General features: G+C 41.3%; 1 protein-coding gene across 3 annotated transcripts; it reads left to right on the forward strand.

The window, feature by feature from the left end:
- Nucleotides 1-20,000: 20,000 nt before the first annotated feature.
- ndst2a (N-deacetylase/N-sulfotransferase (heparan glucosaminyl) 2a) lies at nucleotides 20,001-53,313 on the forward strand. Of its 3 annotated transcripts, XM_072391519.1 has the most exons (15): nucleotides 20,001-20,118; nucleotides 21,104-21,185; nucleotides 25,753-27,258; nucleotides 28,839-28,926; nucleotides 29,022-29,176; nucleotides 30,037-30,222; nucleotides 31,456-31,584; nucleotides 32,955-33,137; nucleotides 33,252-33,348; nucleotides 33,435-33,558; nucleotides 34,561-34,735; nucleotides 34,865-35,035; nucleotides 43,023-43,132; nucleotides 47,335-47,437; nucleotides 50,419-53,313. In XM_072391519.1, exons 3-15 carry the CDS (start codon nucleotides 26,185-26,187, stop codon nucleotides 50,542-50,544), a joined length of 2,721 nt encoding a protein of 906 aa, XP_072247620.1. In that variant the 5' UTR covers nucleotides 20,001-20,118; nucleotides 21,104-21,185; nucleotides 25,753-26,184; the 3' UTR covers nucleotides 50,545-53,313. The 3 variants fall into 3 exon arrangements, with proteins under 3 accessions (XP_072247620.1, XP_072247619.1, XP_072247621.1); XM_072391518.1 differs by lacking the exon at nucleotides 21,104-21,185; XM_072391520.1 differs by lacking the exon at nucleotides 21,104-21,185 and having other exon boundaries at nucleotides 25,761-27,258.
- The last annotated feature ends 7,997 nt before the right edge of the window (nucleotides 53,314-61,310 follow it).

Below are 61,310 nucleotides of genomic sequence, written 5' to 3' on the forward strand. Positions count from 1 at the left end.
TATAGGATTTTAAGCCTAATTTCTTTTGAGGACAAATGGCTCAGATCTGCAGTTCATGAAGTGGCCATCAATTGTTATATGTGAATGTTTCAAAAACATGATTTTTAGAGGCTCATAGCAAGGTTCAACCCTCTGACAGAATATCTAGCACATTTAAAATTCTGGAGCAGCTGGAGGAGTCATGAATGAGCCATCAGCAGGAACTACAGTCAGTAAGAGAGCAAGAGACTGGTCAGGTGACATGTTCAGGTGTGAACCCGGAAAGGGAAAATAAGCAAAGAAAACAAACAACATGAAAGAAAGCACAGTGAAGAAACTGTGGTCTACACAGGGCACTAAGCAGAAATGTAATAAAACATCGATGAGAAAACCCCTGCTTCCAGCATACAATATTATGACAGATTCCATAGAAACGCAGACAAATTTAAATCTAAATCTAACAACCACATGAACAAAACAGACTGAATCTCCAGAAGCTGCTCGATTTGTGTTTATTATGACGTCAAAGACAATGTGAAAGACCTGCCTTTGTGACAGCTGCAACTTTTTGACTAAGTCAGACAAGTTGGGAGTTTAGTCTGACAAAATGTCTCGCAAATTTAGGCCCTTGCAACAGATCAGGGGGCTGTTTCACAAAGCAGGTTCAACAAACTCTGAGTCTAATCCTGAACTCTGAGTTGATCTACTCTGAGATAGAAACTTCTGGTTCCAGAAGTCAGTTTAGTCAACTCTGAGTAGTTTCACGTGGAGTTAAGTGCATGCAACTATAAAAAGCCAGCATCAATGGAGCCCCGATTGGATGAGTCACCATGGCAACGGGGAAGAGGAGGGCTACGCTTTTCACCAACCTCCAATTGGAAATCTGAATGCGCTCATACGGCGAGTTTCAACACGTTTTCAGAAAGAAGTTCAACACGTTGCAGCTGCAAAAGAGACGGAGACGGCGTGGGAGAACGTTGCTGCTCGGGTCAGTGCCTAAGTTTAAATGTAGTCCTTTGCAATCACAACAATATTACAGGGGAAACTGCTTGAATGGTAGCCTGTTCATTTATTTCATTTAGGTGCAATACCACAGGGGAGAGGCGAACTGAGCAGCAGCTTAAGATGAAATATAAAAACATTGTTGAAACAGGTCAGACCTCGGCATGGAGGCACCTCATTTTGATCATGTTTTACACTGTAAAGTAAATATTAAGTGGCTATTTGACTGTGCAGCTATCCCAACATAATGCTGTTTTCACACACATAAATGTCTTCATCTATATCATGTTCTGTTAAATAATTAAGCCTATTTAAACTAATACAAACTTCGACTCAGCCAACAGAAAGAAGGCAGATGCCTGTAAACGGGTGGTGTCCCAGCACCGCCACCTCAGGCAGTGGAGCTGGCCCTAAATCAGAAAGCCAGTGGCTGAGGGGATTCCTGGAGGCAGCTCATCCTCTGAGTCCACCCCCCAAGACACAAGTGCAGTTATAAACTGTAATAGGCCTATAGATATCTTTTTTAAAGCCTTTTCATACAAATGTTTGTCCTTTATGTTTTTTTCTTTTGTAGCCAAAACTCGCCTGCTGAATGAATGAATGAATGAATGAATGAATGAATGAATGAATGAATGAATGAATCAATCAATCAATCAATCAATCAATCAATCAAATAAATGGCATGTCTGGCTGAAAGAGGGCGGAGACAGAGAGAAACTCTAGGTTCATTGTGAAAAAGCTGGTCCCGACCAGGAGGCCGTGCAGTGTGAAAAGAAACAGAAAAGAGCTTCAGAAACAAGATTCCGTTCCACTCCATAATAATATGCATACTCCCAATTGTCGGAAAGTAAGTCGTTTGGCGCATGTAACGCCGCAAGAGGCGCGTAGTGAAGCCGTTTCTGTCGCACTAGCTTCATGACTGCGCCTTGATATTTTCACCGCAAAATTAGAGCGTATGTTTATCGGCAGTTGCTCGGCGTGACGTAAAGACCAACTGGACCAATACGGCCTCGGCTTTTCGTCAACACAGATGAAAAGATGGCATCCTCCACGACGAGCAGCGGCAAAGAAGGTGCTGAAAGTTGGAAAAAAACGGGGGGAAGAACAGTGTTATATGCTTGTAGCGTCAGTGAAGGGCGAGCATTTAAATGTTTTCTCAGAGACACGGTGGAATACCTACAAAAATTGCCTCGAAAGTTTGCTTTCTTTGGATGGTGTCTATAGGGATGTTGCTAACACTTACCAAAACTGCCTGGATATCAACTTTGAAAACACCCCCGTGGGTGCCGCTTATCACCCGACGTGTTATAGCAGCCATACAGACAAAAATGCAATCTCAAAGGCAGGCAGAAGGCTCGCCTGGGAGGTTGAGAGGAGAGATGTGGCGAGTGTGTCCCAGAGTGAAGTTCTCCCGTCGACGAACCCCAGTCCAACCAAAAAACTTCGCTCCAGGTCCAGTCTGCCTGTTACAAGTTCTGGCTCTGTGCTTCCTGCGATCTGCATCATTTGCAAGAAAGCTGACAAGTACCTCACCAAAGCGGGCAAACGGCAGAAGGTCAATCTAACAAAAGCCGGAACGCTAACAGCAGGTAAGGCATTACTCAGCTGTGTGTTTGCACGTGGGGGATGGTAATGAGATTTTAACAGAGTTTAGGTGTTTTGTCACATCACCTCCTATACTTTCACAAACTGAACATACCTGCTGTAAGGCCATGTGATGTCATGTTTTTGTGCAAATACTTTAGATAAGTATTATCATGGAAGTTTATCAAAATTCGGCTCACTTCAGGCAGACAAATTACTCTTAATCTATCAACACAGTGTGATTGTTCAACATTAAACAGCCATATCAAGTTGAATAGAACATAGAATAACTATGCATCACATCAGTGAAGCCCCTTACACACACACACACACACACACACACACACACACACACATGGTTACCAGTCTAATTGTTCTCCTTTGTTATTTCAGGGCAGGTTGCATGAGGCTGCTGAATTGGAAGGATCATAGCATCCTACTGCATATTAAGGAGAAGGATTGTGTGGCTCTCGAGGTGCAGTACCACTGTTGCTGTTACCAACAGTACACCCACTTTTTGACTCAACCGTCAAGACGAGAGTCACGAGACACAGAACGGCAAGTTAATTTTTATTCTATTTTGAATAGGACACACAATGAATGAAGCATTCTATACTTTCCTCCTCTGTTATATGTATTATCATTGCACAACAGTGCATATAAACCATAACCATATTCTCTCATCTTATTTGTGTTTTTAGAAATGAGCCAGCATGCGTCTCAAGTTACCAGTTGTTATGCGAGAAGGTCATCCACCAAAGTCCTATGATCAACCAAGAGGTGCTTGGAATGACCAGTCTGAGGAAGGCCTTCACAGAGACGGTGCAGTCGAATGAGGGCCTTGATGCCACAAATTACAGGTACCTGCAATGCCGATGTATCAAGTTATAGCTTGTGCAAAGCCAGTATGATAAGCTTTTACTTAGTATGTATCTATTTATTTATTTTGCTTTTACTTTGATATATTAAATTTTTCATTAATAACAATGCTTTTTATCTTACCTCTTTTTAGTTTTATGCATTTCATCATTTTTGTGTATTTTCCAGTGTTCCTCTGTGCTCAGCCACACATTAATCTGAATGGATGTGTGCATGCATGTACTTGTGATGATGAAGATGTGATGTTGGAGACGGGGGTGGGGTTGATGGGCTAGTCTTTTTAATGCTTTTTAGAATCTGTAAAGCACTTTGTGCTATATTTTATTGTATGAAAAGTGCTTGATTAAAAAAGTAATTTGATAATGCTCACGAGACAATTTGTAGTCTTTTTGTATCCATAGAAAGCCTCAGCTTGTCAAAGCAGCAGATGTGTGTTGTTTTAGATGTCCTGTGTTGTGTTACGTGTCCTGTGAGGTTCTAGTAATGTGTTGCTTGATTACTTTCAGTGTGTATTTATGGAAGTGATTATTGTCTGTAGCAAGGCAGTTCAGTAATGTCTAATTTCTTTTTTTTATTGTGTGTTTTAGGCAGGATTTACTGAAACGATGTCTGTGTCAGGACTTTCCCCCCCAAGCTTGTTTTCTACCCTCCCACTAAAAGGAACATCAGTGAGATGGTGTTTGCTGAAACAATGTCCACTGATAAGCTTATAGATAAGCTTATAGCTTATAGACATGCTGCCACCACCCAGTCCAGACGGAAAGCGAGCCTGATACCAACAACAGCTGAGTGTCAACACACCAGGCGACGTAAGGACATTGTATGCAGCAGCATTGTTTTTGAAAAGATTGATTATTGACTATCCTCCACTTCAGAAGATTTAGATATCAATGAAGCACAGAATGCTTTTCCGCTCGAACTATATAATCTTATGAGCTGGATTGTAGGGGCCACTGAGGAGCCAACATTGGATCACATAGTGATCTGCTGCTGCTGAGGACTTACATTTTAAGGTAAATGGACTTGTACTTGTATAGCGCTTTTCTAGTCTAACTGACCACTCAAAGCGCTTCACGCCACTCACACACATTCATACAGCAACTACAACTACTTAACTATCCATTCTAATCATTCATACACATTCATACCCCAGTGATACACTGGGAGGCAACGTGGGGTTCAGTGTCTTGCCCAAGGACTCTTCGACATGTAGCCCAGGGAAGCCAGAGTCGAACCACCGACCTTCGAACCACCCAGCCGCCCCCAAGGTGCTGTCCATTTGTCAGGACACTGTGTACCTTGCCTCCAAGGGCCGCAAGCTGCCATAATGAGATCCTCACTCAAGCCAAAAATGTGTGCTCCATCACCAGGTGGACATGGGTGGCACTTTGATGACAAAACTTTAAATGTCACATGGATGACACAAAACCCTGCCCCCGACAGTGTTTTACATGCCATCCAAGGAAAGGAAAGGCTGTAAGGAAAGTGCCTGTGAGACTGCCAGGTGCTCCTGTTTCTCAGCGCAGATCTATGTCAGTGTATCAAATGCAAGAATGTGAGAGAGCTGGAGAGAGATGACTGTCCAGACACAGACAGTGAGGATTAGGTCTCCATCATGGAACTGTGTGTGTTTGTACATTTGTAAATATACTTTTGGTTTTTTTTTGTATGTCGTATTATTATTATTTTTTTTTGTAAATTTTTTTGTTTTTTTTTACTATTGTATATTTTTTTTTAAATCTGCTCTGTACACTTTGCTGTCGCAACACTGAACATTTCCCCATTGTGGGATGAAAAAAGGGAATCTTATTCTTATTAATCTTATCTTTTAATATCTTGTATTTGAAGAACAATATTTGTTTCCAAATTATAAATGTGTGCTGCTGCAGTCTTATGTCAACTTTTTTGAATAAAGATTATTTTAATTGTGTCTCTGTTTCAATTGCTTACATGAATGACTGGAAAAGGGAAAAATAAGATTTCTTCATTATTGTGAACAAGCAAAGTCTGTAGACAATCACAATTTCATTGGACATAAACTGATGTTAGAGGAGGGTGGGGTTACATTTCTGCATACATCTAAAGGCATCACACATTTTAAAAGAGCCAATTAAATATACCCAAATGACATTAGCTCTGGCATTGATAAGGAAGCCCATTTCATATTAAGTTAAGCCAGTGGAGGATGGGGGGTGATTATCTGCATCATATATAATGAAATACTTAGAATATACAAAACATTTTATATGGAAATATGTACATATTTTAAAATTATATTTGTTGGTTCCTCCTAACACTCAAATAGCTGGAAGAAATCTAAAATGCAAGCCAAACTAAGACTGGGGTCTCAGGAGGATAATGTGTCATGCTATAAGACGTTTTTCGTCACTAAACCCTATTTTTCTTGATTGTTGATACTTTATCATCATGTTTTGGCAAAATTACACACCGATGCAACATTCATTTTAGTGACCCCATACTGGCATAACCGGGTGTCATTACCGCTGACATAAATAACAATTTTAGCGTATCTGTGTTTGTCCTTAGCCAGCATTTTGAAATGTTTTTTAATAGGTTACGTTTAATAGATTTAATTTGCCCGCTCTAGTCCCTGGAATACATTTGTCTATGGTCGCCATAGTTGCCAAGTCCACTTATTATAAGCGACTTTGGGGCTTGTCAATCTCGTTAGTGGCTGGGTTTTTGGGCTTGTTTTCTAAAGTGTAGTCGCTTAGTTGGGATTGCTTTGCTGCCTCTCTCCCAGCTCTCCAGTGTCCACAACAACGAGACACACAAACACTACAACATGATAGTTTGTCCTTTTCCATGACCCGTCCACAACCCCTTTTCCTTGTAATTGCCCACACCCACACTCTCATGCAGAGTGAGTGACGATGAGCGAGAAAAGGGGGAAAAATATGAAAGGAATATGGTAAAGAGTGTGAGAAAGACTTCAACTCTGTAAATGTGAGATAGGTGCTCACCAGGCTAATTTAATACTGCTGGAACAGAAAAGAACAAAAAACTCTGCTCCTTCCTCGTCCAAGAGGCTTACAGAGATTGGTTTCATATCCTCAAAACCAAATGCCAAGACAAGCAAATGAGTAAATGAGTAAAATCAGTTACGTAGCCTGCCAGTGCCACACATCAATCAGTTCTGTGGATAATCTAGGTGAACTAATTGGATCTGCCATCCTCAACTGACACAGAAATCAAAATGCACCCGACCAAATGCACTGCATTGATAAATCATTCAGTTGCCCCGTGCAAGTCATTCAAAGTTTTTGTTTATTGTCAATTTGCTTTTATTTATGCCTAATATATATGTACTTTTCTTTTTTTTTCTTATCAAAGTTTTAAAAATTAAGTTATTCAAAGTGTTTATGAGGACTGTGTTTACTGTTAATTTACTGAAAATAAAAAGAAATGTTTGTATTTATACAGTTATCAAGAGGCCTCTCTTTACATGATGTGGCAGGTCAGCTGTTGGCCTGTTTTTGCCTTGTTTTGGGCTTGTTTTCTTGGAGCTTCTTTCTTGTTTCTATTGCGAGATCTGGCAACACTGATGGTCGCTGGTGTCTCTAATGCCACGTTTCTGACTATAGAGCTGCCTCCTCAGTGGGTTTGTCCCTGATTGGGAAAATGTATTCGAAACACGGACAGCTTGGTGGTGAACCATGGGCTGACTTTGGGGCTATGTGTCCTCTTCTCAACCATCACCCAGCCAGCCTGTGGTAAACTGGGGACAAGTTGACTGGATTAGCCACGCTAGGTGGACGCGAGAGGCGGTTGGCATGGCCGGACTGTGAATGGACAGGAGATAGCAGAAAGAAGTGACGGATCAGGAAATGAGTTAGGAATGGAGCAAAGTGGTGGGAGAAGTGAAAGTTGGAGTGAAGTGAAAACGGGGAATGTTAGGCGAAAATGCAAGAAAGTGATGCAGAATAGAAAGAGTTCAATGTCAGAAAAAAACAGATAATGAGCAAGTGAGAAGGGATGAGGAAGAGCATACAGTAATCATCAGACTGGAAAAAGAAGGTGCCTCATTCAGTGAATGGAACCCGGTACTACTTATCAAGGGGATGAACAGTCTAGTGGGAAAGATAAAAAATGCGAAAGTTCTGCGCAGTGGACCACTGTTGATTTTTTGAAAAGATAGTGTTCAACTAGAGGAAGAGATGAAACTGAATAAGATCGAGGGGAAGAAAGTTAAAGCAATGATCGCTAAGGCTGGGGGTCTCACTCGAGTATTGATTTTTGGGATTCCCCTTGGTGTCTCTACTGAACAGATAAAAGAAAATGTGAAAAATGAAAGAGTGACAGAAATCAGATGCCTGAAAACTACTTGTGAGGTCCAAAGTGTGACAGTCTATCAGTGTTGCTAACATTTGAAGAGGATCTTACCCTGATAAAATGTATTTGATATTTGATATATTCAATTCAATTCAGTTTTATTATATAGCACCAAATTACAACAAATGTCATCTCAAGGCACTTAAATATTATAGTCCAATTCAACCCAATTGGATTTCAATTAATTCTAATCATAATCCAATGAAATCCAGTTAATTAATTTCAAAATAATCCAGTTCATTCAGGTAGAGACAATTCAAAAATAATATCCTAGCTAAGGAAACCAACAGATTGCACCGAAACTTGTCTTCAGTCCAATCTCCCGTCCTGAGCGTGCCTGAGGCAACTGTGGAAAGGATCGACTCCCTTTTAACAGTGTTATAATTGGCTTTGATCTTAGACATTATAAATTCATATTCTGTATTTTCCTAAATAACCTATGTTCCAAGCTGGTACTTTTCCACTTTGCTCATACTGCACTACAGATGACCTTAAATGGTCAAAGACCTTAGAAGGACATAAACAACTGGGTCAGACAAAACATCTCTATTAGGGCAGATAGGTCTGGTACATTAGATCCACGCCTAAAACAGCACTCACACATACACACACATTGTTTATCACATCCAAAGAACACAACAAGGACAGCAGCTGGCCTGAGCACGTCACCCAAAACTGGCCAATTATACTCTGACAAGTGTGAAAACAACTTCTGTGAGATAAAGCTGAATATAAATATGACAAGTTTCCGGATAACGGGGCTCGGCCTGACGGATTTCCTGCGGGAGCTCTGGCACTCCGAGTCCAGCGCTGTAATATACTTTACATGTGACCACTAATAAATACTTTTTTAATAAACGATTTCTCCAGCTTGTTCTTGAGCTTCCAATGAAAAAACCGGGCTAACAACAGGAAGAAGCCTCTGGCAGAACCAGACTCAGGAAGGGTGGCCATCCGCCTCGACCAGCTGGGGTTTGAGAAGACAGAAAAGAGGGAAAAGAAGGGGAAAAACACCAAAACACCATTCAAAGGATACCTGTTGGAACAGGGAAACACAAGTTAATAACCACAATAATGTCACATGTACATAAAATCATTTGAGAAATTAAACAGGGGGAAAAAGAGAGCAAAGTGAGGAAAGGTGTGACAGATGAGGTCTCCCAGCAGTCTAAGCCTATAGCAGCTTAACTATGGGATGTTTCAGGATTACCTGAGGCATCCCTAACTATAAGCTTTATCAAAAAGGAAAGTTTTAAGCCTAATCTTAAAAGTGGAAAGGGTGTCTGCTTCCCGGACATTTACTGGCAGCTTATTCCACAGGGAGGGGCCTGATAACTGAAGGCTCCACCTCCCATTCTACTTTTAGAAACTCTGGGAACAACAAGTAAACCTGCAGCCTGAGAGCAAAGTGCTCTGTTGGGGAAATATCCAACTATGAGTTCTTTAAGATATGATGGAGCTCGGTCATTAAGAGCTTTATATGTGAGGAGAAGAATCTTAAATTCTATTCTGAATTTAACAGGGAGCCAATGAAGAGAAGCTAAAACTGGAGAAACATGATCTCTCCTGTTAGTTCTCATCAGAACTCTGGCTGCAGCATTTTGGATAAGCTGGAGGTTTTTCAGAGAATATGTGGGACAGCCCAATAATGAGGAATTACAGTAGTCCAATCCTGAAGTAACAAATGCATGAACTAGTTTCTCTGCATCACCCTGAGACAGGATGTTCCTGATTTTAGCAATATTACGAAGGTGAAAGAAGGCAGTCCTAGAAACCAGTGTTATATGTTCGTCAAATGATAAATTTTGGTCAAAAGTAACTCCAAGGTTCCTCACTGTAGAACTAGAAGACAAGGAAATACCATCTAGAGTAACTATATAACTAGACAATTTCTCCCTGAAGCGCTCAGGTCCAAAGAAAATAACTTCAGTTTTGTCTGAATTTAGAAGCAGACAGTTCTGAGTCATCCAGGTCTTTATGTCTTTCAGACAGTCTTATAGTCTGATCAACCTATTGATTTCATCTGGTTTCATAGATAAGTACAGCTGAGTATCATCAGCATAGCAATGGAAATTTATGCCATGCTGCATGTATAAAGTAAAAAGAATTGGTCCAAGCACAGAACCCTGAGGAACTCCATGACTTACTCCAATGTGTGAGGAAGATTCTTCATTTACAAGAACAAACTGGAATCTATCAGATAAATATGACTTAAACCAGCCTAATGCAGTTCCTTTAATCCCAATAACATGTTCAAGTCTCTGTAACAGAATGCTGTGATCGATCGTATCAAATGCAGCACTGAGATCCAACAGGACAAGCACAGAAACAAGTCCGCTATCAGAGGCTAAGAGGAGATCATTGGTAACTTTCACCAGTGCTGTTTCTGTGCTATGATGCACTCTGAATCCTGACTGAAACCCATCAAACAGATTATTTCTATGTAAATGATCACAAAGTTGAGCTGCAACTATTTTTTCAAGAACTTTAGACATAAAAAGGGAGATTGGATATAGGTCAATAATTAGCCAACACTTCTGAATCAAGAGTAGGTTTTTTAAGCAAAGGTTTAATTACAACAACCTTAAAAGTCTGAGGTACATATCCTGTCAACAAAGACCGATTGATCAAATCCAATATGGAAGTGTCAATTAAGGGGAAAACCTCCTTGGACAGTCTGGTTGGGATTGGGTCTAACATACAAGTTGATGGTTTAGAAGAGACTATTGCTGTTGTTAGCTCAGAGAGATCAACTGGGCAGAAGCTGTCTAAATACAAATCAGGTTCGAAAGATACTTCTAAAGCTGCTCTACTTGATGATACATCAGTGATAATAGTGGGAAGGATTCCATCAATCTTCTCTCTGATAGAAACAATTTTATTGATAAAGAATCTCATGAAATCCTCACTGCTGAGAGTTAAAGGAATACATGGCTCAACAGAGCTTGGACTCTTTGTCAGCCTGGCAACAGTGCTGAAAAGAAACCTGGGATTATTCTTATTCTCTTCTATCAATGATGAATAATAAGCAGTTCTAGCTTTACGAAGGGCTTTCTTATATTTTATTAAACTATCTTTCCAGACTAACTGAGACTCTTCTAAATTAGAGGAACGCCACTGTCTCTCCAGCTTTCTTGCAGTCTACTTTAAAGCAGCTGTGAATTATACCAAGGAGCCAACCTCTTCTGACTGATTACCTTCCTTTTCAGAGGAGCAACATTGTCCAGTGTTGTACACATTGAAGCTATAGTGCTGTCAACAAGAGAGTCAAGTTCGACTGGAGTAAAATTTAGGTAGCCGTCCTCTGTCATATCAGCACATGGCAGTGAAGAAAAGGATGATGAAATCAACTCTTTAAATCTGGTTACAGCATTCTCTGATAGACACCTTCTATATGTAAAATTCTTCTCAGAAGCTGTATAGTCAAGTAATGTAAATTCAAAAGTTATTAAAAAATGGTCAGACAAGACAGGATTATGAGAGAACACTGTTAACTGTTCACTCTCAATGCCATAAGTCAGCACAAGGTCAAGGGTATGATTAAGGCAGTGAGTAGGTCTGTGAACACTTTGAGAAAATCCAATAGAGTCTAAAATAGAATTAAAGTTAATATTTAGGCTGTCATTTTCAACATCTACATGAATATTAAAGTCACCCACTACAATGACTTTATCTGTACTCAGCACTAACTGGGATAAAAACTCTGAGAATTCAGACAGAAACTCAGAATAAGGGCCAGGTGGACGATACACAACAACAAACACAAGAGGTTTTTGTGATTTCCACTTTGGGAAAAACTGAGAATCAGAGATTCAAAAGAGCTCAAACTAATCTTGGGTCTAGGACTGATTAGTAACCCTGATCTGAAGATAGCTGCCACTCCTCCTCCTCTGCCTGTGGTTCGAGGAACGTGAACATTTAAATAGTCAGAGGGAGTTGATTCATTAATGCTAACATGATCCTCCTCCTGCAGCCAGGTTTCTGTAAGACAAAATATATCAATATGATGATCACAGATCAAATCATTCACTAACAGAGACTTGGAAAGGGGAGATCTAATATTCAGCAAACCACATTTAATAGTTTGATGTTTTTGTTCAGTTTAAGTTTTTGCACAAGAGGATTTGGATTATGATTACAATGAATTGAATTCCAATTGGCTTGAAATCAGCTATATTATTTAAGTGCCTTGAGATGACAATTCTTGTCATTTGGGGCTATATAAATAATTAGAAAAAAGCTGCTCCCCCATTTTATGTCCAAAAACATGAGCAAGGAGGCACATCAGAAAATGAACACATGCAGAACAACTGCAGAGGAGTTTTTTAAGAGGCTGTAGAACTATAAATATGTTTCAGTGAGAATATTTGTTTTATTTTATTGCCAATAAAAGTTGTTGCTGGCTTTTTCATTTGTCTGAACTTTTTTCTCTTTTACGGTATATATTTTAAAGATTTGTGTATGGTCATATTTATTTTACTAGTCTTGTGAATTGTATACTTAATCCAAAATATTTGATTTAGTTCTAAATGAATACATTTTATTTGTGTCAAAGGGCCCGCAATCTTTTCTGTTTACCCATAAGAAATCATCACCTTAAAGTGATGTAATAGGCCAAGCTCTGTGACAGTGTCATTCTTAGAAAAACGGACGGTTGAAACAACCTATTTTAATTGAAATAACTACTACTAATTATTATTATTATTGTAAATATTTTATTGAGTTTAAGATAAACTTGTGGCATACATCAGTCACTTATATCAATGGTTCCCAACCTGGGGTCCGCGCCCCCCCCCCAGAGATTGCCGGGGGTGCGCAGAGCTTTGTCTATTCTGAGGTTGTCAAGTTATTAGGGGTCTAGCAGCGTAGCGCTATATTTAGCAGAAATGCATTTTTTCTCATATCTTTGGACCCGTTTGTCCAAATGTCACAAATGAGGTACCGTTGTAATCACTGGATATAGCCGAGGTCAAGACACCCTATGACGTAATTTGCGCCATCTTGGTTTTTCCGACATTTTGAATGATATCAAAAACCTTCAAAACGCATTACAGGTCACCCAGATTGTCTGATTTCCACGGGACTTGACACATAGAATGTTCAGACCAAGCCTCACAAGAGCTATCATGTGGAATTTTTAAATTTGCTTCCGTTTGCCCGAAGCAGCCAATCGAACTCAGCGCTGACACGCCAAACAGGACGTGATGCCATATCTCTGCAACCGTTTGATCTTTTGACTTCAAGCTTATAACACAGACTCATGACCAAGCCTTTAAGAGGCCCAAGAAGTCTGGTGAACTTCCACCCAGAGGGGGCGCTACAAGTAGCAAACATGCATTTTGCTCATAACTTTGGAGCCGTTGGTTCAAATTGGACAAATGAGGTACCGTTGGAATCCCTGGATGAAGACGAGTTCATCTCAAACACCAAACTTGGTATATGGACTCATGATGCCTTCCTGAGCAGCCGCAGGCTTACCTGCTGTTCTGCTAGACCCCACAATCGCTGCTTGCAGCTATATTTAAAAATATATTTGTGTATATTCAATTTAAAAAAATCCCAGTAATAAACTCAATTTGATAATCAAAAGTCTTTAAAACAATTAAAATACATTTTTCGGCTGCAATTATTTTTTATATATATAGATTACCAACACGTGTGACCTCTGAACTTCCATTCAGTCTCTCGGGACAACCGGCTACGTTACCTGGTTGATTGTTTAGCATCACACAAAATGTCGGGGAAACGAAAAAATGATATGTCCTCGGTATCAAAAAAGAAATGTGTTACAAAAACAAGGCAATATCAGGACAGTTACCTCGATTTGGGTTTTATGGTAGGCCAGGACACATTTCGGCCAGAATGTGTCATTTGTGGTGAGAAGCTAGCTAATGACAGCATGAAGCCAAGCAAACTCAAACGACACCAGGAGACGAAACACCCCGAGACTGCTGGAGAAAGTCGGGAATATTTTGAGAGGAAGAAGAAGCTAGCACTATCAAGAAGATCTACGGACATTAGAAGAGCTTTTGAAAGAGCAGGTAGTGATTTACACAGAGCCACAGGGGCATCATTTGAGTGTTCACTATTAATTGCCAAGGCTAAAAAGCCACACAGAACAGCTTATCAAGCCCGCCTGCCTGAAAACTGTGGAGCGGCTGTGTGGACCACAGGTGGCTGAAAAAGTGAGAACTGTCCCACTATCTGACAACACTGTCAAAGACAGAATTGATAAAATGGCGAACAACTGCCAAAACCAGCTGTATGAAAAGCTTAAGACTTCTCACTTCGCCATTCAACTGGATGAAACGACAACGGTGGCAGAGGAGTCCGTGCTCATCCTGTATGTCCAGGATACTGAAGGTGGGGACTTGAAACAAGACATTCTTATGTCTACAAACTTAACAAGGACAACAACAGGCCAGGATATATTTTTAGCTGTGGACACATATTTCTCATCGCACAGTCTGCCTTACGAAGACCTGGTCGCGTGTTGCACTGACGGGTCGCAGCGATGATGGGCAAAAACAAGGGATTTAACACCCGCCTGAAGGAAAAAGCCCCGAGGTGCGCGATTTTTCACTGCATGCTGCATCGCCATGCATTGGCCAGTAAAAAACTTTCTGAAGACCTCAGCAACACCCTGTCAACTGTTGTTAAAGTGGTAAATTTAATTAAAGCTCGCCTACATACAACTTTAATAAGCCATTTGTCACAAACTACAAACAACCCTGAAATGATTTCTAGAAAAACAAAACCACAGATCAGGGTTCCAAACTAGAATATGCTGTCGGCATCACAAAATAAAATCCTTGAATTGCTGCTGTTGTTGCATGGACTTCAACACAAACTATAAAACATTTAGTGCAAGAAAGTGCAACTCTCAAATATACTTTTACAAAGCCATATGAACAAGCAAAATAACCCAGCATTGCAAGCTCTTCACAAGTGGAAATAAAGGTATCAAAACTCAGTGAGTACAGACTCACATAAAGCTTCCCCAGTATGACTTTCAATGGGTAGAAACTTCAGAAAGCGTTCCTGAGAGTGTCCTTCAGGTGACACATATCTCAACACAAATGTAAGCTGATCAACATGTGCCACATCTGGCGTGGAGTCAACAGTGATTGAGAAGTATTTCGCCATTTTTACTTCACTGACTATTTCTGATAAAACACGATCCCCCATCAGCTGAATAAACTCCTCGCATGTTTTGGAAAAAAGATATGAGGGGGTCCCTGCACCTGCATTTCCATATTTCTCTATGTGAGACTTCAGAAAGGGATCAAACTCGCTGAATAATTCCAGAATACCCAGATAATTCCCATTATCAGTTCGGCCAAAGATGTCACTGGATCCTCTAAGAGCCAGACCTCTCTCTGCCAAAAACTTGACAACGGACACAACTCTTCTCAAAACTTCTGTCCAATATGCACACTCCGACTCAAATTGTTTCTGCAGTTCTGTGTCTATCCTTCCGCTGGCTGTTGCAAGTGTAATATATGGCAGCATTGCTTTTCTGTGATGCTCGCTGTTTTCGTGCTCTTTCATGCGTTCGGATGCGTGCTTCCAGTCACTGTAACCCGTTTCAAAGCATGACTGACTTTTAGCATCACTGAAAATGCTACACGCAAAGCAAAACACAGTTCCGGTGGATGGAGAGTAAAGCAGCCACTGTCATTGGATGTACTCACCATTTCCGCTCACCATTGCTTGCGTTTAAAGTGCGATCCGGAAAAGAGCCGCTTCTGATGTTTGTACGTGAAAGCTAGCATTCATATTTTGACAGCTCCCCGGTCCTCGCTCAGCCCAGTAAGCCCGCGCGGACTTCACTTTCCCCCCACTTTTGCCCCAATGCGCAGGATCAGTACTGTACGCATTATCCGTGGTCATGGTTACGTCCGCCGCGGTGTATGAACGAGTGTATGAATGGTTAGAAAGCACGTAGTTATGTGTAGACTTAAGACATGCTGTATGAGTGCGTGTGAATGGGTGAATGTGGCATGTAGTGTTAGAAGCGCTTTGAGTGGTCAGTTAGACTAGAAAAGCGCTTTACAAGTACAGTCCATTTACCATTCACAAAAATACCAAACAGCATCTGGGGCCCCCAAAGCGCCGGGGCCCTGGGCTAGAGCCCCGGTAAGCCCCTGCTAAAGTCCGGCGGTGGAGATGGTTGTCGCGTGGACGAGTGCTTGTGCGTTTTATGGAATTGCAAGAAAAAATAAAAGAATTCTTGCAACATCACAACCAACCACTGTGTGAACAGCTGACTGATGCGTTTTGGATCAAAGCGGCCTACCTGGCAGACACATTCACACTGTACAATGAGACGAACAAGCGGATGCAGGGACCCGAATCAAACGTCATGCAGTGCAAAGACGCTCTGGATGTTTTTATGCGCAAACTGGAGTACAGAGCTGCAAAAAATGTCAAATGGGGACTTGCAGCATTTTCCACTTCTGCTGAAGCAGTCTGTTGGCACCGTCAGTGCGTCTTTACTTACAGAGTTCACTCGGCACATGAAGCTGCTCAGTGAGGAGGTTAAGAGCCGCTTTGCCCACATCGACGACTATTTGTCAAAAGAAATGTGGGTGATGAATCCCTACATTTCCAGCATTGAGGATGTGGCGTACCTCGGCTGTGAAGATGAACCTTCAAGCTGATTCTGTGTCAAAAAAATATTTCCAGGACAACGGATACAAACGGTTTTGGATCGGCAAAGGACACACTGTCGCTCCCACCCTGGCCAAACACGCAGTAACAAAGGTTATTCTCCCATTTAGTACTACCTACCTGTCTGAGACAGCCTTCAGTGCCCTTGTAACAATAAAAACAAAAGCCCGGAACAGACTCGATGTCCACCAGGACTTTAGGCTGGCTGTCACAACCATCACACCTGACGTGGCATCCCTGGTCAGAGGTATGCAAGCCCAAGGTGGCCATTAGTTTATGAACAGACTGACACAGAGTAAAGAAACGAAATAATAATAAAAAAAAAAATGTTTATTGTTATGGATGTTAGTTATTGTAATGGTTGTACATAAACAGCAGTGCAGTTGGGTCAGAAACTGTCACAGATCTCCTGTTTCAGTTAATTGTCTTAAGCAGATCAGAGATTTATGGCTGATAGATCTCTGAAAACAATTTTTTTCTAACATGCTAACAAGTTATTTGTGACAGAAGGGAAAAAAACTGTATGCTGATCTGATGTATATCTGACTGTTTCATTTGTGATAAAAATAGGTCTACTCTGTATGGCAGGAAGAAAGTTCATGTTCAAACGGTAAAGTTTAAATGTTGAAGTTTAAATACTCTCTTGAAAAGAGACATTTTTATGTCCTTGCAGTTGTTGTTTTTTGTGTATGACACACTTGATGACTTAAAATGATTGTAGAACAAAGGGAATAGCTGTTTTTTTGTAAATAAATGACTTGATAACTTCATTCTTTTGATGCATTTGTGCAGACAGGGGTCGCAGCCGGGAGAGGAAGGTGTGGTCTTGCTTGTCTTGGACACAGGCAGGGGGGGGTTTAAGAAAAAAAGGTTGGGAACAACTGACTTATATCACATAAAGCAGTTTTATTTTGAAAAGCAACCGGATTTTCTTGCGTTTCATAAGTCTAACTTCCTGTCTGCGTCATCTGCGCCGAAACAAAAGCTTAAATCAGATGGAGCAAAAAAAAAATCCAGAGCAGCATATCGTCATATTTTACAGGACCACAACAAAAAATTCAGAGAAAAAATATAACAGAAGATGCAACAAGCTCTGACATTGCTGATCGGATGGCGGACAGCAGCATCTCCCTGGCTGAGGAGAGCTCCCAGGCCGAGGGGTCACTTCCTAATCCCTCGCCCCCCAAACTATGGTTGGGGGCTGCATTGAGCCGGGTCGCTTTGCAAAATGGCGAGAGGGTCAAGTGCGTCATCAGAGCAGACTGTTTTCATAGTCTGACCTATAGTCTACCCGATTAACCATTTAAAAAATGGTTAATAAAATTTAAAAAATAAAATTTTAATTCTTTCACGATATCAGTTCAACAGAAAACATGAAATACCACAATGTGCTGTCAAGATGGTTATTTTTAACCATTAACCATTTTTTAAATGGTTAATGATGTCATTAACCATTTTTTATGCAGTGGTTAAGTTCACGTTCAAAATAGGCCTACGTTATGTGGCCTAAGCGGAATCTACACAAGAATCAACAGTTTTCACGTGTTCACACTGTTGTGTGGTCATTTTTCTGAATAAAATGTTTCTCAAAATGATCTCCCCCCTCTGTTTTTTTCACACATCCCACCACGCACATACCATGATCACTAAAGGAGACAGAGTAGTAACTGAACATCTGACTCACAGAACAAGAGAAAGGATGAGATGGTGGGGGAGAACTGGCAGCCATGCTATTCTAGAGAACCAAACACACCACTAGAAAAGTGAAAACATGTCGAACATCGATATAAATGGGTGCGAGAATAAAGCAAATAGTGTGTAATCGGGGTATATAATCCAAAAGTATATGTCATAATCCAAGAGAAGCAAGAAGTCCCAAAGAACAGAAAGGAAGTGAGTCAATACGTCTTACTGCAAAGGTCAGCACGCACCACCAATTTTTTAAAGGATCAGGAGCATAACTGACCCAGTCAGTGTTCGAATGATTCAAGGTAAGAGCCAATACTTACTGCATTTACATGCAGCAGTGATTTGATCCCCGGTGGCATTATGTGGGCATGTTAGTCTGCTTTGAGAAAATCCATTTCAAACAGTTTTGGTCAGGCCAACATATTTAAATGTCTGATTTTGGTTGTACCAACCATAATTTGATTTGAGTGAGTTTGTATTTAGTCTTGCTGAAATTGCGAATCATTTTGTCAGAGATGTGAAAATGTGTTCATCAATGTTCAGATGGAAATCTTCAGCTAGAATCTGAATACTTCATAATGATTATTGACTTTGAGCTGCTCTGCATTAGTTGATCAATACAGTATGCCCATCACTTCCAAGGTGACAAAAAATAGTTTGGAACCTTCAGACCTGGTTGAGGAAAGACAAATATTTCACCAGCCACTCATCATAATTGACAACACTGCACACCCTCTATACAACATACTCATTACATAATGAGTGTCTTTATCAGAAGCTCGTCAGCTCCACTGCAGAAAGGACAGGTACAGGAGGTCATTCCTGCCTGCTGCAATGACCTTTTACAGCAGCTGTGTGTGCATACAGAACAACATTCCAACTGTTGATCTTATCCTAAATGAAACAATATTTCAGTTATCGTGTTTGAACTGTATGTAGGATATTCCTTTTACATTCCAGTTTTAGCGTTCTAGAGAATAGTGAGTATGTGTAAGCATCGTCTGTCACGTCCACATTACTTCCCCCCCAACAGCATTGTGACATCTGTGCTCATCTGCTAAAAATTCAGAATATTTTGGCTCAGATACACAGATGCAGATGAATAACTATTCACAAACAACAAATGCCCCCTCCATAATCCATAAGTGGGACAATTGAATGGAAAATGATTCTAGACATTTGGCTTCATAAATATAAATGTAAATATGTAAATATGTACTGATTTTTTTTTTTGGGCACCCATATTTCTGGAAAAAATATAATTAATATCAGGGTTAGTTGAATACATGTTAGCAACTGCTACAGCATTACCGTACATTGTCTAATAATGCATCAAACATATTGGATGCATTATTAGTCAATAATTAATCTCTTGATTTTCTTTAGGACTGTTTACGACAATGAGCAGACATGGCTCTGGTATAAAGCTGTTGTCCATGAAATGGAGTGCAGACACTATCTCATGTAAAATGAAAAAAACTGAATGAAAAGTGTGTAATGCATAGCTGGAACCTAACCAAGGTCAGAACTTGCATACTGCTAGCCATCTTCTTCTTTCAACCCAAACTCTGCTCTGAGGTCAGTCAGAGGGTTGCTGCTGCCTTTGTCAGCATTAGAAAAACACCCCAAGTTGAAGCATCCCACCCCATCCCAGCAAAGTAAAGACTAGTATTACTACTACTACGATCACAACAACAATAAGAACACCATTTCTAGTAAAAGGCAATAGAAATGTGTCAGCATGGTGTTCTTCATTCTTCATTTGTCCTGAATAACAGAAAAGCACCTGAAACTTTGGGTTATGAGCGCCCCCCCGGTTTGTCAAATTTGGTTGAGCCCATCACAACCAAGATGGCTGCCTGAGTTGTGAAGCACCGAAGTTCACTTTTAGATCAAATTCTGAAGCTTGACACCCTCCTCTACTTTGGTCAGATTGTTGTCTGCTAAGCACAAATATCGGTAAGTGCGTCATGGCTGTCAATTGTCTTAAGTAGGGATAATGTGTCAAAGTTGTGTCCAACATCTTGAGCGGCTGCGATAGCCTCTGTCTCTTCAGCTAGCAGTGGGCTCCAGTTATCCCAGCGGTGACAAGACTGAGCTTTGTCCTGTGAATCATTCCTGCGGACTGAACCACATCTAAATATGCTGTTATCGCAGACGAAGGAGAAAACGAAGAAAAGCTTCAGCTGACAGGTGTTCGTTAGAGGACAGAGACACAGAAAGCTGGCGTTAGCTATCGAATGCTAACATTAGCGGTGGTCGAGTGAGACTACTGTGTTAAGTGAGCTAGCTTTTACGTTTTATTTATTCTTTAAAATCAAAGCCGGAATCCAGGGCAGGCGGCTTGATCTACATTTCAGGGGTATCAATACTTCTGCAGTGCAACCTTTTCGTTTGGCTTTATCTTACATATGTTGTAAGTATGTTTCAGCCATTGAGAGGCTGCATGTCACTGGAGGTAGTGTGTTAACAAAGTCAGGTTTCGGGCTCTGCTCTGTTGTTTTGCTCATTGGTTGCTGGTAGCAGTGTAGCAGTGCACATATGCAATGTCATATGCACATGCATGGTAAGTAGGTTTGATTGCGTGACTGCTAGTTTAATTCCAAATCCATGTTCTTCAGTGAAAGGTTGAAGCAGCCAATGAGGAAGGATGATGTTTGCGCGTGAATTATAGTGGAAAAAATAACACAGGTCTTATCCAATGTGGACCAGACTCACCTCACACTAAAAATCATTAAATTCTCCACAACAATGGGCATAATCTTCAATGAAATAGTGTATCTGCAGGTCCAGCTATTACCAAAGAAAGAGGAGAAAAAACTGTCATGTAGGAAATTGCAAAATTGATATAAAACTTTTATTAATTATGTCAAGAATTTTGAATTTGTTATGAAACGTCACCATCATCTAGCTTACGCTAGTACTGTCAAACTCTATTCCTTAGGGACCACTACCCTGCAGATTTGAGGTGTCTCCACACGGCGGCTGTAGCTCAGGAGGAAGAGCAGTCACCCACCAATCGGAAGGTCGGTGGTTCGACTCTGGTTTCCCCAGAATACATGTCGAAGCGTCCTTGGGCAAGACACTTGCCCCCCCAGTGTATCATTGGGGGTATGAATGTGTGTATGAATGATTAGAAAAGCACGTAGTTATGAATCTTAAGACGTGCTGTATGATTGTGTATGAGTGGGGTGAATGCGTAGTGAAGCGCTTTGAGTGGTCAGCTAGACTAGAAAAGCGCTATACAAGTCCATTTACCATTTACCACACCTGATTCAAGATAAATAGTTCTCTGAACCGCTTGCTGTCACGTTTTTCAAAAGCCTGTTAAGGATACATCAATTTGAGCCAGGCGTAAAGCAAGGAAACATCTAAAACAGTGTTCCCAGAAGACTGGAATATGACAACTGTGGCTTACTGTGACCTTGCTTTGCCCAATTGTTCAAATATTACCTGATGGAAATGTCTCCTGTGTTCCAGGTACCTTGACTGGGGTTTAGAATTCGTCACAATAACACTTTTCATTATTCTTCCAATGCAAACCGTGGATTTATTTTTAGCTGGCACTTTCATAATTGAATTGAATGTAAGTCTTTGTTAGCCAGGTGGGTTTGGGGCTAACTTCTGAATTTGGTTGGAGGAAGGGATCACTTGGCATAGATAAATGCTGCCTAAGTTGCAGCTCAACAGTGTTCCCAGAAGACTGGAATATGACAACTGTGGCTTACTGTGACCTTGCTTTGCCCAATTGTTCAAATATTACCTGATGGAAATGTCTCCTGTGTTCCAGGTACCTTGACTGGGGTTTAGAATTCGTCACAATAACACTTTTCATTATTCTTCCAATGCAAACCGTGGATTTATTTTTAGCTGGCACTTTCATAATTGAATTGAATGTAAGTCTTTGTTAGCCAGGTGGGTTTGGGGCTAACTTCTGAATTTGGTTGGAGGAAGGGATCGCTTGGCATAGATAAATACTGCCTAAGTTGCAGCTCAACTGGACCACCGTCCATGTCCCAGTATATATGAATGGGAGGGGAATGCAATTACTAACTGAAGTCTGTCTGATGTTGTGATGCTGTGGACTGTGAGAGAAAAGTCATCATGGTACATGGAAGTACAGCTGAATTCACTGCACAGTCGCTGTCTTTAAGTTAATTGAGTGGTGATTCTGTCAGATGAGACTGCGGTTACCAAATTAGGATTTAATTAGAACAGAGCGACAGCCTGGATATACTTTAAGTAACCACCAGTTGACATGACGTCCTAATGGACTGATTTTCAGCTTTATAGCTTCAATAGGAATTCAGCTATATTAATATCACTTACGCTTTACTATTAGAAGATGGAGCTTTGAAGCCGTACAGAACACTTTGGACCATTTGAGTCTCGTTAAGCATTTACATGCAGCAGTGATTTGATCCTCGGTGGCATTATGTGGGCATGTTAGTCTGCTTTGATAAAATCCATTTCAAACAGTTTTGGTCAGGTCAATGTGTGTGTGTGCATACAGAACAACATTCCAACTGTTGATCTTATCCTAAATGAAACAATATTTCAATTATAGTGTTTGAACTGTATGTAGGATATTCCTTTTACATTCCAGTTCTAGCGTTCTAGAGAATAGCGAGTATGTGTAAGCATCGTCTGTCACGTCCACATTACTTCCCCCCAAAAGCATTGTGATGTCTGTGCTCATCCTAAGCCTTCTTTATTTCTGTATTTATCAAAACAGAGCATTTCTCAAATTTGTCTGTCACCTGAAAAGTATATGTTGTTTTATCTGTAATCATCCTATTCTGCATTGTATGTGAGTGGGGCATGTTTCGTAAGCTGCTGTATGCACTATAAAAGGCTGCAAAACACCAGTAAGACATAATAGTGCCGCCAGTGTTTCCTACACCATGTTTGCTACCCAGGTATCTTCTTTACAGCAACCCAAAGATATTTAGCAACCCACTGGAATATTTTTCTAATAAATAAATAGTGAAATCTACTACAGCAGAGCTGCATGCTGTACTTTGATTCAGCCCCATGCCTCTCGCTCAGACTTGGCCCCTCCCCTGTTAATATACACATACACCAGATTAATATGCTGTCTTGCACAACGGAAATGCTCATTGCATTACTTTGGTAAACCCTTGATATATTTCTCTAATATATCTAATCTAACAAAATGGTAACCTTTTGAAAAGCTATGCCAGACCACTTGATGTTGGTGTTTCACTAAAACGCACTAAAGCAGTTGCACCTTTTTAAAAATTCTATGACATTGATATAATGACAACAAATCTCCTCCTTATCTGTTGCAGCATTAGCCAACCCCTTTGCCTTGTATTCTTTTAAGCTTAACTTAATTTATATTTGCATTTAAAATAATTTTTATTTCACCATTAGCAGCAAATGTAGGGCGCTTGCCTCATACTTACAACTGAAAAACCTTGTTTCAACTCAGTCTGACAGCTGTGGTGCAGGGAGAGGTCAGTGTGCGACACAATCCGTCTGAGACATTTGTACAATGAAAATTAGTCCTGTGCAAGAGCAACTATCAGAGGGAACCCAATTCAGTACCTATTTTAGCTTTATTAAATAACAGTTTTAAGTGAGACTCCTTTTAGATGGTTCAAGAGCTCAACATTCAGATGATTAGACCCAAACAGCTCCACTGTCACCTGCGAAACAGACTGTAGCACAACAAACTGTTTAGGTGTCATCACCATCATATTATTAGACCACATTTACCATCAACATTTAGTGTCTGACTGATCTACTCCCACAAATGGACTTTTCTTTGCTCTGATATTTCTTATGTGTCATAGCCTCCTGCTCAGAATAGGCTGATGACCAGATCACCAGGAGACCGAGGCCCAGTACAGGCCCATGCTAAATGCATTGAGGAGATTAATGACTGGATGTGCCACAACTTCCTCCTGCTAAACAATCTATAAATCTAAAAACTACCAACCAGGCCAGAAATCTGGGTGTAGTGATGGACTCAGACCTAAATTTGGACAAACACATTAAGGCAACACCAAAGGCAGCCTACTATCACCTTAAGAATATATCAATGTTAAAAGATCTGACGTCTCAGCAGGACCTGGAAAAACTAGTCCATGCATTCATCTTTAGTTGGCTTGATTATTGTAACAGCATCTTTACAGGTCTACCTAAAAAGTCAGTCAGACAACTGCAGCTCATCCAGAACTCAGCTGCTCGAGTCCTCACTAAGACCAAAAAAGTGGAGCACATCAGTCCAGCTCTGAGGTCTTCACACTGGCTGCCAGTCCATCAGAGGATAGACTTTAAAGTTCTGATGCTGGTCTATAAAGCTCTGAATGGTCTAGGACCTTCCAGACCCCTCAGGTCATCTGGATCCGTTTTTTTTTTATCAGTTCCCAGAGTCAGAACCAGACATGGAGAAGCTGCATTCAGCTTCTATGTTCCACATGTCTGGAACAAACTCCCAGAAAGCCTCAGATCAGATGAAACACTCAGTGTAAAGTCCAGGTTGAAAACATCTATTTTCAGCTGCATTTGAATAAAGCTCCAAATAAGCTTGAGTTTCAAAATGGAATCATATTTTATCTACTGATTTTATCATCATTTACATTTTTATTAGTTTATTTGATCTTATCTTTCATATAATTTTATTGATATTTTATTTTATTCAATCTTATCTTTATTTTGATTTTATCTATTGTTCTTCTTTCTTTTGTTTAAATTTTAAATCATGCTTTTTATTTCTACTGTTTTACTGTCTCTGTAAAGCACTTTGAATCACCTTGTCGTTGAATTGTGCTGTACAGATAAACTTGCCTTGCCTTATATATGCGCTCTCTACTCATTTTAAACAATTAAAATAAGACACTGGGACATGGACATGAGCTCTAACTTAGTTTCTTTCTATGTGTTTTCTCTGAAGAAACTGGGGCAGGTAGCCCTCTGTCAGTCGAGGGTCCTTGCTGTTGTCATCAGTGGACAGGGGAGAGCAGTATGTTCACTGGGAGAAAGAGCATTACCTTGTTGTTGAATTTGACCACCCCCAAAAAACAGCTAAACTGCATTAGTGACCTACAGCAGGTCTGTCAGCAGTATGTTGAAAGACAAGAAACAACTAATTAGTCTTCAGGAGAAAGTGAAATGATGATAATTCAGTTCAGTTGATAAAGTCAGTGAATGAGCAGCTCGTTGGAAGAGACATTGATGTGTCAATCAGTAGCTTCAGTCAACATGCAGTTCCACACATTAATACTTCAACTTCACATAATTACTGAGAAATGTTTAGATAATGACTTTTTTTTTGTCTGGTAAAATGGTAAAAGGTTACTCTGACATTCTTCCTAAGTCATTTCATAATCAGTGTTACAAATACAGGTCCGGTACCTATAAGCTGTTGCAGCTTGTAAAGGCCTTTACCTGTAATTAGTACATGCATATGTTATACAGATTCAGATGTGACTTCTGTGTCATTAGCAGCTGAAAATATGTCATAATTATATCAAACAGTAATAAAAACTAATTGCTAAAAAAAAACTAATTGTTTTGATTCCCTCTTGTCTCTTTTCTTTCTTTCTTTTGCCCTTATTTTCCAAGAGTCTTAGATGTCGTCACAAGGTGGTCAGAGTGGGATCAGCCTGATGTTCAGACCAACGGCTTTGTCTCCCACTGTCGGACATGGACAAATACACATGCAAAGATATCTGCAGAGCTACCTGAAATAAAGAACTGACCAAGCAGCAAGTAGCTGAGGTTTTACTTTGGACCTGATCTTCTTTGCATCTTCATTTAGTCTGAATGTGTTTTTTTTGCACTTCAGAGCTAGAAATAGAGAGCAGATAGTTGACGATGTCGGCCATGGTGACTTAGAGTAAATGGCTATTCATAAGCACAGCTCAGTGACAGTATCTGCTGCTCAATCTTCCCTCCCCACTTTCTTCTCCTGTCACTCCTCCGCAACATCTCTGCTCTGCTGCCCCTTTTATTGCTGCTGCTTGGTGACCTGTCCTGACTTACCCCTTCAACATAATGGTGGTTGCAGGCTTGGGTATTTTGAAGCTAATGCGAGGTGTTCGCCAGTTGGAGCTTCACCGCCTCATCCTGGCACTTATTATCTTCTCCTTGTTGTCTATGGCTTTCTTGGCTTACTATGTCTCGAGCAGCCCTAAAATCAAGGAGCCCCCACCTTTACCCTTCAGTGACTGTGGTGGAGGTGGGGGGGTGCCACTTGGAGTGAGTACTGGGCCTACAGGTATAGGGACAGGTGGACAGAGAGCTCCTCTTTTCCTTCCTGTTCTCCAGGGACGACAACGACAAGTGAAGGCAATGGATAATTCCAGGACAGAGCCTGTGGTTCTGGTTTTTGTAGAAAGTATCTATTCCCAGCTGGGCCAAGAGATTATTGCCATATTAGAGTCAAGTCGCTTCCACTATCGCACAGAGATTGCTCCTAGTAAGGGTGACATGCCCACTTTGACAGAGCATAACCGTGGACGCTACACATTGATCATCTTTGAAAATGTGTTGAAATATGTCAATCTGGATGTGTGGAACCGTGACTTGCTGGACAAGTACTGTGTGGAGTATGGAGTAGGTGTCATTGGCTTCTATAAAGCTAATGAAAACTCTCTTCTCAGTGCACAGCTTAAGGGTTTCCCCCTCTTCCTACACTCACATCTTGGACTCAGGGACTACCGCATTAACCCCAGTGCTCCTCTGCTCTACATCACCAAGCCCAACCAGGTAGAGCAGGGCCCTTTGCCAGGGGATGATTGGACAGTTTTCCAGTCTAACCACTCGACATATGAACCAGTGCTTCTGGCCACCACAAAGTCCTCAGAAGTGTTAGCACATTTTGGACCCAGCCCTCTGCGGGCCCTCCATGCCACAGTGGTCCAGGACTTGGGACTCCACGATGGTATTCAGAGAGTTCTGTTTGGAAATAATCTCAACTATTGGCTTCACAAGCTGGTGTTTGTAGACGCCATTGCCTACCTGACAGGGAAGAGACTGTGTCTGTCTCTGGACCGTCACATCCTGGTGGATGTGGATGACATATTTGTTGGGAAGGAGGGAACCCGGATGAAGGTGTCTGATGTGGAGGTAGGTGAGCCTAGTCAATTATACCTAAACAAGTAACCACAAATGATCAAATATAACAATAAGTCGCCACTCGGTTGTGAGATGCTTTGTAAGTGTTGATCATATGCCAACAAAGTTATTGTCTTACAGATTTATTAGGCTCTTTTTTTTTTTAAAAAAAGTCAAAATGTTTGGATCTATTTTATAGATTTAAATGCAACTTGTCATTAGTCCCAGTTTTAACCTTGCTGGGGGCAGTTGGGGTGCAGCCTTTGCTAGTGGCAGGTCGCTACTTAACTTATACTGATGAGTTGATTGGTATTTTGTAACAGTAAATTGAGTTTGACTACATTTTCTAACGCAGCTAGATAACAATACTTAATCGTCCAATAACGTAATCACATCTCCACCATCATCTACCTTATTCCTAGAAACAATTTAACAAATGATGACTTGAGTGATAAATGTTGTTGATTACGATGATGAAGCTTTTCACTCAGCTTTGTTGAATAGTTACGTAGTTTTATACCACTCTTTAGCTGACCAGCACACGACTTTCAATGTTGAAATATTTTGACTGCAGAATTAGGCTGTTTTCTGAAGCTGGTACAACAACACCAGGGATGTTTAGGAGAATGCGCGACTCAGGAGGCTCTGTGCTGGAATATGCAGTTTATAATCGGAGTTTCAGATTGAATGGTCTCATTCTCCTCCTGGTGATATCCCACACAACAATGTCTGACTCAATCAGCATTTGAATGTCATCAGGCAGAAATTTTGAAAGCTTATGTCTGTCATTGTACTGAAATTAGAAGTACTTCATTGATTGTAATTGAAAACACAGAATAGTTTGTCAAATTACACTCAGAAAATCAGTAATCCAACCTTCATTTTTAAAGTCAGGTGTACCATTTATAGATGAAGCCAAATTGAACCAAAATACAATTTTGATTCAGTAATATATTTTCTGTATGTAATCACTTAAATGAGCTCAAGTGATTAAGCTCAATAACTATTCAGTTCAATAAAACCATTTCTGTTTTTTATTTGTCTGACCACAGAAGAGTTTTCCACTTTGCCTGAGTTCACATGCTGTGATTGGTGCAAAGTTACTAAACAAATGAAAGAAATATTGATTTCATATATTTATACAGTGTAATTTATTTATATTTATACAGTTTTTACTGAAAGGTTCAGAATTTAATGCAGGCATGATTTTCTTTAAAAATGATGGATACCTTATAGCGTAACAGGTTCTCACTTCAATTCAATTTTATTTATAAAGCGCCAAATTACAACAAATGTCATCTCAAGGCACTTCAATAATATAGTCCAATTCAAGCCAATTGGAGTTCAATTCATTGTAATCATTGAATTATCAGTATAACAAAGTTGATCTCAAAAGTGTGTGTGTTAGTGTGAAGTATGTTTTTTTTTTTTTTTTTTTTATCCACCAACATAAAATGTGCTTCACAAAAAGGTAAAAATATCAAATGTTCCGACATTCATTTCTTGCCTTATTTTTGAGGTTTAGAAACAATGGCATTTTTCTTTCTTCCATAGATATTAAATGAAAACTGATTGCATTTTTTCTCCCTCAGGCATTGCTCAGTACTCAAAATAAAATGAGATCTCTGGTACCTAATTTCACCTTCAACTTGGGATTTTCTGGAAAGTTCTATCACACAGGTATGAAAACTGTCTAAAGGTGTTTAGAAACAGTATCTGCTGTGGGTATTCTCCCTTACAACTAATTTGTTATTATGTTTATGCATGTGTTTCAGGTACTGATGAGGAGGACCAGGGCGATAACATGCTGCTGCAGCATAGGATGGACTTCTGGTGGTTCCCTCACATGTGGAGCCACATGCAGCCTCACCTTTTTCACAACGTCAGTGTCCTGGCTGAGCAAATGAGGCTCAACAAGATCTTTGCTCAGGTTAGAAAAGATCAAAAGAGATGTCTTTTGTAGACCTTCAAATAAAACAGTGGCTCTTTATGTTTGTTTGGATTTTATGGGTTGATCAGAAATCTAAAATCTTTGAATTTTCACAACACTTGTTCAGGTACATTCTCGTTGACTTAATTATCCCGACGTGTCAACTGGTTTCCACTTTAGATAGACTCAATTTAAAACTTTTACAAAAAAAAAAAGGGACAAAACTCTTTATGACAACTCCAGTGACAGAATAAAACAGAAGGGCAGGTATAGTTATTGTTTGGCTCAATAGCTTTGTTCTGGTTCCAGTTTATCTGAAGCAAATTGATACATTTTGGCGTTTTTGCAGACTGACATGACTTTAGTGCTTCTGCATGGTGAATGCGCAGACTAAAATAGTTAGTAAAACAGACGTTACTGGAAAAAAAACAGAATAGTTTGAAGTATGTATTAAGTAGAGCCCCCACCCCCCATGTTAGTAAGCTATTTTACCACATGTTAATTCTGGTTGTTGTAATTTTTTTTATGAAAAAATCATTTTTTTTTCTATATGTTTTGTATCATAATTTTCCTAAACAGTCTTGGGGCTTCTAGCTTTGACTGATCTGTTTCTGTAGAGGTGAATGACTTTGTATTTCAGTGAAAAATGAGCCGACTGTGAGGAAAAAATGCAACAAGAGCAAGTAATGCCCCATAACTGCTGGAGGCTCTGAGAACAAATCAAAATTAAAGTAAAGCAGTGTAAACTGTCTAAAAGTCTTAATCCTTTTAATGTACTGACAAACGTATCTTACCCTTTTCCCCGTCCCTCTTCTACTTTTTAATTTACCCACAACCTGTCTATCCACATCTCTTTCCAGGAGCACGGCATCCCTACAGATATGGGCTATGCTGTAGCTCCACACCACTCTGGTGTTTACCCTGTTCACAGCCAACTATATGAGGCATGGAAGTCTGTGTGGGGAATCAAGGTGACCAGCACCGAAGAATACCCTCATCTGAGGCCTGCACGATACCGTCGAGGCTTTATCCACAATGGGATCCAGGTCAGTCCCTGTTCTTGATGAATATTTAAACTTTTCTTCAAATAAGAATAAGACAAAATTTTGATGTGTTGGAGGCAGAAAACAGTTTTGAAAATCCACAGGGTTTTGCATAAATCTGAATAGCACATAAAGCAAAGAGCCTCAGGCTGGGACTTGAAGCTGGGTCTACTGCTATGAGGATTTACAAGCTCTTTGCATGGGGTGCACACTCAATCTGTTGAGCTATCCAGCATCCCCATCAGGTTCCAGCTGATGAAGCTTCACTTGATTTACTGGACTTTGATCACTGTACATTGAAATTCGGCTTTGTTGTCATGTGATAACAGTTCAGTATCAGTGCTATGTTACATAGATATTGGAGACCCACATAGGATAATGATAAAGTATATAGAAAGTTGTAAAGAGTTTCATTTAATAAAGATTGAATAAATTATTATAAATAGTTGGTAAGACTGTTCAGTTTCAGCAAAAATGTAAAACTTTAGTATGTTAATTGGTTAAAACTTTCATGAAATGGACACAAGTCCAATAAAATAATTTTTTTTAAATGTCTTCAGTGACCAACTTCGTTTTATTGGGACAGAGGCAAAGACAGAGAGAGAAGTCAGTAGAATGTAAAGTGAGTGTTCCACAGTCAGCAGAATAACTGGTGAGGTAAGGGTGTCAGGATTGGGTGTGAAGGAACATCCACCAAAGGCTTAGTCTTTCCAAGAAAGGATGGGCCATGGCTCACCACTGTGTCAAAGTCCATCAGAAAATCATCAAGTTCAATAGATCTTTTAAGACCTGTGCGTGCCAGCCTCGTTTCAAACAACTATCATCTGAACGTGTCACTGCGCGTGCTTTCTCCCTGTGTAACAAACCGCGCCTGACGTGTAATGTAGTTTCCTCACAGATTTATAATATAGATGTAGCCTAACTGGGAAAACACGGGCAGAAACTTATTGAGCTTCAATTTGTTGAGCTTTATTGAGCTTTTAGCTCTTAGATGCCAAATGTTTGTAACCAGACAGCTGGGTGCTGAGAGTAGTACTTGGAGCAAAAAGAATACAACAAAGAAAATCATCTCAAAAATTGCCCTTAGCTATGATCTTGTAGATCAGAATAGGCCATTATTTTACTGGTAACAAAAACTGTTTACTGATTTCTACTTGACTGAGGTATAAAACGTTTCTAGAGAACACTTACATGAAACAGATATGAAATAATGAATCCTCTCCTTCTGTGTTCCAGGTGTTGCCTAGACAGACTTGTGGTCTGTTCACTCACACAATCTTCTATAATGAATACCCAGGAGGCTCAAAGGAGCTGGATAAGAGCATCAGAGGCGGAGAACTTTTTCTCACTGTTCTCTTAAACCCTGTAAGAAAACTTACCTCCATGCACACAGCAGAAGTGCAGCTTGCACTCATGTCACTAAAAGGTGGAATTTAAAAAAAAAAGATTTAAAAAAAAATGCTCAGTGCATAAATTCAGACTGACAGATATCAATATGTGACAGCCATGAGGTAAAAACAGGGACTCCTCTGGTATGAAAATCTGTTGGTATAAATTACATGTGTCAACATGGTGAAATGTAGAGGCTGAGGAATGGCTTTGGTAATGTGCAAAGGTAATGCATGGTAGCTGTCTGCAAAGTGGATACTGTTTAGATACACACCCTCATTAAACGAGTCTGATTGTGTTAAGAAAATGAGAGACGGACTGCAGCCTGAATAAAGTAATAAATCATCCATTCATTTCAAGACCAGTTACTTGTAAAGGTTTACCGGTTCATTAGTTTGGCCAATTAATCATCTTTGCTCCTGCTATCACTGTTATCTTCATCGTGTCTGTGTTTAGTTCACAGCACAGTTTACTTTTTCAGCTTCTCTTTAACTGCAGAGCTGTTAGGCATGTGTCCATGTTAGCATACACGAGACCCTGCTGTGCAGCATGGAGCAAGTGAGCTTCCAGATTGTCCTCCACGATAGGTATAAGACCAGAGTCCACCATGTTCTGCATCTTCTTTGATGGAGCGTGGAATTTGACCATCTTTTATATACAGTCAAACTGCTACTCAAAAACTGATCTAAAGTTCCCTGCATTTCAAACATGACTTTTTTTTTTTTTTACTCTGTTTGCAGAATTTACCCGATGCACAACTCAGAACTCTTTTAGATTGTGTTTTTTCAATGATATTATCCTGCATTAGAAAGGAAAATACTTTTTGTGCTACTTTTCCTGCTGAGAGAGGAGAAATATTCAATAAACTATTTCCATATGAATTACCATATACTTTAATGATGTTTGATCTTAACTGCTGAAAAGACTCTTTTACATTACTGTAACCTTCCTGTCATCAGCCAAAAGTGTTTGTGCATGATGTGGATAAAGCGTAAAGCTTTGAATTCTGGAACGTTTCGACACACAGTACACTTTGGTGCTTTGATTAATTGCAACTGAATCCCAAGATACCATAAAATTTAATGATCCTGTGCTGGAGAAATTAATGTCCAGTTTCTATTTTAAACAAGTCTTCAATAGGATACAAAGCCTACATGCTCTTGGAATTTTTAAAGTTGCACGTAAAACCATCCAAATCTGCCACCCTAGAATCCTAAGAGAGGTCATTTTTCAGCATTATCTGAAAAGTTACACTGCTGTCTGGTGGTGTTGTTAGTTATTTTTTGGCAAATTTAGCCCACCTTACACAACTAACTATAAACTAACACTGTACCTTCTCAATCCAGATAAGCATCTTCATGACTCACCTGTCTAACTATGGCAATGATCGCCTTGGTCTGTACACCTTTGAGTCTCTGGTGAAGTTTGTTCAGTGCTGGACCAACCTCAAGTTGCAGACATTGCCCCCAGTCCAGCTTGCTGAGAAATACTTTCAGATCTTTCCAGAAGAGAGAAACCCACTCTGGCAGGTGGGTATAATTAAAGAGGGGGAGGGGGGGGGGGGGGGGCACAGGACACAGACATGTGATGAAAGCAATGACATTATTTAATGCTACTCATTGAAAATGAAACTTATTTTTCAGAACCCTTGTCATGACAAGAGACACAAAGATATCTGGTCTAAAGAAAAGACCTGTGACAGACTCCCTAAGTTCCTTATTATTGGACCACAGAAAACAGGTACTACCTCCATCTGCATTCTTACCAGATGTTTATCTTTATCCACATCTATCTTTGTTCATTATTACTAATGTCTCATCTACAAGGCACTACAGCGCTTCATTCATTCCTGAGCCTCCACCCAGCAATCACCAGCTCCTTCCCCAGTCCCACCACATTCGAGGAGATCCAGTTCTTCAGTGGACCCAACTATGAAAATGGGATTGATTGGTAAAGATGTCACCACTACATACTCTACACTTCTTTCAGGTTGCCATTAATACCAACAGGATATTCACAGTCAGAGCCAATATTCTGCACCAGAATAAACCTACAGACCAGAAGATGACTACAAAAAACTACAAAAATAGTTAACTGAAAACGCACAAGCTCTAACGCAAGTCCAAGGCCTTAACAACATTAATTAATGAGTTGTATCAGCTTCCAATGTTTCCCTGTCAAACAAATTGACTTAAAACTGTCAACAAAAAAAGTATTTAATTGAAATATCACAGAGATGACACCTAACGTTAACTGAGCATTTTTATTCTTTGGGAAATGTATGCATGTATTGATTTGGATGGTAGCCAAAAACAACAGGTGGAATACAACTAAATTGCCTAATTGGTGTGAGCAAAGTACACAAAGTGCTGAAGAAAGAGCATCCAGAGGGGGTTGGTTCATCGAACAATTCAAGAATAAAGTTTTCTTTGTGAAACTGCAAATCTAAACTACATAATACGCACCATCATTTAAAGATTCCTTTTCAGGCTCCAGACTTTCCATTCATTGCCAAAACACAAAGTCCCGTCCAATCAGAATCATTTAGTGTTGACGTGGCTTTTGTGTGATGATGGTAAACGGTGGCAGCTCCTTTTCATGTATTGGCTCTGCTGTATTGCTTCAATGATCTGATTGGTTTAAACTTGTGTGATAGCTGCTTTATCTTGTCACCTGTTGAGTATCATTTTAAAGGAGGCTAAGCTTTCTCTTAGCAGTTTCTGAAGAGGACATCCTTTCTTGGTTTCTATAACAGACCATCCAGCTCATCAGGTTAATCTTCTGGAAACCGTGTTGAACTGACTACTGTGTAGTTACCTTTTTATAGTTAATCTTGATGTCACACAGTCACTTCTGCTGTCCAACTGACTGAATTAATTTCAGTGAAACTGTAAAACTACAGATAATTCAGCTGAAATGATGTGAATGTCTTTTGTTCAATGTTTTCCTCAGGTATATGGAGTTCTTCCCATTCCCCTCCAATGTCAGTACAGACTTCATGTTTGAAAAGAGTGCCAACTACTTTGACACAGAGGCAGCTCCCAAAAGAGCTGCAGCTCTGCTACCCAGAGCCAAAATCTTAGCAGTGCTCATCAACCCATCTGACCGGGCTTACTCCTGGTACCAGGTAGGAACAATCCTGCTCTGTAAGAGCATATGTTCTGCTGCTAAAACTGGACACATCTTTGTCCATGTCAGATTCAAGAAGTCTGTCGTTTTTTTAAATTTTTTTCTGTTTGTGTGTTAATGGCCACAGCACCAGAGGGCCCACCAGGACCCTGCAGCTCTCAACAGCACTTTCCATGCAGTGGTGACGGCAGGCCCCACAGCTGCCAGGGATTTACACAGCCTTCAGAGACGCTGCCTTTATCCTGGGACCTATGCTGCTCACCTGGAGCGCTGGCTGCAATACTACCAGCCCAGCCAGGTAACACAAAGTTCAGCTGCTGATGTAAAGATAGGATAACATTATATCAAATCAGAATGGTTGTCTTTATCTGTCTTTCTTCTGTTTGCTGTCCCCTCAGTGCTTTTTTTCATACGCACACTCAAATACTGTTGAACACATCAGAGGCAAAGTGAGGTTCACTGTTTTGCTCAAGGATACTTCAACATGAAAAACCACCGTTGTTCCAGTCAACAAACTACTACTCTACTTCCTGTACCACAACCTCTCGTACCTATATGCATAACAAGCTACATAACAGTGAGAACACAGAAACTAATAAAACCCTAAATTTACAATCTGTTCTTATTACTGGAGGGAACCTGGTGATAACAGTGGTATTGATATGAGAATTTTAATGATGCATAGAAGAAGTATCTTTTCTTGATCATATTGTGCCAACAACATCCTTCAACATAACAATTTAACAGCAACAATTGGGACTGAACATTTTGGAACATGGGGGTCCCTCTACATAGCTGTCCAAAGGTTTGCACAGACTGTACCTCTTCTATGCATGCAGACTCCTCATTGGACTTGTTCAATCTACTGTTCAAAGGGCGGCACACGCATACACATGCGCACCAAAAGTGATGATGAGCAGTTGGAGAACAACATGGAAGATTGTTTTGAGGAGATCAACTTTACCCACACCTTCTGAAAAAGTCTCAGGACTGTAGGTTGAGAAATGCACAAGTGTGGAAGACTTTGGTCCAAATGGCCTAAACTGTGGTATGAATAGAACCTTGTTCATGTCTGCAAAGTCTGAACTTCATCAAGTTCAAGGGAAATGTTCGAAACAATGAACATTAATATCTAATTAATATTTAATTATTATCTAATATCCAAGGAATGACTGTTAAGCTTGGCAGCATTTATTTAAACACTTAGATTTAGAAGCTGAACTTTGATCATTCCCTCTCAGCCATTTCTTACACGTGGTGCAACCAAGGGGTGGAGTACAGCATGTTTTCATGTGAGCTGTTAAATTATAAATTTTTTCAGTTGCTATTCATTCATGACTGCATGGTAGTTTATTGTAAATGTATTTTAATATTGATTTTCTTTTTTTAAATTATCATGAATATTATTATTATTAATAATAATATTATTGTGCTATTGTATAATTTTTAAATGACATTTAGACCAAATTAACAAGTTAATACAAACTACAAATGATTTGTTCTATATGAAAAGCACTCATTACTGTTTTAATGAAAAGTGCACTTTCAAGAACTTTCAGTTTTTCTTAATTGTTTCATAATGAGATTGTGTTTATAGTCATACAGTGATGACTGGCTCAAAGTCACAACACATTTAAGGGACACCATACTAAGTAAAATGCGAAAGAATAACATTTATTTACAACAAAAAGAAGTGCCAGAGAGTAGAGCTCCAGAGGGTGACAGGAGAATCCACCCACAGTCCGCACCCACAGATTCATGCAGGTGCCCTCAGTCATCCCTCAGGAAACTGCACCTTAAACACAGAGACACGGCAGACACATACAAAGGGTTAGCAAAAAAAAATACAATGACACGTAACAATTACTAATGCCCTAAACTGAACTGCTTGTCTTCCCAGCCAAACCAACCATACACCACAGCATCTGCATCCAAACTGAATCCCTATCTCTTGCTCCATCAAAGGTTGCTAGAAACTTGGGTGTCGTGATTGATGACCAACTAACCTTCAAAGATCACGTTACCTCAGCTGCTCGTTTATGCCGCTTTGCATTACTGAACATAAGAAAGATCAGACCATACCTAACCCAACATGCCACCCAACTCCTGGTGCAGGCCATGGTCATCTCCCACCTTAACTACTGCAATGCTCTCCTAACTGGTCTCCCAGCCTGTGCTGTGAAACGTGCAGAGGTTTCACAGCACAATTTTTGGTGGTTGTTGCCTTTTCCCAAAATAAAGTGACCCACATTAGGCCATATAGAAACAACTTTTCTCAATCACTTTGGAAAAAAAAAAGATAACAAAACATGTGACCCACATGGTCTCATTAACAATCGTGAACACTCGCTAACATGAAAGAATAATCACATTTGAAAAGGATTCCTTCTCAGTTGTGTGTGACCAAGTCCACTGAGTCCTTACCACCAAATTTAGTTTCCAGCTAGCATTCACTGCTCTGTTTGTTACAGCTATGTGGAACATAGCTTATAGCACCACTTGTTGACCGCATTACAGACATTTGTTTATTCACATCAAACCAGCTGATTGAAGTAAGCTTGATATGCATTCTCCGAGACATAATTCTGAAGTTTGCTTAAAATTTCGTTCTCAGAAGTTGCAACCAGTCAGAGCTGAGATTAATTGTTTCCGAGAGTCACAAAGAGGTTCAGTTGCCTTCTCGTTGACCACTGAAGGCTTTGACAAAGCAAACTGATGTCAAGAATCATATTCAGCAAATGGCCTCCTGCTTCGTCTCCTTGTTCCTGGTTGACTGGGAGTAGAGCTGGGCTATATGGGAAAAAGTCACATCATGATTTTTTTTTTTTTAAATATCAGTCGATATTGATATATTGGGTCCATCAATTTTAGCATCCACTTCAACTCCCGATTTTCCACTGTGCTTATTGGTAGCCTGTCTTTTGCAATACAATAAGCTACTGCATTTGTAATATCACGGTGTGTCTTACGGCATGTTGCTGAACAAAGCAGACTCTCCGGTCTTCTGTTGCTGATGCACAGGCGTTGTTATTGGGGGAAGATTAGCACTTGTTCCGGGCTGTGTTTGTAAAAGTTTGCATTCTCCATGCTCAAACGGGTGGCGCTGCTTCAGGTGATGAAAAAGATTGGTGGTATTTCCTGACTTTGTCGGAACATGTTTGACATAATTTGCAGTGCACACTACTCTGTTTTGTGTCGGACTTCAAAAAACCAAAATACTTCCAAACCATCAATTTTTCAGGCCCTTCTTATCAACAATGTCATCCCTTATGCCTTGGGCTGTGTCTTCCGTCGTTTCTTCCGGGGGAGCACTCCATCCATCCATCATCTGCCGCTTATCCGGGGGTCGGGTCGCGGGGGCAGCAGCTTGAGCAGAGAAACCCAGACGTCTCTGTCCCCGGCCACTTCCTCCAGCTCTTCCGGGGGGACCCCGAGGCTATCCCAGGCCAGCCGAGAGACATAGTCTCTCCAACGTGTCCTGGGTCTCCCCCGGGGTCTCCTCCCAGTGGGACGGGCCCGGAACACCTCCCCAGGGAGGCGTCCAGGGGGCATCCTAACCAGATGCCCGAGCCACCTCATCTGACTCCTCTCAATGCGGAGGAGCAGCGGTTCTACTCCGAGCCCCTCCCGGATGACTGAGCTTCTCACCCTATCTCTAAGGGAGAGCCCAGACACCCTGCGGAGGAAACCCATTTCGGCCGCTTGTATTCGCGATCTTGTTCTTTCGGTCACTACCCACAACTCGTGACCATAGGTGAGGATGGGAACGTAGATTGACCAGTAAGTAGAGAGCTTCGCCTTCTGGCTCAGCTCCCTCTTCACAATGACGGGTCGGTGCAGAGCCCGCAACACTGCAGACGCCGCACCGATCCGCCCGTCAATCTCCCGTTCCATTCGTCCCTCACTCGTGAACAAGACCCCGAGATACTTGAACTCCTCCACTTGGGGAAGGATCTCATTCCCGACCCGGAGAGAGCATTCCACCCTTTTCCGGCTGAGAACCATAGTCTCGGATTTGGAGGTGCTGATTCTCATCCCAGCCGCTTCACACTCGGCTGCGAATCGCTCCAGTGAGAGCTGAAGGTCACGGCCTGACGACGCTAACAGAACCACATCATCTGCAAAAAGCAGAGACCCGATTCTGAGGTCGCCAAATCGGACACCCTCAACGCCCTGGCTCCGCCTAGAAATTCTGTCCATAAAAGTTAGGAACAGAATCGGTGACAGCCCTGACAGAGTCCAACTCTCACCGGAAACGTATCCGACTTACTGCCGGCAATGCGGACCAAACTCTGACACCGGTCATACAGAGACCGAACGGCCCCTATCAAGGGGTCCGGCACTCCATATTCCCGGAGCACCCCCCACAGGACTCCACGAGGGACACGGTCGAACGCTTTCTCCAAGTCCACAAAACACATGTAGACTGGTTGGGCGAACTCCCATGCACCCTCCAGGATCCTGCCGAGGGTATAGAGCTGGTCCACTGTTCCACGGCCAGGACGAAAGCCACACTGCATCTCCTGAATCCGAGGCTCGATTATCCGACGGATCCTCCTCTCCAATACCCCCGAATAGACCTTACCAGGGAGGCTGAGGAGTGTGATACCCCTATAGTTGGAACACACCCTCCGGTCCCCCTTTTTAAAAAGGGGGACCACCACCCCGATCTGCCAGTCCAGAGGCACTGTCCCCGATGTCCACGCGATGCTGCAGAGGCGTGTCAGCCAAGACAGCCCTACAACATCCAGAGCCTTGAGAAACTCAGGATGGACCTCATCCACCCCCGGGGCCTTGCCACCGAGGAGCTTTTTGACCACCTCGGCAACCTCAGCCCCAGAAATGGGAGGCCCCGTCTCCGAGCTCTCCGACTCTGCCTCTTCCGAGCACGTGTTGGTAGGATTGAGGAGTTCCTCGAAGTACTCCCCCCACCGACTCACAACATCCCTAGTTGAGGTCAGCAAAGCCCCGTCCCCACTGTACACAGTGTTGACTGTGAGCCGCTTCCCCCCCCCTGAGACGCCGGATGGTGGACCAGAATCTCTTCGAGGCCGTCCGGAAATCGTTCTCCATGGTCTCACCGAACTCCTCCCAGGCCCGAGTTTTTGCCTCAGCAACCGCCGAAGCCGCGGCCAGTCTGGTCTGTCGGTACCTATCAGCTGCTTCCAGGGTCCCACTGGCCAAAAAGGCCCGATAGGACTCCTTCTTCAGCTTGACGGCTTCCCTCACCACTGGTGTCCACCAGCAGGTTCGAGGGTTGCCGCCACGACAGGCACCGACCACCTTACGGCCACAACTCCGATCAGCTGCCTCGGCAATGGAGTCACGGAACATGGCCCATTCGGACTCAATGTCCCCCACCTCCCCCGGGATATGGTTGAAGCTCTGCCGGAGGTGGGAGTTAAAGCTCCTTCTGACGGGGGATTCTGACAAACGCTCCCAGCAGACCCTCACAATACGTTTGAGCCTGCCAGGTCTGATCGGCATCCTCCCCCACCAGCGGAGCCAACTCACCACCAGGTGGTGATCAGTTGACAGCTCCACCCCTCTCTTCACCCGAGTGTCCAGGACATACGGCCGCAAGTCCGATGATACAACCACAAAGTCGATCATCGAACTGCGGCCAAGGGTGTCCTGGTGCCAAGTGCACATATGGACACCCTTATGCCTGAACATGGTGTTCGTTATGGACAGTCCATAACTGGCACAGAAGTCCAACAACATAACACCACTCTGATTCAGATCGGGGGGGCCGTTCCTCCCAATCACACCCCTCCAGGTCTCACTGTCATTGCCCACGTGAGCATTGAAGTCCCCCAGCAGAACGAGGGAGTCTCCGGTAGGAGCATTCTCCAGTGCCTCCCCCAGAGACTCCAAAAAGCGTGGGTACTCTGAACTGCTGTTTGGCACGTAAGCACAAACAACAGTCAGGACTCGTCCCCCCACCCGAAGGCGGAGGGAGGCTACCCTCTCGTTCACTGGGGTAAACCCCAATGTACTGGCACACAGCCGGGGGGCAATAAGTATGCCCACACCTGCTCTGCGCCTCTCACCACGGGCAACTCCAGAGTGGAAGAGAGTCCAACCCCTCTCAAGAGGACTGGTTCCAGAGCCCAAGCCGTGCGTTGAGGTGAGTCCGACTATATCTAGCCGGAACCGCTCAGCCTCGCGCACCAGCTCCGGCTCCTTCCCCAACAGAGAGGTGACATTCCACGTCCCAAGAGCCAGCTTCAGTAGCCGAGGATCAGACCGCCAAGGCCTCCGCCAAGGCTGCTACCCAGCTCACATAGCACCCGACCCCCTTGGCCCCTCCCACGGGTGGTGAGCCTGTCGGAAGGGGGACCCACGTCATCATTTCGGGCTATGCCCGACCGAGCCCCATGGGCACAGGCCCGGCCACCAGGTGCCCGCTGCCGGGCCCCACCCCCGGGCCTGGCTCCGGGGGGAGGCCCCGGTGTCCCATATCCGGGCAAGGGATAACGAGGTCCAAATTTTTTGTTCATCATAGGGAGTCTTTTGAGCTGTTCTTTGTCTGGTCCCTCATCTAGGATCTGTTTGCCTTGGGTGACCCTACCAGGGGCTTGAAGCCCCGGGCAACATAGCTCCCAGACTCATTGGGGCACGCAAACTCCCCCACCACGATAAGGTGACAGCTCAGGGGGGACTTCCAAACCACCAATTTTTCAGGCCCTTCTTATCAACAATGTCATCCCTTATGCCTTGGGCTGTGTCTTCCGTCGTTTCTTCCGGGGGAGCACTCATTTTCTTTTTTTATACGTCTGCAGCAGCACAAACTAACATGCCACGACTAGCTGCTGGCATGGTTCTATTCCAGCCACATGATTGGTTCAGCGCGGCGCAACTCTCACTGTCATTGGCTATTCGTATTGTCTGTCAAAAGATGGATGAATGTAATCTATCTAAAGTGTATCGACCATGTTTCATATCTCTATCGAGGAAAAGTTATTTCTCGATTGTTTTATTGCCCAGCCCTAACTGGGAGTCTATGAATACGTTTCATATTGACAGCGTCCTCTGTCTCTCCTGTGCAGTTCGGAGCAGTCTAAAGTTAGATATGTACAATCATTACTCTACTAACAAAATCTATTTTATGTCTAATGTGATATTGAAGCTTCGGCAGCATAATTTTAAAGAGTTAAATTATGCAGAATCAGAATAAGCCAATGAAGTGTGCATCCTTCTTTTATTCAGTACAGTATGTTAGCTTAAGGACTTAAGTATTTTTCACTACATACAACTCAGCATAACACATTTTGCCTGTCAAAGATATTTGCGTAATTTGTATTGGTTTAAAACAGTCCCAGCGATTAATCTTACTTTTGGGGTGGAGAGTCTCCTAAAGATCATCCATCTTAACTGACTATAAGTAGCCACAAGATCTGGAGACTGCATGACCTTTGGGAGTAACATGTTCATCATATCCCTATCTGAATTTTATTTCTGCTGTATGTGTGGCTGACCTACTATACCACCCTGTTAAGTCATTGTGCATTCATCGCTATTTGGCATGGTTATTGAACAATCACCTCAACTTGAACACAAATAAAATGAGAAATAATTGTAGAACCAAACACTTCAGGCTGGCTGTGGCTAAGTAGATGGAATGGTCGTCTTCCAACCACAAGGTTGGTGGTTGAATACCTTGCTCTCCCATTTGCTGAAGTTCCATTTGTTGAAGTTTGCTTTAGCAGGACACTAAACCAGACACTATCCCCCAACCTGGTAATTGATTTGGACAACAATCTGAGCTAAAAATGCAACACTGAGAATGTCTACTAGTAGGGACAGAACAGACTGTACTTCTTGAGCAAGCTTATGTCCTTCAATGCCTGCACCAAGATGTTTCATATCCTCCACAAGTCTGTGATGGAGAGTACAATCTGCTTTGCAGCATCTGTTGGGGCAGGAGCATCAGATAAAGAAGGCTGGCTCTGTGATGTTGGATGTGAATCAGCAACAGTGTGTTCAGGCAGAAGTTTCTACGTCTTTGTCAGTTAGCACAGTAACTGTGTGTCAGAAGAAGAGAACCCTCCTTTTGAGTGACGTAAATGCATAATGTATATGCCTTCTGTTTTATTTTTAATAATTCTAAACTATTATTAGAATAATGATACATCTCAAACAAATATGAGAAGATAGGTCTGATTTATTTTTTTTTTATTTTTATTTTTTTAAGTGGTTTGGATGCTGCTGTAATGTCTTCTGTCACTTAAATATCATTTACCACTGGTGAGTCATGGATATGTCTGGTTGTTTGTATTCAGCTGCATATCGTGGATGGAGCCTTACTGCGGTCCAACCCAGCCCTGGTGATGGAGGGAATCCAGAGGTTCCTCGGTGTCACTCCCATCTTTAACTACACTCAGGCTTTGATGTTTGTAGCACACTCAAACGCAACAAAAGCAGCTAAACAAATACACACTATCTAGATCATCTTCAGTACATCAACAGAAGGTAAATGGTAAATGGACTTGTACTTGTATAGCGCTTTTCTAGTCTAACTGACCACTCAAAGCGCTTCACTACATGCCGCATTCACCCCACTCACACACACTCATACAGCACGTCTTAAGATACACATAACTACGTGCTTTCTAATCATTCACACACATTCATACCCCCAATGATACACTGGGGGGGCAACGTGGGGTTCAGTGTCTTGCCCAAGGATCCTGTATGTATGTATCCTGGGGAAGTCGACCCACCGACCTTCCGATTGGTGGGCGACTGCTCTTCCTCCTGAGCTACAGCCGGAGGTCTCTTAGATGTTTTTTTTGAAAGCAAAGAAAGACAAAACACAGACTAAAGGCAGGCTATGCTATTATTAATCTTTGCTGTAAAGTGTGAACAGAGCATTCAAACATGGTGCCTCCTCAGTTCAATTAAATTCAATTCAGTTTTATTTATATAGTGCCAAATTACAACAAATGTCATCTTAAGGCACTGAAATATTATAGTCCAATTCCAGCCAATTTAATTCAATTCATTGTAATCATAATCCAATGAATCCAATGAATTAATTTCAAAATAATCCAATTCATTCATATAGAGCCAATTCAAAAATAATATCCTAGCTAAGGAAACCAACAGATTGCACCGAAACTTGTCTTCAGTCCAATCTCCCGTCCTGAGCCTGAGGCGACTGTGGAAAGGAACGACTCCCTTTTAACAGGAAGAAACCTCTGGCAGAACCAGAACCAGGAAGGGTGGCCATCCGCCTCGACCAGCTGGAGTTTGAGAAGACAGAAAAGAGGGAAAAGAGGGGAAAAAAACACCATAACACCTTTCAAAGGATACCTGTTGGAACAGGGAAACGCAAGTTAATAACCACAATGTCACATGTACATAAAATCAATTGAGAAATTACAGGGGGAAAAAGAGAGCAAAGTGAGGAAAGGTGTGAGAGATGAGGTCCCCCAGCAGTCTAAGCCTATAGCATCTTAACTATGGGATGTTTCAGGATTACCTGAGCCATCCCTAACTATAAACTTTATCAAAAAGGAAAGTTTTAAGCCTAATCCTAAAAGCGGAAAGGGTGTCTGCATCCCGGACATTTACTGGCAGCTTATTCCACAGAGAGGGGCCTGATAACTGAAGGCTCTGCCTCCCATTCTACTTTTAGAAACTCTGGGAACAACAAGTAAACCTGCTGTTTGGGAGCGAAGTGCTCTGTTGAGGAAATATCCAACTATCCATCCATCCATCCATCATCTGCCGCTTATCCGGGGGTCGAGTCGCGGGGGCAGCAGCTTGAGCAGAGAAATCCAGACGTCTCTGTCCCCTGCCACTTCCTCCAGCTCTTCCGGGGGGACCCCGAGGCGTTCCCAGGCCAGCCGAGAGACATAGTCTCTCCAACGTGTCCTGGGTCTCCCCCGGGGGCTCCTCCCACTGAGACGTGCCCGGAACACCTCCCCAGGGAGGCGCCCAGGGGGCATCCTAACCAGATGCCCGAGCCACCTCATCTGACTCCTCTCAATGCGGAGGAGTAGCGGTTCTACTCCGAGCCCCTCCCGGATGACTGAGCTTCTCACCCTATCTCTAAGGGAGAGCCCAGACACCCTGCGGAGGAAACCCATTTCGGCCGCTTGTATTCGCGATCTTGTTCTTTCGGTCACTACGCACAACTCGTGACCATAGGTGAGGATGGGAACGTAGATTGACCAGTAAGTAGAGAGCTTCACCTTCTGGCTCAGCTCCCTCTTCACAACGACGGGTCGGTGCAGAGCCCGCAACACTGCAGACGCCGCATCGATCCGCCCGTCAATCTCCCGTTCCATTCGTCCCTCACTCGTGAACAAGACCCCGAGATACTTGAACTCCTCCACTTGGGGAAGGATCTCATTCCCGACCCGGAGAGAGCATTCCACCCTTTTTCCGGCTGAGAACCATAGTCTCGGATTTGGAGGTGCTGATTCTCATCCCAGCCGCTTCACACTCGGCTGCGAGTATCCATATCCAACTATGAGATCTTTAAGATATGATGGAGCTCGGTCATTAAGAGCTTTATATGTGAGAAGAAGAATCTTAAATTCTATTCTGAATTTAACAGGGAGCCAATGAAGAGAAGCTAAAACTGGAGAAACATGATCTCTCCTGTTAGTTCTCATCAGAACTCTGGCTGCAGCATTTTGGATCAGCTGGAGGCTTTTCAGAGAATATGTGGGACAGCCCAATAATGAGGAATTACAGTAGTCCAATCTTGAAGTAACAAATGCATGAACTAGTTTCTCTGCATCACCCTGAGACAGGATGTTCCTGATTTGAGCAATATTACGAAGGTGAAAGAAGGCAGTCCTAGAAAACAGTTTTATATGTGCGTCAAATAATAAATTCTGGTCAAAAATAACTTCAAGGTTCCTCACTGTAGAACTAGAAGCCAAGAACTAGAAGCCTAGAAGCCATCTAGAGTAACTATATAACTAGACAATTTCTCCCTGAAGCGCTCAGGTCCAAAGAGAACAACTTCAGTTTTGTCTGAATTTAAAAGCAGACAGTTCTGAGTCATCCAGGTCTTTAAGACAGGCTTGTAGTCTGACCAACCTATTGGTTTCATCTGGTTTCATAGATAAGTACAGCTGAGTATCATCAGCATAACAATGGAAATTTATGCCATGCTTTCTGATAATGTTACCTAATGGAAGCATGTATAAGTAAAAAGAATCGATCCAAGCACAGAACCCTGAGGAACTCCACGACTTACTCCAATGTGTGAGGAAGATTCTTCATTTACAAGAACAAACTGGAATCTATCAGATAAATATGACTTAAAGCAGCCTAATGCAGTTCCTTTAATCCCAATAACATGTTCAAGTCTCTGTAACAGAATGCTGTGATCGATCGTATCAAATGCAGCACTGAGATCCAACAGGACAAGCACAGAAACAAGTCCGCTATCAGAGGCTAAGAGGAGATCATTGGTAACTTTCACCAGTGCTGTTTCTGTGCTATGATGCACTCTGAATCCTGACTGAAACTCTTCAAACAGATTATTTCTATGTAAATGATCACAAAGTTGAGCTGCAACTATTTTTTTCAAGAACTTTAAACAAAAAAAGGGAGATTGGATATAGGTCAATAATTAGCCAACACTTCTGAATAAAGAGTACGTTGTGCTTTTTTGAGAATGAGGTGCTGTGTTCAAATGAGCTGAGGTAAAGATGAGCTGCAGCCAGACGCATAATAAAGCTGTGAATCGGAGCAAAAAATTGATAATCTACCGATTGTTCTAAAGCACAGACATATCCACATCTTTGCTCTGCAAAGATGGAAAGCATGTTGGCAGAGGCAGTTTTTCTGCTGAAGGAGCCTGAACATGCAGAGACTAGAACAGATGATGGAAACAGTGGTTTGAACAGCAAACCCTTTTCACGCAGCTGTCACAACTTATAATTGCTGCTACTCTTCTTTGTGTGTTTATATTCAATAAATAGAAGAGATATAGTAATATGCGAACGCTTTCAAACAACATGTTGGCAATTTCAAATGATCTGACAGTGTTGGAATAATGGTGTGTACTGCCCTGCTTTCTGACTCTCTCACACACATGCTGATTGGACTCAGAGGCACATAAAGTTCAACTAGAATCCCTCTTCCTTACAAACAGGACAGGACCAGTGAAAGTAGAGGAGTCCCATTTTGAACATGCAGTGAGAAGACTATTTATCAGACTGACTGGGGATTCATATTTTGAAACAGTTTTTGTGAGACGGTACAGTTAAATTTAACTGCTCGGAGCATCAGTGCCACTTGCAGATATGCCTTATGATTGTTTGTATAGATCATCCATCTGTTGAAGTAAATCTTAGTGGGAGCCAGAATTGGTGCAGTGCTTTTCTGTGATAGCAATGCAGGGTTACTACCTGATAATTGTTATAACACGGACTTGTCAGCCATTTACTTTAAACTCAATCAATACACAACCCCACACCCTTTTTCCATCTTATTACTGATAAATGTTTTGGTAATAGATAAATGTACAGAAATACCAATCTGCTGTTTAATTCTGCTTAGCCTGCATTTGGAGAAGAAATGTTTCCACAAAACCTTTGTGAAATGTAAAATATTTACCATCTGCAGGTATGATGACAGCAAAGGTTTCTGGTGTCAGCGAGTGGAAGGAGGCCGAGCCAAATGTCTGGGGAAGAGTAAAGGCAGAAAGTACCCAGAGATGAGTTCTGAGGTACATCTACTTTTGTCACACTCATCTACCACTGTCACACCTCAATTACTCAAGTCCTTCTAGTGTCTGCATCAGACTGTAAAAGCTACAGCATTCAGTAATTCTGGCTTTGGTCACATATACATTAATGTTCCTCTCAGCTTCATTCATTTAGAAATGCCCATGACAGTGACAGAGCCATACTTGCTATGTGCCTTTTTAGCAACATCTCATATTGCTACAACTTCTAGCGATAAGTATGATATGGTTATTAAAACATATTAGTGGCAGGACATATCTCTTCTGAACAGAGGATTTCTTCTGGCTTCTCATTTCCAAGGATTTTATTGCACTTACAGTAAAGAACATATTTGTTAACTAGATTTAAAAAAAAAAAAATAAAAAATTGTATACTTCCTTTTGGTTTGTTGGATCAATCGCAATTTCTTTGCTGACATCTGTGTGTACAAGAGGGCTGCTTCTCATGCCTTTTGCAGCATGCAGCACATCTGCATACACTGTAAAATCCAATTAGTTAACCCAATGTAAAAAATATGCAAATCACTCACCTTAGTGCAAAGTGTTCTTTTTTTGTGTTGGTTTTCCTATACATATATTTATTTGGTTTAGTATGGTGCTGATTTAAAACAGTGTTAAGAAACTGTGTACAGTTTTTGTCACATGTGGCATGAATTGTTTTCTGCACACCACCATTTAAACAACATGGAAAAATAAGCCCACCTGAATTCTGTAGGCCCAAATAAACAGATATTGCTTCAAGATCAAACTTACCAATAAGGGCATATTATGGTTTGGCTAAACTATCTTTTTGCCTTTCTCACTAGTCATTTCATAGGATACACCTGTTTAATTCTTTAACACACATATCTTATCAGCTTATTACATAGCAGCAACTAAATTTTTAAGGAATGTAGAAATGATCAAGAGGACCTTCACAATGTTAGCATGGGAATTAAACCTGACTTACGTAGCTCTGAATGTTGCATGGTTCTTGCCAGATGAGTTGGTCTGAGTATTTCAGAAACTGATCTGCTGTGATTCAGAGTCACTCAGAATTGTCCAAAGAAGACAACCTTTACAGCGATTGTTGGTTCTCTGGGTGAAAGTGCTCTGTTGATTCCAGGGGTCAGAGAACAATAGCCAGACTGGTTGAATGTAATGGAAAGGCAACAGTAACTCAATTAACTTTTTTAATAACCGAGGTATGCAGGATGTTGATGAAGATTATCAGTCATTCAGGTCATGGTAATCATATAAAGAGCTTGAATAAGGGCAACCATCACTCGATCGTGCCGCTTCGCATTGTTAAACATAAGAAAGATCAGACCATACCTAACACAACATGCCCCCCAGCTCCTGGTGCAGGCCATGGTCATCTCCCACCTTGACTACTGCAATGCTCTCCTAACTGGTCTCCCAGCCTGCTCTGTGAAACCTCTGCAGATGGTCCAGAACGCACCGGTGCGTCTGGTCTTCTATCAGCCTAAAAGAGCACACGTCACCCCTCTGTTCATTGCGCTCCACTTCGAAACTTTACATGAAACTTTTCTATAACTGTATAGTGCTCTAATTTTCTGTCACGTGGTACACAAAAAGTAGTGTATTGAAGCTAACATTAGATCAGTCAACATGGACCATAATGCATTGCTCCCTCGAGCCAGGAGCTGACGTTGTGCTAATGCTAGCTAACGCTATCTAATTGAATTTTCTTGCCCTTTCAGTAATGCCTGGTAAGTAAATCCTGCTCCTCAGATGAGGAGCTGAGAATTGTTTTATACCTGAGAATCCAATTTTTTTTAAATAATTTTTAATAAAGAATTATGAAGAAGAACCATATTTTAAACTTTATAGTAAACATTTTAGGAGCAAGTTGTCATCAAGTAGTCTGCTCACTTTTGAATATTTGTATGGAAGCTGCGATGGGTTCACCATGGCTCTAACAATTATGTTTTGGCATAGTGCTTTATGTGAATAACATGTTACTTCATTAGTAGTAAATTAAATTGAATTAAATTTGTCCATTGCTGTCCTGGCTTACTAATATATAGTATGTAAGACAGATGTCTTCACTAATATATGTTTCACCTTCCCACTAGCATAATCTGAATTTCTGTAGAAATCCACAGTGCAGGGAGACAGTTGATCTTCAACAAAACCGCAACAGATTAGTTTGTCATAATATCACCAGTATAGTTTTTAACAGTGTTTTAAACGACAGTGCTGACTAATGTTTCGAAACGCTACCCAGTATTTCTGAACAGTGACACAGATGTTTCAGAGAACTCTATAAATGTCAGTTGACAAAATTAAAATACCTGATAATATTGAGAAATGTAGCTCCAAACTCTCTAAAATAAAAAATAGAAAGTGATTGAATGCAGCTCAATGCGATACATTGGGAAGTGTTCACAGACATGACTGGTAATCCAAAATACATCCTTGTTTTTTATTGCTCTTTCTTGTATTAAGCACATTAGACTTTACAGTGGTTCTGGATTTTAATCCTGCTGGTCAAAATATCTCAGCCAGTCTGGTTGGTCTCCGTAACCCCGCCCACAGCCCCTGATGTAAGCAGTTCTTTGGTCTGGCTCAGTAAGAAGTTGGTTAGCACCTTCTTTTTGCTCTGGCTGCGAACCAGCTCTGGAAATAATTTGTTGGAGCGACCCCCACAAAACCTTTGTTAAAATCATATGTAGTGTGAAAGAATTTCAAAGAGTAACATCTTCACAAGGAACTTATTGGGGTTATAGGTCTATCAGTAAGTGCTGAACAAGTAGAGCATAATTAGTGTTAAATTATTGAGTCGCAAAAATTACAATTAATTAATTGGAAATAAAACCATCCCCACAGCACTTTAAGTTTTCCTTCAAAACAAAACCAAACTTTGTCAATACCATTTGAACACCCCATTGTTAAATCATTATTGCACTCCTTTATAGTTCTCCTGATCACTGACTTCTTCTCATCTGTGTGTGTTGCAGTCGCGGGCCTTTCTCGCAGAGTATTACCGTGACCACAACATTGAGCTGCTACGTTTGCTGAACCGGTTGGGCCAACCACTGCCATCCTGGCTTCGTCAAGAACTCCAAAGTACCAGCTGGAGCTGATGCTACAAGCCGAGCCAAATCTAGAGTCAAGCCAAGATTGACTGAAGATTAGACTATACTACTTGATCTGGAAGCAACAGTAAAACACATTAAGCTATAATGTTTTGGCTTATGTTATTAGTACTCTGGTTTCATGGAAGAAAAAGAGAACTATACAACATGAAATCTTTGTTAAAGTGTTGCTTCCAAATAGATCCAAGTGGACTCCATCCTCCTGACTTGTTGCCAAACTTCTGCAAGCTCCAGGAGGCCTTCAGTCCCAGTCTGTGTTTAGGACAAGGCTGTACACATGAGCTAAGGGTCCCAAGCTCAACGTGATGAACAGATCTGGAATTATAAAAACAGATGAAACGGCTATGAAGTGAGGACTCAAGTTCAGACCGAGATGGGTGTCATATGTATGACAAGACATAGGACCAGCATGCACACTCGTACATCTCATTGCTTCCTAAGAATGATTGTAATGGTGGGGGGGGCAGATGAGAACCAGAGCAGCAAGTGGCCTAAAACAGACAGCACACACAGCCCAAATCCTGGTCCACTTTTCATTCCTAAACGTCAATTGTGCTTGAACATCAGATTGACACAGAGCCTGCCACATAATCGTCTACTAATTGTGATAGTTTCGCCAAAGCCAGACATGTACCTCCTTAGAAATCCAACTCCAAATCTTGCTGTTACAGACTGTAACCTGTCACTGGCTTATTGTGTTTGCTGTATTTACATGACACAGTGCTCTGCTCAAATGTAACGCCCAAAGCTTTATGCTGTTTTTCCTCATTTTCAAAGTTCTGCTAGTCCATAGGCAGACTCAACAGATTCAAGGATTTACACAGTATTTCCTTTGACTTCTTGCTTCTTTCTGTTCTACTGCACTCAGTCCCCAGCTAAGGGTTTGGTGCTTTGACTGTAGACGAGATATACATTTCATGTGAAAATACAATTCAAAGCCACTGGGAATTACGCAATCGTTATTATACAGTAATACCCCCCACCCTGCTCCACAGCCAGTTAAAACAAGTTGGTCCCACATCAAGATGATGGTTGCATTAATTACTCACTTTCTCATAATTTAGCAAGAATTAAAAAACTTCAAATAGATGTCTCATTAATCCTGCAGGCCCATGCAAACTCCCTTTGGCACAGGTGTAAATGCTCACAGTGACATAGTTCACTTGTGTAGGCTCTGATTTGTTCTAGTGAAGATTCATAATTCAAGGTTTACACACACACGTGTCTACCTACTGATCCAGCCAACAGTTACTGTATGAGGAATATATTTATTCCTCTTAATCTTCATTCTGTTTACTATTGTCACATACATTCCAGCTGGATTTAATCAATAGTGACAGGTCAGTGTAAATACCATTTCTAGATTTTGCACAAAAACTAAAATGCAGATGTGGTTCAGGGTGCCTGTAGCTAGCATGCTGCTAGAGAGGATTTTCATTATACTGAGTTCATTCACTGTGCTAAGGTGGGTTTTTATGGATGTTCTCCAGTAGGTCTCCTTCCATTTTACAACTTTTCAATCCTTGCTTTCAATCTTTAAGACATAGAATTTTTTTGAAGATATGCTGTCAATGCCAATACCAGGGTATCAGATTATTCAGAGTAGTTGCATTTAAAAAAAAAAAAATTGTGGATGATGTGGAATTAGAATCATTGATGTAAGATGAAAATAGTCAACGGCAAAGTTAGAAATGAAATTCGCTTAAAACAAATGCATTTTAAAGGCCCATCCTAATGGTTTCTTGTTTCACTTCAAAGAAGTTGGAATATCCACAATGATGGCAGCTATATTTCTAGTTACATAACACCCTTTGATCTTAAATTAACAATGTTGGAACTATATAATTTCAGAGTCTACTGTGTGATTTTTATTTATTTTCATTACTCAGTATGTACGCCATTTTAAAGATGAACATTGCTTAATGAACTTCTGATGCTGACCTGATGTGGTCATGAAATATAGCCCTTTTCTTGTCCTTGATTGGAAATATATTATGAAATTGAGGAAAAATGTGGAGAATTAACTGTATTTCCAAGCAGCAGTGGTTTGGGTCTGCTGTGGTTACTACTATGTTGGAAATAGGGACTACATAAAACTTGGCAAGGCAAGTTTATTTGTAGAGCACAATTCATACACAAGGCAATTCAAAGTGCTTTACAGCTACATAAAATTACAAGAATGCAAATAAAATCATTCCATAAAACATAAAAAACAATTATGCAGATAAAATACTTTCAGTTGTCATATGCACAGCTAAATAGAACTGTTTTCAGCCTGGATTTAAACATTGTCAGAGTTGAGGCCTGTCTCACATCTTCTGGAAGACTGTTCCTGTCACGTCAAGTTTTGAGTTTTGGTTTTGTCTCGTCTTGTTTTCAGGTTTTAGGTTAATTTCTGGTCATTTTTTTTCCCCTGTCACGTTAGGTTCACTCAAGTCACCTGTTTCTGTTCCACAGCTGCACGTCATCACCAATCACCTCCCCACAGTATTTAGTTTCCAGGTTTCCCTCAGTACAATGCAGAATCATTACACCACTTCTCATTATTCATGTTCACGCTTCCCAGGTTTTGTCAGGTCAGGTTTTTGCCTTCTGTTACCACAGTCTTGTTTTGTCAGCCGCGCTTTTTGTTCTCATTTTGAAAATAAATCTAGTTTGCTCTAAGCTCTGCATCTGGTTCCTGGAGACAAATGCATGGATTAGTCTTTCTAAGTCTGGTTTAGACACTATTCCATTGATTCTGGCAATGTTTTTTCAGATGGTAGAAAGCTGCTGATGTTATTGATTTAATGTGACTTTTAAAGTTTTCTAACCAGGTTATTAGGTTTTAGAGAGAGAGTCTCAAGGTGACTGATAACACTTTCTCTCTGTTTCTGTGGGCCACGGACAATAATTTAATTTTTTTCTGAGTTTAGCTGAAGAAAATAGTTTTGCATCAACACACTGATCTGTTCGATGCAGTGACACAATGTATCTACAGACCCGTGTTCTCCTGCCGTCAGTAACACGTATATCTGAGTGTCATCTGCATAGTTGTGGTAGGACACATTATAGCTGCGTATTAGCTGGCCTAATGGGAGCATGTACAGATTGAACAATAGGGGTCCCAGGATAGACCCCTGGGGAACCCCACAGGTTATAGCTATTTGGTCTGAGACACAGTTACCAATTTCAACAAAATACTTCCTGTCCTCAAGATAGGACTTGAACTACTTCCAGAGATTCCCACCCAGTCTTCTAACCTCTGTAATAAGATCTCATGGTCAACTGTGTCAAAGGCAGCACTCAGGTCCAGCAGAACTAAGACTGAGACTTTGCCTGCGTCTGTGTTCAGGCGGATATCGTTTGTCACCTTGATCAGAGCTGTCTCAGTGCTGTGGTGGCGCCTAAAGCCTGATTGGAATCAAATCATCATTGTATCAAAAGCATTGTTAGACAGGAGAAAGCCAGAAAGCTGTTGGTATACAACTTCTAGGACTTTGCTTAAGAATGGCAGGTTTGATATGGGTCGGTAGTTTTCAGTACTGTGGCATCAAGACTTTAGAAGAGGCTTAATGACAGTAGTTTTTAAGGCCTTTGGAAATGTTCCAGTCTGAAGTGAGATGTTAACTAGATGAGCGAGTTGTAGTAACAAACTGCTCAGCACAGACTTTAGAAATCTAGTGGGCAACTCATCAAGGCAGCATGTCGACGAACTCAGACTGCAGATGATCTCTTCGACTGTTTGGTCAGTGATAGGTGTCCAGCTGGCTGCAGAGTAGTTATTTTTGTTGTGGAAATTATTTGTTTTTCAATGCCTTGAACTTTGTCATTAAAAATATTTCAAACTCACTACACTTAGATGTAGAAATGATTTCTCAAAGCAGTGAAACTGGAGTGTTTTTTTAATCTGTTTACTGTAGCAATCAGGACACGAGAGTTATTACTGCAGTTTTTGATGATTTCAGAAAAATGTTGTTCCAGGCAATAGGTCAATGCAGCAATCGTAAGGCCGGTGTGGGGGTAGAGACGTAGCCCGAATCTTATTGAAAACCTTCTTGAGGTTGAGGTAACAAGAGGGAACACTGGACAGGTCCAGAGACTCAGAATCTGGAGAAGCTGCTGAGGGAGGATCCTCGGGAATGGGAGCAGACACAGAATCCTCAGAGGAAGCAGGAAAGGAGGCTTGAGGAGGCTCCAGAGAGGAAAGTTTCGGGCAAGGAAATGAGTTTGAGAGCCCAGCCCATAAAACTCTCATTAGCCCCTGAATCCCAGAAAGGGTGATGAGTTGAGCTTGAGCGAGGGGGCGAGAGGAATGTGTGGAGGAAGGGGTTCGGCTCACCAGCGCCGTCTTCTTCACTGGTGAGCCCTGTCTTTTACTGGACAGGAAGACAAGAAATGACCCAGCTGTAAACAGTAGATGCATCGGCCCTCTCGTTGGCGACGCTGTCTCTCCTCTGGAGTGAGTCTGGCTCTTCCCAGCTGCATGGGTTCATCCGGAACAACAGAGGGCTAGTTGACAGCAGGAGTTTCATGAAGACGAGATCGCCACGTAGGAAGATTTCCATGAGACTGCAAGGTGAGGTGGAGAGCAGGGACAGGAGAGGAGGTTAGGACAGGAGTTTTGGCCCGTGGAGGAGCAGTGACTGGGGCTGTCACGGTAGCCGAGGGAGAAACCATGAGGGAAGCCAAACGACACATCAGGTGTTGGTACTGATTATTCCGCAGATTCATTTGAATTCCAATGGAGGCCTGAAACCCTTCCTGTATGTGGATGAGATCCCTCACTCCCCCGCAGACTGCAGAGAGTTCCTGCTCTTGATGAGAAATCTGTTCCTCCTTGGCTTGAATGCAAGAAAGTAAGGCTTTTGAGTCGGCTGAGTCCATGGTTTGCCAGTTCTTACTGTTGCTGCAAGTAACTGTTCTGTTTATGTTAATATTAGATATGGCTTCGTCTCCAAGCAAAAGAGTATCTTTGAACTTGACACACGGCACAGTTATTCTGTCCTCCTGCTGCTTTGTACTGTCTCTCTGTTTGTTACACTCAGTCACGTTTGGCTCTGACAGTGGTAAAAATCTGTTTGTTAACTTTATTCCGGGTGATGTTACATATCCTCCATGGATACCAACAGTTTGACGTTGCTTCGGCTTAGCACCAAGTCCATTATAAGTGTCTTTATAGAGTCTTGGAAAAGAAAATTTTTTTCAACAATATATTTATCAAAGTTTTGACAGAGATATACAAAGAACACAGACATACATATTCAACATTATACAAACGCTAGGTACATTCAATAAGAGCACTTAAGTCCATGCGAGTTCTTACAGGTGTTGTAAAGTAAATCTTCAGGTTGCAGCATATTATTGTGGTCCTGTATAGGGAATAGTTACGCTGTCCCTGTTTCACACAGTAAGTCAGATAAATCTTTGTTTTTAATATACTGGATGTAGCACCCCCATATTTTCTGAAATGTTTCTTGTTTATCCTTTAGAGTGTATGTAATTTTATCTAACGGTAGACATAAAGACATTTCTTTGAACCATTGCGTCACACTCGGTTTGCTAATATTTTTCCACGTTAAAGCTATCACTCTCTTTGCTTGTAGTATTCGCATATTTATGAAGATTTTCCCAAAGCAACTTATGTTATGTTCTGTAAGATATAAGCCCAGTATGAAAAATTTGGGTTCCATCACCAGTCTAATTGATAAAATCGCCTGTATTATTACTCTAACCTTTTCCAAAAATTCCCAAAATAAGTTTTTCTGGTGTAATGTAACTCTCATTAGCCAATTAAATTGCAGCATTTTTAGACGAGAGCTACCCGTCTGTGTTTGGGCTAACTTGCACGCTTTACTCCATTGTTTCATTGTCAATTCTTCCTGTAAGTCAGATCTCCATGCATTAAGCTTGGCAAGAGAGGAATCAGGAGAGGATGTCGCCAGCAATTTATACAATTCAGATATCATACCTCTACTAGAGGAGTTTTTATTTAGGATTTTCTCTAATGTGGACAGCGGGGGACTTTGTGTAAACTTGTTCTGATGAGACCTGATAAAACTCCTAAGCTGCAAATATATTTAAAAAAATGCTTTCGGGGGATATTACATTTAGATATTAGTTGCTCAAAACTTAAAAGTCTTCCAGGGGAGATTTTTCTTTCAAATATCTTCGAGTGACATGCAAAATATAAATCATGTTTTTAACTATGGGATTAAGAGTAATCTTTTTGAGTTTATTATATTTATCAGAGTAGATATACGTGGGAAGTGGAAGCTTGAGGGAGAGTGACTCAATACTTCTCCATGTGGGGGGCTTTTCTGCAACATAATAGAACATTATAGTCCTTAATTGGGCTGCCCAATAATACCAAACCATATTAGGGCATTGCAGCCCTCCTGTGTCAAAGGGCAAGTATAAAAGGGATAAGCGAAGTCTGGGACGCTTGTTATTCCACAGAAATTGGTTAAATAGTTTTTTTATTTTAAAGAAAAAGTCTGATGGAGGTGGCAAAGGGATATTCTGAAACAAATACAAAACCTTAGGGAGAACATTCATTTTTAGTATATTTATTCTACCAATCAGTGAAATTTGGAGGCTCGACCATCTCTCCATTGATTTGGATATGGCAGTCATAATTGAACTATAATTATAGTTCACCACATCTTCCAGTTTCGGAACAATTTGAATTCCTAGATAAGTGAAATGATTCACATTTCTAAAATGGCAGGTATAAGCAGGTGGATTCATCCTTTCTTTGTTTTGTTCAAAAGATTTAGATTTATTAATTTTATAACCAGAAATATAGCCAAATTTCCCAATTAGATCTAAAACGACTGGAATAGATATTTCCAGATTTTTAAGAAAAAGGATCACATCATCAGCGTAAAGAGCTATTCGATGGTCGAGCTCTCCAATTTCTATACCTGTGATCATAGTGTGGTCTCTTATAGCAATAGCGAGTGGTTCAATTGCAATTATGAATAAAAGAGGGGATAGGGGGCAACCTTGTCTACAGCATCTTCCAATCTGTATTGGTTTTGAGATAATATTATTAGTAATTATTTCTGCATATGGATTATTATATAGGAACTTGACCCAGTTACAGAATCCCTCTCCCAAACCAAAGCGACCAAAAAGCTCAATCAAATAGGGCCATTCTACCCTATCAAAAGCCTTCTCTGCATCTAATGCCAGGAAGGCTGTATCTGATGACCCTCTCTGTTCGTGCAAAATATTTAAAACTTGTCTAACGTTCTGGAATCCCTGATGCCCAACCATGAACCCGTTTTGAGCTTCCTTGATAATATCTGGCAAAAGGTGCTCCAGTCTCTTTGCCAGAATTTTACAAAGTATCTTTAAATTTGAATTTAAAAGGCTAATTGGCCGCAGATTTTCGCACTTTTCATTCAATTTACCGGGTTTGGGAAGAAGTGTGATTAGGGCCCCTCTTAGAATGGGGGGGAGTATCCCCTTTTGAGCAGAGTCAGAAAACATTTCATGCTTTTATTCATGTCTTGTCTTGTCATTTCCTGTTTTATTTTGAAATATTAACTTCTCTTCTTTATTAACCCTCTCATTTCAGGTACCTTGCCCTTCCTCTTGTGTCAAGTGTTTGATGGTCTTCCCTGATTCCCAAAGTGTTTCCACCTGTTCCCCATGTTATGTTTATGTTTATGCATTTGGCAGACACTTTTATCCAAAGCAACTTACAGGTAGGCAGATAGGGTGAGGGGGAAAATGCCACATCTGACTATATTCGTCAACTAGTAACAGTAAATAAGAAAAACCCCAAAGTGTTGTTTGACACGATTAACTCTCTTGTATGTCCTGCTGTGCCAGTTACTCCTGTTTTTTGTGAAGCTGACAGCAATGTATTGTTGAGATTTTTTATTGACAAATTTAAGATGATAAAAGAGAAAATCATCATCTTAAAAATCCCTTCTCCTTTGTGTGGAACCCCTACTGTCATTGAGCCTCATTTAAGTCTATGACTCTTGCTGATATCTCAGCACTGGTGACCAAGATGAAACCCTCCTCCTGCTCATCAGACATCCTTCCGTGTAGGCTCTTTGTGAAAGTGTTTGATGTAATTGGCCCCTGGGTTACCGAAATGGTAAACCTCTCTCTTTCTACAAGTGTGTTTCCCAATACATTTAAGCATGCCATAGTGGAGCCTTTACTTAAAAAGAGGTCTGTGGATCAGAATTTACTTATGGTGCCACACACTCTCTTCCGGACCAGAGGAGACTGATCCTTTCAAGCTGTTGCTCCCAGGCTTTGGAACGATCTTCCGCTCTCTCTGCATCTGATGGAGTCAGTCGACTCTGATGGAGTCTGTTTTTTGATTCCAGTAGTTTCAGCTTTTGTTTAGCCTTCTTAGACTTTGAGCTTGTGAAGCTGATTATTTGACCTGTGATGAAAGCTTTGAATGCTTCCCATCTAATTCACGGGATGTTTCAGAAGTATTGAGCTCAAAGTAATCAGTAATTTGTTTGTCAAGGGAAACCATTGGGTCTTTGAATGGTTTCCTCACTCTGGCTTTGTGATTTGTCCAAATGTGATGATTTATCTATACTAGGGTTGAGAGTACAATTGAAGTCTCCAGCTAAAATATAGTGGCCACTAAGTGATGACAGCATGCAAAATAAGTTATTAAAAAAACCCGGTTCATCCTTATTTGGAGCATAAATATTACATAAATATTTAGGTTCTGTATAGAGAGTACCCTGAACAATCAGATACCTTCCCATCTTATCTGCAATTACCTTATGAACATTAAAGGGGATGAACTTATGTATTAGAGTCATAACCCCTCTTGCTTGGGAGGTAAATGGTGATGAAAATACCTCTCCTCGCCACCTCCTCTTAATTTTCAAGTCCTCTTTTCCAATAAGGTGTGTCTCTTGGAGAAAAATTATTTTGGATTGCATATATTCTAACCTTCCCATCACTTGTTTAACCTTTTTAAGTTCTTGCAACCCTCTACAGTTCCACAATGTCATCTTAATTTCTAGAATATTGGTCATAGCTGCTCATTACAGTTGGTCTTCTCATGTTAATGTATAGAAATGTACCTTTAAACAACCAAAACATTACAAATAACACAGATGCTTCTAACTGCATCAACCTTTGAACACAAACCCCCTGCCCTAAAGGACAGTTTTCCCTTCACCCTACTACACAATCCAGTAGTGCTGGTGACCAGTCCACAACTGTTGAGGAGTGATCCAACTTTGTTAATCTTGTCTTATCATAGACTTAAACACTCCCTCCATTGTTAGCTTAAAAAACCCCCAATAATAATAGTAATTATAATAATAATAATGATTGTTTTGCCAAGAATATGCTGCTATACCAAATAGATTCATACAAATAAATGAAATATTAGGGATCTCCTGTACTTTTTACTCGTTTATAATATATCTGTAACTCAGAATGTCCTCCTGATGAACAAAAAATAGATAAATTCCCCAAAATAAGATTAAAAAAATTAACACGCAAAAGTAATGGGGGGGAGGTGTAGCTTAGCTGTAGCTGATCAGTATGGGTATATTTCAATGTTCAGTTCACAGTAACCCAGATATTAGCTGCCAAGCCAGACGTTTAATTATTTTTACCAACTCTATCCATGCCGTTAATCAAAGGTCAGTGTTTTATCCTTGTAAGTCACCAGGAGTCTGGCGGGGAGAAGCATGCCGTGCCTTATCCCCCTGCTGCGGAGCTGTTGTCTCACGGAGTTGAATTCCTTCTGTTTCTTGTGTAATCAGGCCGCCATGTACGGGTAAAATCGCACCAGTTTGTCCTCGTAGAGTATTTGCTTCTTGACTTTGATCGCTTTCAGCACCACTGTCTTATCTCTGTCGCTCAGGTATTTCATGATAAGTGTTCTTGGAGGGGCGATTGGGGCGTTTCTCGGGCTGATTCGGTGAGCCCTCTCCAGGAACGGTTTTGACTTCAGCAGAGGGATGTCTAGCGTCTCCGGGATCCAGGTTTCCAAAAAGGAACAAGCGTCAGCTCCCTCCACCTTCTCCGGTAGATTCACCAGTCTCAGGTTAACCCTCCTGGACCTAGTTTCCAAGTCCATTACTTTGTCCTCCATGTCTGTGTTTTTCCTTTCGAGACTCTGGACTTTAGCTTGGAGGCTGGCAACCGTGTCCAAAATGCGTGTCTCTGCATTTACAATACACTCCATACATTCTCCGACCTCGTTTCTCATTCCTTCAACTGCAACCAATACTCCGTCACATCTGTTGGAGAAGTCGGCTTTCAAGTCTTTGATAGCTTCGAGAACCGGAGCGTGGATTGGTCCTGCTCCTTCGGCGCTAATTGACTCGTCAGACATTGTGCTAGCATTAGCTTTAGCTTCTTCACTTTTTTTTAGTTCCGAAATCAATTTTAGGTTATGAGGGTTTATCACGACCCTTAACCGATTTGCCTGATGCGGACGACATAAGCGCGATACGAGTTTAATGTCAAAAGGTTACTTTAAACTGATTGTCTTGGCGAAGATTTACAGAGGAGGGTAGTGTGCGTCCATCTAGTGCGCCGCCATACCGGAAGTCCCGAAACTGCTGTATCATTTAACTTTAAGTTGTAAGTAGTAGTTTTTTTTTTACCCTTTCCTTTGGAAGTTCTTCCCATTTCATGAGGTCCCATTTCAGTTTCTAAGGTGAAAATCCTTTCTTGTAGCGTACCAATTTCTTGTTGATATATACAACAGCTTTCACAGGGAGACTTTATTTGGATTACTCCTTGTGGCATGTTGAAAGGAT

The sequence above is a fragment of the Leuresthes tenuis genome, unplaced genomic scaffold (genome assembly GCF_036924035.1).
Source record: "Leuresthes tenuis unplaced genomic scaffold, fLeuTen1.0.hap1 SCAF_8, whole genome shotgun sequence".
NCBI lineage: Eukaryota > Metazoa > Chordata > Actinopteri > Atheriniformes > Atherinopsidae > Leuresthes > Leuresthes tenuis.

What these genes read in the sequence shown, in the direction of transcription:
- ndst2a (XM_072391519.1), top strand. Translation starts at nt 26,185, where the DNA reads ATGGTGGTTGCAGGCTTGGGTATTTTGAAGCTAATGCGAGGTGTTCGC. An exon ending in TCAACAAGATCTTTGCTCAG is followed by an intron (nt 29,177 to 30,036) that starts GTTAGAAAAGAT and finishes ATCTCTTTCCAG; the next exon opens with GAGCACGGCATCCCTACAGA. An exon ending in TATGAAAATGGGATTGATTG is followed by an intron (nt 33,559 to 34,560) that starts GTAAAGATGTCA and finishes TGTTTTCCTCAG; the next exon opens with GTATATGGAGTTCTTCCCAT.